Below are 72,089 nucleotides of genomic sequence, written 5' to 3' on the forward strand. Positions count from 1 at the left end.
ATTTTTGCCACAACAGTACTTTTTGAACCCATGGAACCATTGAAGGCTTGGCCCCGTAAGGCTGCCTGCAGCTTTAATTATATATGTTATTGTTGTCTTGTGGCTTTATTCTTGAAATAAACTCTGTTTCTGTAGTGATGACGAGTGTCAGGAGCAGGTAAATACACTTGCGTGATTGTCATGTGGACCGGCTCTCTCGGTTGCCTAGGTAACTTAATATCACTCCGCCGCTGCTGTAGACTATGCTGATAAATACAGGGAACAAAGTATAACTATTGCAATGCGATGAAAGGGTAGTTTGATTTCTAACATTATTCTCTCAACAGACATTTACATCGACAGTCTGGCGTTATAACTGATGTGCTTTTGGTGAACTGTGGAGTGGATAAAACTTTTTTAATGGTAGGCTAACCAATACCATTGACTCGCGCTAGCCTAGCACTGGCGAACTATGCAACTGGAAGGACTGGGTGAACATTTTCGAAAACTGACTCCACTAGTAAATAACACACAGGCTAACTTGTAAATGAGGCCCGATGTCCAAAAATCCGAAACCACCCCTTTAATGTATCAAATAATGATACTAAGTTTGATACTTGCATGTCTTGGCCATTTGAATAAAAGTGTCCTCTGTCCTGATGCGATTTGTTGAGGCTCCAGTTGATCTTTGCTGAAGATGTCTTGATGAGAGAGAACCAGTGCGAGTCAGAGGATCTTTGATAAATGGAAAGACAAGGCCGCAGCCTGGCACAAGCTTAGGGGTCCCTACAAGACTTCTAGCTCAGCATTAAATCCACATCAGAATTTCTCAGAGTCCGCAGGGTGATCTTGTGATCATTTGTGGCACATGATGTTTGAAAATGTCCCACATGACAAGCTGAATATGTAGAGGCGTTGTAGCCCTCCAAATAATTTTGCAGCTTCAGCAACAATTTAGTCTAGAGTGTGGCTAGTGCATGGCATTAATAATGCTGTTGCTGTTGATATCCAGTACTCTCAGCTGGACACTGCAATTCTTGCCGCTAATATTGCTCCATTATGTCGTATGCTTGTCCTCTGCATTTTGAGATGTCCAAACCCATGAGCACCTCTGTTTTAAGAGCACCTCTGTGAGTTCTGCAATCAAAGAGTAATGCACTGGTAGGAAACCGACAAAGTGTTCTTTTGTCTCTCAAACATTCATTTAGCCATTAATTGTTATAATCCAGTGAGATTTTAACAAAAATTTGTATGCACAAGGAGTCTGACAACAGCCGGTATTCACACAGAGATCTGATCTCACCATCATCGGAGTCTGTCAGTGATTACATGAAGAAACAGAAAAAAACTAGACAGACTAAATCTAAAAGAACTGTGGCACCATCTCCAAGGTACTTGTACAAAAATCTAACTGGATTATTACAATTAATGGCAAACAAGAATGTTTGGGAATGTAAACTGATATGGCCAGTCCTGTAAACAGATATCACCCTGTAGCCCAAGACTGGTTGCCCACTGAAGCTAAGCAGGGCTAGTCAGTACCTGGATGGGAGACCTGGGAAAAACAGGTTGCTGCTGGAAGAGGTGTTAGTGAGGTCAGCAGGGGGTGCTCACCCTGGGGTCTCTGTGGGTCCTAACTCCCCAGTATAGTGATGGGGAAACTATACTGTCAAAGAGCACCCTCCTTCGGATGAGACTTTAAACTGAGGTCCTGACTGTCTGTGGTCATTAAAAATCTCAGGATGTCCTTCGAAAAAGAGTAGGGGTGTAACTCCGGCATCCTGGCCAAATTTGTCTATTGGCCTCTGTCCATCATGGCCTCCTAATCATCCCCATATACTGATTGGCTTCATCACTGTCTCCTTTCCACCAGTAAGCTGGTGTGTGGTGGGCGTTCTGGTGCAATATGGCTGCCGTCACATCATCCAAGTTGTGCTGCACATTGGTGGTGGTTGAGGAGATTCCCCTCTCCATGTAAAACGCTTTGAGTACCCTGAAAAGCGCTATATAACAATATTATTTTATATATTTATATATATAAATATATTTATATATATAACAATATAAATATATTTATATATATAACAATATAAATATATTTTATATATAACAATATATAATATTATGTAACAAATTATTATTATTATTATTAAACTGATATTTCCTACGGACACACTACAGCAAAAGATAGAAAGTGGCTTAAAAACATTTTTTGGGGGTGAAAATACTAACGTGCCTAAGACTTTTGCACAGTACTGTATACACATAAATAATCATGTCATATACAGTTTATGACATCAAAAAAATTGAAATAAAAATGCGACAAATAATTGCATAATAATGTAGCCCTAATTTATGTAAATTAATAAAAAAATGTAAATTCATCCCATCCAGTTAACAGCTGCAGAATTGCCAAAAAAGTGATTACTGGTTCAGGATGACTTCTTAAAGCACCAACATATCCTAGAGAGTTCTTCAGAAATAAATAAAATAATCAAATAAATGTAAAATAATATAAAATGTGTTTTGTTGAAAGTTCTCATGTTTTCTTGGTTTATTGTTGAGCTGTCAAGTTGTCATATTTTGAAATAATCAGTTCCTGACTTATTCTTTATTTGTGTCTTTGAAGTCCTTGATGCAAATTTTTTTTGTATACAATTTGTCCCGTTTTTGTCTCCTTTATCTCTTTCAACAAAAGACGCACAAAGGGGATTCAGTGGATCCTGGAGACTCCCTGCACGAATGCTGTACTCTCACCTTCAGTCTCAGATCCTTGGATTTTTCAAGACTTTCATTGCTCCTTATTTTTAATAAACATTAAACTTCGCAGTTTTGGTCTTTGTGAAAAAGTGCAGATACACCCAATACACTTCAGTCATAAAACATGAATTATAGAACCATTTTAATAAAAAAAGGTTCTTTGCTCTCCAAGGGTTCTAAATAGAACCATTTTGTCGGTAAAGGGTTCTATTGGTCAAGTACGGAACCCCAGGGTGCTATATAGAACCCCGATGTGCCCTTTTTTTAAGAGTGTATGATTAGAGCACAATTTAGCTCAAAATCTTTAGTTCTATTTAGATCTCTCCTGCTCACCAGTTTATTAGACGTTTATAAATCCATTGTGCTAAATCAGTCCAAAAGTATATATATTTCATTGACAAATAAAGCTTCAAAAAAGTTTTAAAAAATATATATATATTTCCGAAACTGATGTATTTTTTTGAGTCATGAACAATGTATTTAAACAAGCTTCAGTTGTTAACATTTCTAAGTGTTTAAATTCACCTGAAATGGAAAGTGTACGAACCTACCCATACTTGAAATCAGCAGTTTTTACCAGTATTTGAGAGATCTACAAACCGTTTCACTCTGCCACAAGGACCATTTTAGGCTCCTCTGGAAGATGCATTATCATGTATTATATTCCTTGTCAATTCATAATAAGAGCCATGTTTGCAATTGTGCCACCCTGACAACTTGCTGGTCAAAAGTTTTTCAATTATCTCAACAGCTTTAAAGGGACTATGTGTAGTTGTCTAGGTATTTTATTGTCTAAAATCAATATTTTTATTCATAAATATGTCCTCAATGGTGTACAAATACCTCTGCTAATTAACTGACTTATCCTTGTAAACGAAGAATTTATTATCTTTACATACATGTGACAGGTAGGTCCACGGAGTCTTCCATGTCGCTCCGCCATTTTGAAAAACTATAATAGCGGAAAGGGTAAAAAAGTACTAGGCAAAAGCGTTTCCACAAAATGTTTTCGTTCAGAGCCAGCGTCACGTAACTACTCGGTTACTCACATAACCTCAGTTCCCTGAGTTAGGGAACGAGTATTGCGTAGCTATACGCAGTGGGGAAACTCCTTTTCCTCGATTTACTGAAGCCTTTATGTAAAGCGCATTTGCAGCTGCACAGCTAGAACATGAGCGTCTGGCTCGCTCATAGGCTGCGCTGCGGCAACTGCACATCCAATGGCGCGGGCGCCTCTGACATGCGACCAATGAGATCACTCTGCGTCATACACCTCAGAGCCCGCCAAGGGGGCGTGACCTCAGTCTATAATAGTCCCCGAATTCGCCATTATAGCAGGTTTAACGACTGAAGCGACAACTTGCCATGTTACTATAGTGCGGCTGGCTACGCAATACTCGTTCCCTAACTCAGGGAACTGAGGTTACGTGAGTAACCGAGTAGTTCCCTTTCGAACGGTCACTTCGTATTGCCTAGCTATACGCAGTGGGGACGCCATGCAAAACGCCGCACAACTGGCTGCAACTGCAACTCAGGCCCCTGAGCATACAGAACAAGCCATAACAGCATAATTATGTATAAATAGACCAGACACCGTCAGGTCTAAAATAGTACACATCAGTAAGAAATAACCCAACATACTACACCAATGAACCCAGACACTGTCGGGGTTATTAGTATATGAACATATAACCAGTCAAGTGGATTTATATATGAAATTATAACCGGCCAAAGCGGGTTTTATATATGTATCGGATTTAACCGGCAAAAGCGGGTTCTATATATGTCATATAACCGGCCAAAAGTGGGTTATATATATATGTTAATATAACCGGCAACAGCGGGTTTATGCATTAAATACAACCGGCCAGCAGCGGGTTTTATATAAATATGTGAATGTGATAGTGCACAGTAATATATGACAAGACCGGCCACCGACAGGTCTTAATCATACCGAAAGCACCTTCGCCTGCAGGGAAGGCACTTCCCTATAATAGAAACTCATAAATGTGGAAGGCGAGGACCAGCCGGCCGCATCACAAATATCACTAATGGGAATTCCAGATGACCAAGCCCATGACGAGGCCATACCTCTGGTCGTATGGGCCTTGATACTCATAGGGCAAACTTGACCCGCTGCGATATAAGCCATAGAAATAGCATCCACTATCCATCTAGACAGAAGTAGGGAGGGCTGTTATTGTCACCACCTGTGCTCTGTACAGTGTTGAGAGCACTTTAGGAACGTAACCATGTCTGGGCTTGAGGATGACTCTGGAGTCATCTGGACCCAACTCCAAACATGCAGGGCTCCCACTCGCTTGATAGATGCCAACGCCATAAGGAGAGCTGTCTTCACGAGAGGGTTTTTAGATAAACCGATTGGAGCGGTTCGAAAGGCGGACCTTTCAGCGCCCCCAGGACCGTGGAGAGGTCCCAAGGCGGCACAGACGGAGGTCTGGAGGGGTTCATTCTCCTCGCACCTTTCAGGAATCTTACGACCAGGTGTTTTCTTCCCAGTGACTGGCCATCCGTCAGAACATGATGTGCCGCTATGGCTGCCACATACACTTTGAGCGTGGACGGGGAGCAATCCGCGTCCAGCAGCTCCTGTAAGAATGAGCGAACCACAGATATCTCACATGACTCTGGGTCAGCCTGATTTTTCGAGCACCAGCTGGAAAAACCTGACCATTTTGAAGCATAAAGGCGCCGAGTCGACGGGGCCCTGGCTTCAGATATAGTGCTTAAAACCCTCTCAGGAAGGTCCTTGGGTAGGAAGGGGCCAAACATGGAGGGCCCATAAATTGGGTCTCGGATGCCACAATGTCCCGTTCGCCTGTGTGAGGAGGTCTTTCCTCAGTGGGACAGGCCATGGGGTTGAGTCCGATAACTGAACCAGTTCCGGGAACCACGGTCTGGTTTTCCAGAGAGGGGCCACCAGAAGGAATGGGCACCCGCTCTCTCTGACCCGTTTAATGACTTGTGGAATCATCGAGACGGGGGGGAAAGGCATAAAAGGGACGGTTTGGGCAGACATGGGCCAGCGCGTCTCTGTTGTTAGAGAAGAACAATTTGCAGTGGGTGTTGATTCTCGAGGCGAAAAGGTTGATTTCGGCCTCGCCAAACACCTTCTATATCAGACTGACCGTCTGTGGGTTCAAGGGACCACTCACCGAGGGAAGTGTTGCCCCGTGAAGCATATCCGCGCCCACATACTGGACGCCCGGGATATGAGCTGCTCTCAGAGAGCTCAGGTTGGTTTGTGCCCATATAAAGGAGGTCTCTTGCCATCGCATGCAGGTTCCCTGACCTGATGCCCCCCTGGCGATTCATGTAGGCCACCACTGACGTATTGTCTGTGTGGACTAAGACGTGGTGACCTCTGAGGTTCAACAGAAAGGCCTTCAGGGCCAACCCAACTGCTTTCATCTCCAGACAGTTGATATGTAAGCTCTGCTCCGTGCTCGACCAGAGGCCGGATGCAGGCTTGCCCTCGTGCAGCGCTCCCAAACCCAGGTTGGACGCATCTGTAAGAACCACTTTCCTCATGGAAATTGTTCCCATTGTCACCCCCTCGTGGTGCCAGTTCTGAGCCCGCCCGGGAATCAGGGTTCTTAAACAACCGTGATACACCATAACGCGCAAGCTGCCTGACTGCCATGCATGAGTTGGTACACGGCGTTTCAGCCAATGCTGCATTGGGGCGCATGCGCAGTAATCCCATGCGGAGTACTGGCGATGCTGCTGCCATGAGACAAAGCCGTTTCTGAAATTTCTTCAGTGCTCACGCAATCTGAAAGTGCCTGCAAGCGCTCGCACCGGAGCTCTGGTGTGAGTCGCGCTGTCATAGCCATCGAGTCTAAAACTGTGCCTAGAAGGTCACGCTCTGGCTGGGGGTTAGTTTGCTTTTTGAAACATTGATTGTGAAACCCAGGCATTTTAGATGGCCGAGAATCAAATCCCTGTGAGCTAATAGCTCGATTCTCGACTGTGCCAGCACCAGCCAGTCTTCGAGATAATTTAACGCGCGCACTCCCTGATGTCTCAGAGGAGAAAGCGCTGCATCCACACACTTCGTGAATGTACGGGGTGCCAACGATAGACCGAACGGCAGAACGGTGTATTGATAAGCCCAGCCCTCGAAGGCGAATCTCAAGAATGGCCTGTGACGAGGATTTATTTGAATGTGAAAGTAAGCATCTTTCAGATCCACTGTGACAAACCAATCCCCCGGGCGCACTTGCGCGAGGATATGTTTGATAGTTAACATTTTGGACGACCGTCTTTTTTTGGAATCAGAAAATAGCGGCTGTAAAAACCCATATTTTTTAGCGCGGGGGGGGGGGGAGGATGGACTAATTCTATCGCCCCTTTTGCTAAAAGATTCAGTAGACACTGAAGCACGTGACCTAGGTTGGTTCTCACCGAAGTCTCGAGAACCGCCTTCAAAATGTGAAATGAAGGTCCGCGAGCGAATTGGAGCGAGTAACCTCGCTTTATAGTGTTTATGACCCAACTCGACCCATCGGGGATAGCTTGCCAGGCTAGAACCCGTGTGGCTAGGGCTTGACAAACTGATTGGGGCTGGTCGCCTAACGTAGGGGGACCTGATACCCTTATATTGTGATTTGTATACACATTGAGTATTGGACTGACTGTACAAGCATTTGCGTGTGGGGAAGTCAGTGTTACAACAGGGGAGGGGCCGCCTAGTGAAGGGGGACCGTGAACCCATATATTGTGATTTGTGCACACATTGAATGTTGGACTGACTGCACAAGCATTTGCGTGTGGGGAAGTCAGTGTTACAACAGGGGAGGGGCCGCCTAGTGAAGGGGGACCGTCGACCCATATATTGTGATTTGTGCACACATTGAATGTTGGACTGACTGCACAAGCATTTGCGTCTGGTGAAGTCAGTGTTACAACAGGGGAGGGGTCGCCTAGTGAAGGGGGACCGTGAACCCATATATTGTGATTCGTGCACACATTGAGTATTGGACTGACTGTACAAGCATTTGCGTGTGGGGAAGTCAGTGTTACAACGGGGGAGGGGACGCCTGATGAAGGGGGACCGTGAACCCATGTGTTGTGCTTGTGAAACTGATAGCTAACATTTTGAACGGCCGTCTCATGAGAGCTTTGTTCAAATGTCTCAGATCTAGAGTGGGTCTGAGGCCGCCGTCATTTTTCGGAATTAGAAAATGGCGGCTGTAAAAAACGGTATGTTTTAGCACAGGGGGGACTAAGTCTATCGCCCATTTTGCTAATGAATTCTGTACATCGGTGCGAAGCATGTGACCCACGTTGCTTCTCACCGAAGTCTCGAGAACCGCCTCAAACTTTGGGGGTCTGCGAGCGAATTGAAGCGAGTAGCCTCGCTTTATAGTGTTTATAACCCAACTCGACACATCTGGGATAGCTTGCCAGGCTGTAACCCGTGTGGTTAGGGCTTCACACACTGATTGGGACGGGCCGCCTAACATAGGGGGACCTGATACCCTTATATGTTGATTTTTGCACACATTGAGTGTTGGACTGACTGTACAAGCATTTGCGTGTGGGGAAGTCAGTGTTACAACAGGGGAGGGGCCGCCTAGTGAAGGGGGACCGTGAACCCATATATTGTGATTTGTGCACACATTGAATGTTGTACTGACTGCACAAGCATTTGCGCGTGGGGAAGTCAGTGTTACAACAGGGGAGGGGCCGCCTAGTGAAGCGGGACCGTGAACCCATGTGTTGTGCTCATGTGCTTTATTTGGGTTGCCGTGAAAACGGCGTTTGTTGCAAAGACGCGCTCACTGCTGCGGGCTTGTTCACAATAATAAAATCCCCAGCCGCCTGAACTGAACAGGGGGCTGTGGGAAGTTTTGCTGGCTTCTTTGAGGGTGGTCCGGCAAGCGCGGGACACACGCCCTCTCTAGAGCTAGCCGAGTTCGCAGCACGGAGAAAGGCATGCACTTGCACATCCGCCGACAGAGAGTGCAATAGCCGCTACGCAATACGAAGTGACCGATCGAAAGGGAACTGAAAGGAGCAGAAACAGAGGAGCAGAGCAGTGAGAGGCGCTTGTCACTGCCCCGGCAAGTTTAAAATCATTTGAAAATGCGAGGCGCTGGAGAGCACAATTCGTTTGAATGCAAAATACAATTTCACCACTAGATGGGAGAAATTCCTACACAATGTCCCTTTAAAACTACTGATATTTATAACATTTGTTTATGGAAGGTTCAAAAGCTAAAATGATGCCATAGAATTTTGTTTTTATTTTTTTATTCTCAAGACACCATTGTAAATAGTTTCTTAGTCTGTTCATTTGTGCGGACAGTTGCACAACCTGACATTTCAGGGGTTTGAGAAAACATGTTATTTTCATAAAATAGGTTATTAAAAACATAAAATATCTATTTAAATGTACTAAAAATGATTTCAAACTAAATAGTTTTTATAGATTAAAGTGACGTATGTCATGAATTTATCAAATTATGTTAAAAGGAAATAATGCACTTGGACACTAGGAAATAATTTGTGTATAATCATGTTTTGTTTTAGAATTAAATATATTATGTGTTAGCAATAAGTGCATGGGGTGCATAAGCATTGTAAATGTTAAGATTAATGAAATTTCACTTAATTCAATTTTACTTGTTTGCAATGGATTTTTTTAGGACAATCACCTGTCACCACAAGGACATTGTGAAACCATAGTGAACATTACGTGATACCCTTAACTAGCATACAAGTTTAAGAACACAAAAATACTTAAAAACAACTGTAACCCGGTCTTAAACTGTTAACAAAGGCAGGCAACGCTGGTTGACCACACTAATCATTATTATAGAAAATGTATATACTTTAAAAACAACATTGCTGTAACTACTACATTCACATGTCAGTGTATTATATACACATTGTAAATCAATGCATTTATTGAGTACAAATTACCAAAAAAGTGGTTCTCAACTCCAGTCCTCGGGACCCACTGGTCTGCACATTTTTTATGTCTCCTTATACACCTGATTCAGATCACCAGCTCGTTAGGAAAGACTCCTTGATCTGAACTGAGTGTGTCAGATAAGAGAGACATACAAAATGTGCAGAATAGTGGGTCCCTAGGACTGGAGTTGAGAACCACTAACTCCATTGATCTGAATTGGCTCCGAAGCACTTCCTGGAACTATCTGAGGTCTATGCGAATCACGTGACGAACAAGTTTTTTGAACTTCCGCTATATCTTTATATGGCTCTACCCGTTTATAATTTTTATATAGATTATTTGTTACTTATGTGATATTTGTCTCAATTCTCTATCTATTGGCGAGGTATGTTTATTAATTCATTTTTTTAAATTCTTTATGAAAGCGTGAACTGTAACTAAATTATTTTTGTACTACAAGTTCAATTTCTTTTTCGGCAAATTGTAACAAATGTGATCTGTAATAAATAAATAAATAAAAAGCTAAAAAAACACACACACATATATATATATATATATATATATATATATATATATATATATATATATATATATATATATATGGCTCTACCCGCCCGGCCCAGAACCAATGAGGATTGAGTTAGGGAAAATGCCTTTTGCATGTTTTTTTCACAACACTACACATTATTTTTCTGTGATACTTTATTTGCATGTGTTCGTTTGTATTAAAATAACATGACTAATGCTTGGGCTCCAGTCCAAACCGATCAAAAGAACCCGCCCAATCTGGCAACACTGGAGTATCCGAAACGTCCTTCTTTAGCCAACCAACTAGAGACGACTTTGATTGATCATCGTGACTAGCGCTGAGAAAAGTAACAAAGGACCTACATGGCTAAGCTTCTGAAGCGAAGTCCACTCATTTTCCATCGCTTTTTGTTTAATGCTCCTTGATTCAAACTTTCATTATATTTCTTTGGAAGGTAACAAAACATATATTTTTTTAGCACTTTATTACTGGTACATTGTTGTACACACCATAGTAAAACCGAATTGTCGCATAAAAAATCCCTAGAAAATACGTTTAGAGGAGTTATCCAATCAAATATCTCCTTACGACGTCATCCGCGAATTGCCTCTCTCATTGGCCAAGGAGCTATTCAGCACTGTTTGAATTTGTACGTGTTAGAAGATTTCCAAACTACGATATTAAGTGCTGGTAAATATTATCTTCTTTTTTGTGTATTTTGATTGCCTGGACTTTGTTGAATTTGCCCAGAATAGAGAGAAAGTGTTATGTCGAGCAGTCGCCGTTCATTTATTAAATTTAATAGTTTGTAGTTTTGAAGTGTTGCATGTGAATTGAAGAATACTTTTTCTGAAGGTTAATGTGAGATTGGCACTTTACATTTACGTGTCGGTGATTTATGGAGACGCACTAATCTCATAGATTAAACAGTTGATGTGTGTTTAGAGAATACTATGATCTGCATCATTTGTCACGCTATCAACAGATGCATTTGTTGTGTTGCAGTCTAGCGCTGTTGATCTGATATTGTTGCCATGCGGCACGATAAATCGGTACACAAGCGAAAGCCATCGACCCCCAGACGCAGATCTCCCCCTGCACCACCGTTAACAGCTAGAACCCGCCGCACCAGCGGACCCTCCGGTGAGCTCTTATAGTATTGGCTTCCCTCTCTTATCAATGTGCAATGCACGCACAGTGGTTAAAGACAACATCAGCAGCAGTATTAATGCAACTGTTATATGTAGATCTCATGTTATTATTCATGTTTTATTCCAACAATGTAATAATTCAAGAGATTAGCAATTTTATAGTTAAGTTAAAATATAACTATTATAATATTCTTCAGTGGCAAGCAAATTTGGTCTCAAATGTCACTGGTGGGGTTAAACAAGTTAACCAAGGCCTGGTTTCACAGACAGAGCTTTTATTAATTGAGTTCAATTAGGACTTTTAAATGGCTTTGAAAAAAACATTACTGATGAGCATCTTGAGACAAAACAATGACAGTGACACATTTTAAGATATGTCAGTGCAAGATGCTTTCAATTACAGCTCAAACATGTATTTTAGTCTGGTACTTGATTTAAAGACACAATATGTAAGACTTTTGGATTAAAATACCCCCAAAATTATGTTTAAAAATACAATCTATAATATTCGACAGGCAATTTTCGGTCCATTTTATTTTGCATTACAAATTTGCTTCCACAAATTGAGTGGTTCAAATTCTACAGAAAATTGAACCTAGCACATCTGGGAACTGCAGGAGTAGCAGTAGATTGCTATCCATAATCTCCATCTGCTGTTAGTCGGTTTAACAGCAGTTAGTGCAAGCGGCTGTTGACGAAGACCAGAGCAACGGGTAGAGAGACGGTAATTATAATCAGTAAGTATATGCGATGATTGTCAGTGTATATATGTTAAAAAGACACAGAAGTTGTTTTTATGTTTAATTCAATGTCTTCACTGTTTCTTTTACCATGTGTAGGCAACATGTAAGCAGCTTTCTCTACTATGAACGAGATTGTTATTCATCCAATGCTGATGTACAGATCAAGCGTTAAATCTGAGGTAGTTGACATATTTCTCTCGGTTGTTTAGTTTCCTTAACTTTTATATCGTGGCTCTGTGCTGCAGTACTATTGTTTCCCTCATATGTCATACTTCAGGATTCCACTGCCGTCGGGACATTTTAAGCGCTTAACGTAGCTTAATGGACTAATACAGTTAAATAAAAGACCAAAACTCGCACCTTATTGGGAATGTGGGCTATAATATAGCCTACAAATACTGGCATAAAGGAATACTTCCCACTGGAAGTTCGTTAGAGACTGTCTCTTAAGTTACGTATGACATTGGCTGTCACTTTATGTTCGAAAATCGATTGCACAATCGATCGAAGCAACCAACACAAGTTTCGAAAACGAAAATACGGTATCTATTTTAACCAAATATGTATACTATTAATTTTAAATAAATTAAACAAATAAAAAAGATAGATGTAACAAAACTCACAAATAAGCAGAAAAAGAAAATAAAGAAAGTGCAGTAGGCATTTGCGAAAGTTAAAAAGAAAATTCCCACCAATTTTACACGCCTATAGTTTCAATCGGCTGCTGCTGGTGGTGTTTTGCCAACAGTGGCGATCAACCTGTGCGACATGAGAGACGAGTGATAACCCCTAATAACTTGAGGTGTTAGATATGAAAGCACTTTGGGTTTTTATTAAAAAAACCGAGGCCTGTTCTCAAGTCCATTTAAATGTTCATTTTTGAACAGTTGTCTATAATGTATTGAATCATTACGTACAATAATTTTGGAGATTTTTGAATAGCTTGCTCCTGCGGTTTCATTTTTAATTTTCTTGTTAAACCTTCATATTTTTATTTATAGTGTCAACAAAAGTTTATTAAACTGGTTGTAAGTGCCTGGTCCACTTTATCATGTCTAAGGCTAAAGGAAAACATGCAGAAAAAGATAAGGAGTGTTCTTCAACGGCTAGCATTTCCATGGCCGACATTAGCTCACTCCTGGACGAACAGAGAGGCCCTTTCGGCTGATTTTAAATCCTCATTCGAGTCTCTTGCATCTACACTGGACAGCATTCATTCCACCATTACTGATCACGGGCAACGCATTGATTCTCTGGAAGTTAACGCCACCTCAGTTGACCAACGACTTCAGCATCTGGAGGGCGCTTACTCCGCTTTGCAGAAAGACAATGAGGGTTGCAGCAGACGCCAAAACATTCGTATTATAGACTTTCCTGAATCGACCTAATGTTCTCGTCCATCCACGTTTTTTTCTCAACCTCTTGTGGATGATCTTGGCACGGATGCCCTCACTTCGCCCCCCTGAGATAGATCGTGCGCACCGGAGCCTCGTTCCTAAGCCGGCTCAGGGAGGAAGGCCGCGGCCTGTTATCTTGCATTTCCACCGATTCCAAGTTAAAAACGTGGTAATCCGTGAGGCTCAAAAAAGTGGGGTGTCCTGCTTTTTAAAGTAACACCAGGTACCTTTTGCTCTCGGGGTCCCCCTACAGTTGGGAAACAGTATTGTCTTCTACTACTGTCGTAAACTCTGTCATCGTGCATTTGTTGACAACCATGATAGCCCTGAACACTGAAGGAGGAGGTCACATGCAGGTGTTCTGCTTGCGTCGCGTGTGAAATGTCTTCATCCCAGGTACAGTGGCATGTATTTCAGCATGTCATATGAATATAATTTCATGGGTTTTATTTTTTTCTAACAACAAATGATCGCGATGATCACGTTTACAAGCCAGTGTCATTATAGTAGCCTAGTCTATTGGTTACCGTTTTACTGAATCTATATGATACTTCAATGCAATGTTTGAGTGGTAGATAATAACCATATATCGTCAATATTATAATATCAAGCTACCATAAATAAATTGCAAATTTTACAAATCGATTTGCATTATAGCTTGAGGCAAGACAAATAATCATTACCTGATTCATGAAGATAAACGGAGGATAAGATAGCTTCCGTAACATAGTCAGGCAGACAAAAAAACACCCCAGACTACGGGGTGTCATTGGTTGTTGCGTTAAATGTTACCCAGATACAATAGTGCTATTTTCTGATTGGCTAACAACACCAGACGAACAACACCAGAGTACACGCGCTTGAATTCATGCCTGTTCCACAGTGAGAGTGGCGCGGCCAGAGTTTTGGGCGCTGCGGCATATTAAATATATTACAAATAGTTTTTCAGCGTGAGAAATACAATGTGTGGAGGGAGAGCATGACAAAAGACCGAAATGAGTGACTGTCACGCTCAATGCGTGACACTTGACAGCCCTGCGAATCTAAGGAAGTGGGGTGGTGGTGGAAGTGACGTATATGCCGTAAAGCAGTGGAGTTTTGTAGTTCTCTTTGTTCGTCGGTTACTACCCGAAACCCGAAGTTTAAAAGTACGATTAAAAACGCTACAGACCCCGTCAGGCTATGGCAGACGTGTCATTCAACCTATTGTAAGTCAATGTACCATCACAAGAGACTGGGAAATATATTATGAAGGTTGAAAAGTTACCTAGTGTTACTTTAAAGGCCATACGATTAGTCCGTATTGAAGCAGCGCGTCGAGTACAGAGGTCCTATGGCCGAGCTATACAAGTGCGGATACAAGCTAGCGCTCCTTGCCAGACTGCGCATCACTCTACCCAACGGGGATAAAACATGGCTTCAGTCCGCTTCAGATAATTCGAATATTAAAAAAAATCAATACTATTCGAAAATTGCTTTATGTATATATATATATATATATATATATATATATTAGGGCTGTCAAATTATTAAAATTTTTAATCAAATTAATCAGAATTTTCAGTGGGTTAATCAGGATTAATCACTATTTGCAATTACACCTGAATCCTAACCATTTTTTTTCTGAAATGCATACCAAAAGATAAATAAAAAGACACAGATACATAATTTTCATATTATGTCTGTTTATTAACACAGCCAAATAATGGTGGTTAAATCAAGCTGAAACATACGTACGCACCATAATATTTGTCTTTGTAATGTCCCATCGCTTCTTCTTTGGCATTCCTCTTAACCAGGATGTACAATTTACAGCATTCAATTGAACAGAAAGCAATAAATGTAGTCAAATCATAACAGTGACCTACCATATTTTTGCACAATTTGAGTCATCTGTTGCGTTTTTATGTGAAAAAAAAAACATTTTCAATAAAACTTTTAAATCAAACCAAAGAACAATCTTTTACCTTTTCCTCCATTCTTTAATCCAGTTGCTCAAAAATCCAGTTCCTAACTACTATAACATGTTGCACTGAAACTGGTCTTTTTGTTTGAACATCACCTTTCAAATCTACTGAGCTTCATCATCTTTCAGCCAGTTGCTGAGGCAAACTAACTTGTTCACATTTTCTGAGAGTAAAGCTGATCTTTTCTTGTTCACAATGTGACCTGCAACTGAGAAAAGTCGTTCACAGGGAACAGTGGTTGCAGAAGTGGCTAGATATTTGTGAGCTAGTGAGGCCAGCTTCTCATGGGCGGTGGGAATGAGATGCCCACCACCTCAAGGGGCAGTCCTCCAATTTAATGGTGGGCTCTGCTCTGTACCTCTGTATGGCAGGTTGGACCTCTTCATCTTCTGATTCTGAATCTGAGCCCATTTGAAGAAGGCTGATTTGCTGCCTGGGTGGCCCATCATCATGTGTCTGTGAAGACTTTCTGGGTGATTCTTGTTGCAGCATCCGTTCAAGTGTGGTCCACACCGCTTCCCTGTCCGTCTTGGGACGGCATTTCAAGTCTTTGAAACGAGGATCCAAAACTGCAGCAATATGGAGCCATGCATTGTTTAGCTGTTCTTGACGGGATGCTAGGTCCTCCTTGAACTTGGTCTTGAATCTCACCACATATGCAGGGTCCTCATCACAGGCTTCCATCTTGAGACGCAAGTGGCAGAGAGAAGGTAGTACCACAGAACAGGAGACATAGGCCTCTCCACCCAGGAGCTCAGTTACATACCTATGCACACAAACACACACACATGCACACAGAAACAGTGTATTATTAGAACAGTGGTTATCAACAAATTATTATTATTATTATGATAATAATAATTATTATTATTATCATTATTATTATTTACATACATGTTATTGATATTTGACTTGTTTTAATTCATTCCAGAAAAAAATCAAAGCAACGTTATTTGATAAGTTACAGACTGATTTACCTGCATGGCTCTAGAAGTGTCTCCAGCCTCTGCAGTTTATCCCACTCTGCTGCGGTCGGCGAAACGAGTTTGTGATCCTGATTGTCCAGGGCTGCGATGACAGCCTCTTTATTTCTGCTCACGCGCTTTATCATTTCCAGCGTCGAATTCCAACGTGTTGGAACATCCTGGATCAATGGCTCTAGCTTCTTTCCCAGGCTGATTTGTTGTGCTTGAAGCTCCGCAGCATTTGCTGGGCTGTGCTTAAAATGACCGACAACTTTGCGAGCCTTGGCCAAAGCATTTACAAAGCCGCTGTCAGCAAGACTCACTGTGACGCTTCTCTGCACCATGTCAGCGACACAGTTCATGTGTTCATAGTGTAAGTCGAATTGCGGCAACCATGTTACGTGCACTGTCAATACCAATTGTTGTCGTCTTGCCCTCGTCTTGCCTTGCCCACTTACGTGCAACAGATAGGAACTGTTCTTTACAAGCCGCCGGAAAATGACGCTCCTCAGTTTTTGATATAGTCAGCGCAAAAGACTTCAGTTCCCACGTGTCACTGATGAAATGTGCAGTTACTCCGAGGTAATTGTCGTTACTCACTGATGTCCAATGGTCTCCTGTCAGGGCGATATGATTTACTTGAGCCAAGACCTCTTTCCTTTTTTCTTTTTCGTTTTGATAGAGCTTGTGGATTCTCGTCATAACTGTGGCTCTTGACGGTGGCCTATAGGATGAGTCTTGAGACGCCACTTGCAAAACATCAATGAAACCTGAGTCTTCTACAATGCTAACGGGTCTACAATCCTTTGCAATCCATTTTGCTATTTTGTTAGTCAAATTATCTGATGTTGATTTTGTTAATGGCCCGCGAAAATTCAGCGTGGTCTGGCGCGAAACACTTGCTGAACCTGACGGCCCTGCAAACGCATGTTTGGCGTTGACATGGTACCTCAAGCTTGAACAGCTCCGGTGAAATTGAAACTCCTTGTTACAAAACTCGCAAATAACCTTGTACTTGTTAACTGTACCATCATCTTTATTTTTATATTTGAATCCGTCAATAGGCCCACTTTGCTCGCCTTGCTCCATCTCGCCTCTAGCTCCCGTCCCAACCACTTTCCTGACCTGAATAATTTGTCGCACTGCGCATGCGCGAAATGTGTTAAAAAAATGGACGTAATTAACGTCGTTAACGGGCTATTTTTGACAGCCCTAATATATATATAATTTATTTATTTATTTATTTTATATCATATAGCCAATCTTGGCTTTCTCACCGCCTTGGCTTACACGCATGTGAAAATGAAATGCTTTTGTTTCGTCTGATGAACAATATAATTTTTGAATCGTAACACAATTGTGCACGTTATCCACGCTGTATCATCATAGCAATACTGTCAAAAATGGCGGAGATGGAAACGGAGATCACCACTCCTGACAATTTGAGAAGCGATGTGTGGAAGGTGTTTGGATTTCAAACCATAAATGGAAAAATTACAATCTGCAGAATATGCAAAATCCGAATGAAATATCACTCCTCAGCTAGCAACCTGAGGGCACACCTGACAGCGTTATACCCTGACAAGCCAGGCGATCTGTCCGAGGAACCACCGCTAAAACAGCCAATAATTACTTCTTTTCTGCCTCTCTCCTCATCACGGGGCTTACCAGCTGTCCGCGATAACAGACAAACTGACACGGTTTATCTGTAAAGATATGAGACCGATCAACATGACGCAGGGGTCTGGATTTAAAGATTTTATTCACAAGCTTGAGCCAGGGTACACGGTTCCTAGCCGCGCAAAAATGCTGTGCAGTTATTGATGCAGTCTCAGCACCCCTTGTTTTTTTTTATATAAAAAATGTCCATTAAAGTTGACAAATTAAACTCATTCATTTTGTTCCGCTGTTTTATTGTTAATAAGAAAGCAATCACCTAAATGTTTCTAAATGTTTATTGTAATGTTAGATGTCCCTCTAGTGGACACAACGTGTAACAACAACCACATGCTATAGTGGCCTAAAACTGTGTAAAGTCGTAAATATATAATAATAAATATTATTCGAATATTAAATAAAACAAGGAATGGAATTCGAATAGTATTATAGAGGAAGATTGACAGCCCTACTTCAGATGCTGTCAAATTCGACCAGGACTGAAACACGAACTCGTAAGCAAGCCAATTGACACTTTCTGATGTCACTATATTCAGGGGCGGATTAAGGTTGTCAGGGGCCCCTAGGCTGCTCTTTGTGTGAGTGCAGTGAGTGAGTTTTATGTTGCTAGGCAACCACCGAAACAGCTGTCCTGTCAGTCAAGTAAACATCAAATCAGCCTTTTAAATTTCGTGTAGTAGTCAGCACCCAAATATATTTTTAGGTCGCACCGATTATATTTCAGGAGCATATGCGACCAAAATGGCTTTGATTTCGAGCATTGATGTTAATTTCGAGCCCTGATGTTTCTTGTAATGTTAGCCATAGTTATTTATTTCTTGATTTTGGTGTCTGCGTTTTTTAAAGCCATCTCCCGCGGACCCAGTGACGTTTTTAAGCGCGAACCCGAATCGCCGTTGCTAGGAGGGCGCCAGCGCCTTTGCCTCTCAGCGCCTCTGCCTCTCAGCGCCTCTGCCTCGCAAGTGGATGATAGCCCTGAAGACGCCTAGCACCAGAATCGTCCCGCGAGCTGTTCGTTTAATAGTCGACTCGGAAGAAAGCGAACATTTTAACAAAAATAAAAAGCGAGGCGGAAGAAATTTTGCCATTGCGCACCACCACAATAAAATAAACAGAGGAAACACTGCATTGTGGAATAACTCCCCAAATTCCTTGAAATATTACCGATAACATGATGAGCTAGCTGCAGGCGTTTCATCTAGCTCCGTTCCGGCAGTCTGCGGTAGATCTTGTCTTCGACTGGATGAAGATTCAGCAGCTTTGAAATATGCAGTCAATTTAGGATTTTTTTTCAATATATCTTGGTCCCGTTGTTCTCTTAACTTTAGTAATTTACGTTTTTGTGCTCCACTTTCATGCTTTCTTTCAGCCATTCTGCCACTATGCCGTCCAGCAATAGTAGTGACGTAAATGAAAATGATTGACATGATTTGACCAGCAGCAGCTGATTGGATAACCAATTCACGTCCACGGAGAGCAATCGCGGAAATACGGAGCCCGGGAAGTCACCTGTGGGGGAAAAAAAAAACAATCCGTGGCGACGGTTTTGCAATCCGTTCGCTCAGTTTATAAACCGTACTTACGAATTCTCCAACTGTTCCCTCGGTTTCACAAATCGTGCCCACGGATTAATAAACCGTACCCACGAGTTTCTAATCCGCGGTCTCAGATTTGTAAACAGTGCCTTCAGTTTTTGAGATCTGTACCCACGAATTCATAAACCGTGCCCATGGTTTCACAATCCGTTCCCACGGGTTTGTAAAGTGTAGCCTACTCACGGATTTGTGGCCTCTCCCCCAGTCTGTGCCGGGTGATTCAACCTTAATTTTTTAAAATGGATAATTTCTTGAATTTTCCAAAAAACGACATATCTTTAAAGTAATTTTTTGGGAGAGGAAAAAGCTCAGTATAATAGAATAAGCAAAAAAATATGACTTCACATATAAAAAATAAATATAACAAACACATTTCCAAAACTGTAAAAGGTTAGGTTATATAAAAATAAAACATTCATAAATCATTTTATGATAAACATATTACTGTCTTCAGTGAACTCATTTATAGTTATAAACGCAAATAATAATAATGCTCATTATTATTATTACATGTAGGCTACATATTTAGAAGACGCTTTTATCCAAAAAAAAAAAAAAAAAGAACAAAGCAATTCGTCAAATGTCAGTCATACAGGTTAGACAAGAGAAATACAGTGCTAAGATTATCACAAATAAACACGATTTTGACGCATATCCAAGTGTTTGTGCGGAGTTTATTCCTTTTTCTTTTTTTAACCCGTAGGCTAATTGAAAAACGAAAAATGAACGGTTGTTGTATTTTTAAAACGCAAAGTTGAACACAAAAAATGTAATTTGAACTGTAGGCCACACACCAAATACAGCGCTAAAAAATAAAATAATAATAAATAAATACTGACGTATTTTCAGGTTTTTGTTTGACTTTTTGCCCCTTTAAACCTTTAAAATATTCATAAATTAATATTGAAAAAATGTTGATTTTACTGGTTTTCTAAGGCCAAATTAGAACCTGGAAATGATATTTTCTGCGCAGTGCTGATTCTGAATGAGAAGAGCCATATCTCTGGAACCATACAGAGAGCTTATAGGCTAATGATAATAAATGTGTCTGAAAAAATAACAATACATTTTAATTGTTTCTTTAAAAGTGTACATTTCAAGCTTTATATAGGCAGGCTATATTTTGTTTCAGTTCATTTATGAGATGCGCTCCAGTTCACAGAGATCATGAAAGCGCGCCTGATTGTTTTATTTTACAAAAGCACAACGTTTTCTTGTTATTGTGAATTTGGAAAAATAAAAGTAGTTGCGAATGATGTAATATTCTTTCCTGTATGACTAGAAATTATTATTTTAATTTTTTTGAGTATTTTAAGTTGTTTCCACTGTTGATAGGAAAATGCAAGTGTTTGCGCCCGCGCCTCCACACTCCGCACAAACTTGGATAGCTATGCGTCAAAATCTTGTGTTTATTTGTTATCATCTTAGCCCTTTATTATTATGGTATAACCTGTATTATGACTGAAATTTGAAGAATTGCGTTGTTCCTTTTTTGTATAAAAACGCCTTCTAAATATCTGGCCTAAATGTAATAATAATGATAATTATTATTATCATTTGCGTTTATAAATGAGTTCACTGAAGACAATCATTAAATAATGTATGAATGTTTCATTTTTATATAACATAACCTTGTGTTTGTTATATTTATTTTTTATATGTGAAGTCTTTTTTTGCTTATTCTATTATACTGAGCTTTTTCCTCTCCCAAAAAATTACTTTAAAGATACGTCGTTTTTTTTTAGAAAATTCAAGAAATTATCCATTTAAAAAAATTAAGTTTAAACATAATGAAAAGCATCCCTAAACAGGAGGCCTGGTTGAATCATCCAGCACAGACTGGGGGAGAGGCCACAAATCGCGAATACAGTTTACAAACCCGTGGGAACGGATTGTGAAAGCGTGGGCTCGGTTTATGAATTCGTGGGTACAGATTGCAAAAACTGAAGGCACGATTTACAAATCTTAGAGCACGGATTAGAAACTCGTGGGTACGGTTTATTAATCCGTGGGCACGATTTGTTAAACCGAGGGAACAGTTTGAGAATTTGTGAGTAGCCTACTGTTTATAAACTGAGCAAACGGATTGCAAAACCGTCGCCACGGATTGTTTTTTTCCCCCACAGGTGACTTCCCGGGAAAGGGAAGTCCCCGTACTGATAGGTTCGCGCTTAAGTAAAAAAAAAAAATGTCTGGCCAATCCGAGGCCCCCTGAACACGTGGGGCCCCTAGGCTGGAGCCTATGTAAGCCTGTGCATTAATCCGCGCCAGACTATATTGGAGTGTCTGCGGCCGGTGCTGCTATGGCGGTGCAGGCCTTTTTCCTGTCTTTCATCACAATCTTCGCCTTTTTACGGACGGTAAATGCATGTTACGGTATCCCCCTTTTTTTTAAAGTCTTGTATATTCCGATTTTTATAACATGCATCCTTGCACCATACACCTGCTATAAGGTGAATGCTGTTTTGTTATCTTTTCTGCTGACTATTATATGGGCCTCCCGGGTCTTATAAGTCCAAGCCTTGATTCTTTCAATGTGTTTTACTCGAGATGTTTGATAAGGTTTAACTTGTACTCTTTAGGTTCAATTGCACTTGTATGTAGGGGCAATGCGATTGCTATAGAGAAGTAGTAATACTCACTGATCGTTGTATCAGAGTTGCTGTTTTTGTTCTCTACGGCAACCGGGTTGGGGTTAGCAGTTTTTTTTGTGTGTGTGTTTGGTTTCTTGTGCTGTGTGTGGGTTTTTTTTCTTTTTTCTTTCTTTCCTTTTTTCAATTTGGTGTGCTACCTCTTTCTCCCTCTCTTGTGCTGCCGGGAATCTGTCATGGGTGCAGATTTGTTGGATTATATTACCTCTAACATATCCTTTCTATGTTAAATTATAACGCCAAGTTGGCATCTGGTGGCTTGAGGTTAACCAGCTGGAATGTGAAGGGGCTAAATTCACCTGTGAAATGCAATAAAGCATCACTTAAATACTTACATTTAAACACTAAAATTGCTTTTTTGCAGGAAACCCACCTTAAACCATCTGATCATCTTAAACTTCGTAGAGGATGGTTAGGCCAACTCTACTATTCTTCATTTTCATGTAAGGCCCATGGGACTGCAATCTTAGTGCATAAGTCAGTACCTTTGTCTGTCTTTAAAGTCATATCGGATGCCAATGGTCGCTTTATTATTGTTACAGGGCCAATTTTTGGCACTAGTCTGACGTTAGCTAATGTGTATGGCCCAAACTGGGATAATGAGGATTTCTATAAAAACATACTTTTTTTGAATTTCTTATATAGTGTCTAGTCACCTTATTCTCTGTGGTGACTTTAATTGCTGTCTTGATCCCTGACTCCATCGCTCATCCAATAAGCCCCCCTCTCCATCTAAATCATCTAAAGTTATTCAGCTGTTTATGGAGCAGTATGCAGTCCGGATGTATGGCGCTTCTACAATCCCAGTGATAAGCAGTTTTCTTTTTTCTCTCCCGTACATGGTACTTTTACTCGAATCAACCTCTTTCTCATTGACAACAAGCTGCTCTCTTCTGTTAACACTTCTACAATCCTATAGTTATTTCAGATCACACTACTATCATAGTGGATATCTCATTTCCTGGTGTGTCCTTTACGCCCATGTTTCTCAACCCTGCTCCTGAAGGATCCCCAACACTGCAAGTTTTCTTTGTCTCCCTAATCAAACACACCGGAGTCAACTCATCAGCTCATTATCACATGCGGATATATGTGATAATGAGCTGATGAGTTGAATAAGGTGTGTTTGATTAGGGAGACAAAGAAAACGTGCAGTGTTGGGGGTCCTTCACGAGCAGGGTTGAGAAACACTGCTTTACGCTATCCCCTTGGCCAGGGCTCCAGACTAACTTTTCCACTGGTTGCACTGGTGCTACCAACTTTCTCAGTTGGTCGCACCAGCATATGATTTGGTCGCACTTTTTTTTTTTGCTACATGCCATGGGATTAATCAATGCATGCTGATGAATAGTGGTCTTAATCTGCATAACCTAGTTTTGCACTGAAGTAAAAAGACTGACAGTGACACAAGACCTCATGTTAGCAAAATGTTTTAATCTTTTAACTATCAAATCAGAAAAACTCTCAAAAAAACTATTAAAAAACATGTAACACACATGTAACTTTTCATTTTATATGCCTCAATTCCTGTATTCCTAATTGGCAGAGGTGGGTAGAGTATCCAAAAACTGCACTCAAGTAAAAGTAAAAGTACTTATAGAAATATTTACTCAAAGTAAAATAATAATCTTAATAGTTACTTCAGTAATAAGTATCCAATGAAAAAACTACTCAAGTAGTTAGTTACTAGTTACTTCTGATCTTATAGGCCTAAATTAAAAATATCTAAATAATATCATGTCATATATATATATATATATATATATATATATATATATATATATATATATATATATGACATGATATTATTTAGATATTTTTAATTTAAATTACTATTTTTATCATAATTAGAAAGGCTATATCTTTGCAAAAAAAAAAAATTCTGCCATCTGTAGCCCGAAAACCATTGCCTGTCCTTTGGTTTGTATAATAGTAACTTATACAACTACATTTGTATTATTAGACAATGTCGAAATAAAGTCACTCTGCAGAGTTTTGCATTCAAAGGCATGTAAAGGGAACCATTGACACAGAAGAAACTCTTCACATGTGCTCGCGCTCTTGACCGCTACTGAACATCTGAACACAACCAACGATCAAATGCACATCAACGGATCTTCCTCTGTCTGTTCTCCAAAATGTAATCAAATGTATATTTCTGCAAGCATGTTTAAAACTTTTTAACTGTGCCTAAGACAGGCAAAGGCATTTTTCAAGTTGAGTTCGCACGTCACTGCGCAATACACACACACACTACCACGGGATGGCGGGTGTTCATTTCATAAACTGTGGACAATGGTAGCTTATTTAATATAGCCTATAAATTAATGTAGGCTATGTTTAAAAAAAACGGATAATGTCATATTTTGTAGTAGTGATATAGTGGCGTAATAATCTTTTTGGTTTTAAAATGTATTACCTTAATAAAATGAAATCGAATGTATCGTCCTGTGGAATCATTCATTCACAGACAGCATACGAAGATGTTCAACTAATAAAGATCTGTATCGCTGTCAAAAATATGATGCATTTGCAGATTTGCTATAACTAGACTGTAGGTTCACGGCCACTTCATCTAACGCTCTTGATGTCCTTAAATCTTCCTGTTACGACTCTGAGTCGAGTGTGAATTGAAAGCGCTTCAAGAGGATTCAGTGCATGCAGGAAACTGAACAGATAATTCAAACTGATTCGCGAACCGATTTAGACAGATCTGCCAACTTGTTTGATGAAGTCTTTGAACAGAATCGACTCAAAAGAGTAATTCATTTGTGAATTGAGCATCGCTCATGCCCATGAAAAGATACAGCGCATTTAACAATATGTATTGCATTAAAAAATAAAGTAAGGAGAGGAACGTTGCCCAGCGTAACAAAGTAAAAGTACAGTTTTTTTCATTAGAAATGTACTCGAGTTAAAGTAAAAGAACCCCCATTTTAAATCTACTCTTAAAAGTACAATTTCTCAACAAAAAAAATACTCGAGTAAATGTAACCATTTACCATCAGTGTGCAATGCGTGTGATGTGTACGTTCGTTAATAAATAAACTGCAAGTGTCTTGCGGAAGAACAATTTAGCCGGAGCTACTTCTCTCCATTAATGTCTGTGGCGAGTCACGCAGGCACTGGGCAACTCCGCAGCCGAGTCGACCCCGGGATAAAATAATCAGAATCCAAACACCTATTATAGGCGTACCGTAGTGATTTAGGATAAGTCAATAACACGGTTTGGAAATGGATTCATGATGTACTCGTTCATTTTGAACATAATTTACGGACTGCAGCAGCTGCTGATACAACGGCGTTCTGTTGCACATTAGTGAATTTAACTGAGTAGTGAGTACATGACCATGCACTCGCACAAATGCGACCACATCGAATTTTAACTCGCACATTCTCAAAAAATGGTCGCAGTCTGGAACCCTGCCCATCGCGCTTTAACTCGTTTCTACTTACTGACCCGGATTTCATAAAAACCATTGATAGTCGCGTTGATCTTTTCATTTCCAATAATGTTAGTTCAGACGTGTCAGGGTCAACAATTTGGGAGGCATGCAAAGCTTATTTACGTGGAGAGATGATTTCTTACTCTGCCTTTCGGAAAAAGTTCACTGTTGAAAGGAGTATCTCTATCTCTAGGGAATTGGCTGACCTGCAGTCCAGATGTGAAGACGCACCTGAACCTGAATGATCAAAGAATTGCTTACTAAAAAGTCTGAACATGATATTTTGGCCGCCGACGGGGCAATAGAAACATTAGTCCCTGTAAAGGCAATTCTAAAAAAAAATTCTAAACACATTATAAATGTTAGAAATGTATTGCTAAAACATATTACAAAGACTGTGTACTGTGAAGTACTGAATTAGACCGTTGAATAGTTTTTCACCATTGCTGTGTTCCGGGTTTTTTGGGAGGGGCTAAAACCGGGGCTCGATGATGCACTGGAGCCCCTGAGCCCCTGGACACGCCCCTACTTGATGACCACTGGAGCCACTGAGGCTTACTACAGCCTACAGTTTGCTAGCTAGCTATGCCTTCGTCATGGAAATGCATACTACCTGGATGCGATGACGACAAAACAGATCAGTGTCCTTATTTGAATTTACGAAAAATGATCACATCAAGAAGAGGTGGATTAATTTTGTGAAGAGCCACCTTGATGGAGAGCTGAGGATCACTGCCAAAACCCGCCTCTGTAGTGATCATTTTACATGGGATAGTTTATAAACTTTCTTTCAGAGACAGCTGGGATTCACTGATAATCCGCTGTAACTGGTGAATGGGGCCGAACCGACTATCTCCCGGCTCGGACTTCATCCTCCCTTCGCGCCGACAGCTGGTGCCATCATCAGCAGTGCGTGCCCACCGTGCGAGCATCCATTCCGGCTGTAGCAGTGACAGTTGAGTGTGGTGACGGCAGCTTTCCCGCGAGTGGGCGTCGTTTCAGCGTAGCCAGCGGACACGCCTCCAGTGTTTGAGAGCAGAGACTACTGCTCATTTTTTCAAGATTTTCAAGGCTAATAACACATTTTTCTGTGGTGTGACAAACGTCCTGGTTGCGTATGCAACCCACCGATCCCTGAAGGAGGGAACAGAGGACGTAGTCGACGGTCGACTGAATTGGGATCTCGCTAGAGAGCCTGTCTTCTTCGAGTACTATTGAACGAGCCAATGTAATTGGCGTGCGTGATTCGCATCACACACTCCGCCCCCGCGGCGCGGGTATAAATACGGAAGTGGATGCACGCACTAGTTGCTTTTCGCTGAGGAGCCGAGAGTAACCCGGGGTCAGCGGTGGTCCAGCGGTAGTGGCAAGGGGACTACGTCCTCCGTTCCCTCCTTCAGGGAACGGTGGGTTGCATACGCAACCAGGACGTTCCCTTTCAGTCGAGAACGTCAGACGTAGTCGACGGTCGACTGAATTGGGATCACCTTTGAACACGCCACTAACGCTGCCACCTTCCAGTGCCTAAACCAAAGCCTCCTGATGCCCCCGCAAAGTTCAGGCGGGGAAGGACAGAGCTTAGGCCAGGGAAGTCACTGCTGTTCCTACAGGACCACTGGGAAAGCGTTCCCCGTACATTGGAAGGAAGGGACCCTGCGGAAGCCACGTCCAACCCAAAGGGAGGTAACGTGGAAAATACACATATGAACTGGGCGGAAACCGCAGTCTAACATATGGAATGTCACTGGGGTAGCTCCAGCCTAAGACGGGGGGAGACACACCGGACACTGTACTGATACTCCACCCTTAGACGCAACACACAGGACGGCCTGCGGTGCGGGAGGTAGAGATCTGAAGCACATGTCTTTCAGGTCAAAGCTGCAGAACAATCTTGGGCCAAGATGGTCACGACTCACCCCCCAGTAGCACGAAGAACGAGTTTACAACTGGCCTTCGTACCGGCTGGAGTAGCGGCTATATCAAATCCTTCACCAGCAGGATAAGATAAGCACGCACAAGTCAGGAGCACTGCTCAACACTCGGTGTGATGAATATCACTGAATTTTCAGGAGCACTTCTGCTCAACACCTAACGTGATGACTCTCACTGACTTGAGTGGGGTAGCCGAGCCTGAGGTGGGGCAGCAAAGTAGAGAGAGTGGTGTAAGTGTGCTGTGCAACACTTACCTGTCTCCACAAGCGGCAGGGGACGCGTGAGAAGGCGGATGACCGGGTCCTCGAACGCACCAAGCTGCCTGCTGGCAACCAAGGGGGAGGTGAGGGGTGTAAGGCTATACAGGGTCACACCCGCCAGACTGGCCCTCTTGGGACCCAGGAACAGATGAAATTGCTCTCTCTTTGAAGTGTGGGTACCGCTTGCTCCGCTTTTTTTTTTTTTTTTTTTAGGGAGCCAGCAGCGGAACAGACACACACACAAACAAAGGCTCCACCCGGCCCTCACCCGGGGGGAGGGAGTGATCGTGCCACTCCAAGAGTATCTCCTCCATTCCTGGGCGGCCCGCTCCGGAATGCTTTCGCTGTCGCTTGCCACCTGGCTTGGCAGCGCCTGGAGCGGACTGGGTGTCTCTACTGCGGCCGGCTCCATGCTAAGGCCTGGGTCGAGGCTGCTGCGGAGGGCCAGCAGGAGCGGCGGCCGGGGAACGCCCACGGCGACGAGCAGGCGGAGGAGCTGCCACCGGCGGCGGGTGGAGGCAGCAGCTGGCCACAGGGGCAGGATGTGCCGGATGACCTCCGTCTGCGCTTGAGCAGCAGAGAACTGTTGGATGCAGTTCTCCACCGCGTCGCCGACCAGCCCAACCTGGGAAATTGGGGAGACCAGGAACCGAACCTTGTCCACATCCGCCATACCAACCAGGCTGAGTCAACGAAGGCGCTACTGGACCACGAAGGTGGACATCGCCAGACCGATCACGCACGCTACAACACCCGTACCCCGGAGGGTGAGGTCGGATGCAGTGCGGTGTTCACCTATGAGCGCACGGTCTGGATTACCCTCGTGCATGCCATGGGTGCCCTAGCCTGCAGCAACGCCATGGCATGCAAGAGGAAGCGGCTTGCCCACAGGCTTTGTAAGCTCTGCCCGTCGGAACGGACAAAACCTCACAGGCCTTAGGGGGGAGACGAGGATCCCCCCAAAAGGCAGCGGCTGCCGGACACAGGTGCACCTGTGTCGACAGACCGCTCCAATGGAGGGACACCTCGCAACCCTTCACCGTTCCTCCATCAAGGGTAATGAGGGGGAAAAGCTATTCAGGCAGTTTCTGGCAGAGAAAGATGCTGTTCACCACCTGATAAGCTCTCCATGCATTTCGGGAAAGAAAGGCACTGGGGCGGCGAGCTGAGAACCAGCGCGGCCCGCCCCAAGATACCAAACTCCAGACTCCAACCGAGACTGAACGGGACACGGTGGAGGTTCCACTCGAGCCAGGCAGCCTCGGCGGCCCGTTTCAGCATAGCTGATAATTCTGGATCCGGCTCGGGCAACATTGAACTCCCGGAGGGAGACAATGCAGCCGAGTCATCATCTCTAGAAGTCAGCTCACCCTCCGATGCTGCAATCGGCGTCCTGTCCTCCAGGGGAGCCCCGAGTGAAACCGCTGGCCCACCCATTACAGATGGACCAGCAGACAACACAGGAGGCTCCAGTGGTTGCAGTGGAAGGGAGGAGTGAGGAGCCCACAGGGAATGGTTACCAGGCGGGACATCCAACACTATCCTCCGGTCACCCATCCCACACAGCACCCGAGGGTGGGGCATGGTAATGGGGACTCGCTCTCCGCGAACGAAGGCGAGTCTCGCCCTCAACACTGCGACAGTCATGTTCCCACAGTGAAAACACGAGCTGTCCACAAAAGCTGTCTCAGCGTGCTGTAAGCCCAAACACGTGACACAACAGTTGTGACCATCAGAGAGAGACAGGGAACGACCGCACCCAGAAACGCACGGGCGGAATGACATCTTGAAAAAGACGCAAACGCACCCGTGTTGCTCTTTCAGAAAATAGGACCGTCACCAGTGCCGGAGCACACAGGGGAATGACCGCGGCAACACTGAACAGAGAACTGAAACAGTGAAGCACTCACTTTTCCGCCCTATAACCAGCCATCAACACACACAAACATTTAGAAATTTGTTGCTGTTAAAACAGCAGTTGAGAGCTCAAAGCTCGCGATCACCGATGCACTCGTGCTGTAGAACACCAGCACTGGGAGAGTCTTCCTGAAGAACACCGACACACTCGCTCGTTGTAGACAACAGCACTCTCAGAGACATCAAACGATCGGCTCCGAAGCGAAAGGCAACTAGTGCGTGCATCCACTTCCGTATTTATACCCGCGCCGCGGGGGCGGAGTGTGTGATGCGAATCACGCACGCCAATTACATTGGCTCGTTCAATAGTACTCGAAGAAGACAGGCTCTCTAGCGAGATCCCAATTCAGTCGTCCCGTCGTCTACGTCTGACGTTCTCGACTGAAAGGGAACTCAGAACACATACTTAATTTGGCTTTACAGGGATTTTAAGTCTCGTCATAGTTATTATGAGTCTGGAGTTAAGCCAGGCAAAATATTGGCTCACCAAATCTGACAATCTACATATCTAACAAATTAGTACTGTCAATGGCACAGCTATTGACCCTCAAACTATTAATGACCAATTCAGGAATTTTTATGCTTTGTTATACACTTCTGAGTGTTCGTCTGAAGAGGTTCAGTTGGACAGTTTCCTTAGGCCCCTAAACATTCCTTCCATTGACCCCGAGACATCTTCTAGGATGGATGAGCTTTTTACAGTAGATGAAATTAAAGATGCGTTACACTCAATGCAGAAAGGGAAATGTCCAGGCCCTGATGGTCTTTGTACTGAATTTTTTAAGGTGTTTGCAGATAAACTTTCACCACTACTGCTAAATATGTTTAACAAATTTTTGCAATGCGGCATACTCCTTCCTACTTTAAGACAGACCACCATTTCACTTTTATTGAAGAATGGCAAGGATCCCCTTTTCTGTAGTAACTATTACCCTATTTATTTATGTGCTGATGTTAGAATATTAGCTAAGATGCTGGCAAGGTGTCTAGAGGCTGTTTTGCCTTCAATAATTTCTAAAGACTAAACTGGGTTTGTCAAGGGTAGGCACTCTTTTCACAATGTCAGGTGTCTATTTGATATATTGTACTCTCCCTCAACATCTTCCTCCCCTGAGTTGGTTATTTTGATGGACGCAGAAGGCATTTGACTGTGTGGAGTGGCCTTATTTGTTCCTTACATTAAAGGGGTCATATAATGCCATTTTTGTACAAGTTAATATGAATCTTTAGGGTCTAAATGAAAACTTTGTGATATACTTTTATTAAAAATTCTCATTAGTATTGTAAGAAAACACTAATTTTACCTGGTCAAAAACAGCTCTGTTTTCAGCACGCCGTGTCAGTGCATATGCCTTTAAATAATGAATTTTGCTCACTCCGCCCCTCTGTTCTTTGGGTAATAATGAAAAACATCAATTATAGTATTAATAGTATTGAATCATATGCATTTGCAGAATGTAAACAGTATTTTGCTGGTATTGTTACCATTCCTTACATGCGCTTCATGAGGCACATACGCACATTTGCACACACATGCAAGGTCTCTCGCTCTCTCCCTCTCTGCCGTGCGCGCGCTACATGGTTTGGAGCTCGCGAGCTCTAGATTCCGGATGATTTAAAACAAATTTGCTTGCATCAGAAAGCAGCTATCAATATGCAGGAGACTCCCGGAACTTCTGGGAGACTTGGGATGTCTGGAATATTCCCTTCAAAAATAAAACTCAGCCACTGCGTCTTCAGCGGTTCGAATTTAGGAGCATTAAAATGACTGTTGTGTTCCTTATTACACCCAAGAATACCACAATCGCTTGGACGCCATTCTGCTCCAGTGTATCAACAATGGCGGACTACGATGACAGCTCGTTAAGGGTGGGTCTGTGTTGAAACGCTGCTGTCAATTATCAATCGTGGGAGGGGCGTCTGATCTAGTGACATCACAAGATCGAACGGCTCAATTTGAGGCAGGGCGAAACGCATAACAAAAACAATGGATGGACTTTTATCATTATTTGATGGTATATATGATATACAGGCACTGGAAACACATATTTCAGTACAATCAACTTGTAAAAGTGCATGTACCATTATATGACCCCTTTTAAAAAGGTTTGGATTTGGCTATAAATTTATCTTGTGGATTAAACTTCTTTATGCTTCTCTTTTGGCTCGTGTCCGCACCAACAATGATTATTCTGATTATTTTCCCCTTGGATTTGGTACTCGGCAGGGCTGTCCACTTTCCCCTTTATTGTTCGCCATCGCTATCGAACCATTGGTAGTGGCCCTTAGATCTAGTCAGATGATGGGCATTACTGCCTTTATACGCTGACGAGCTTTTACTTTTCGTCTCTGAGCCAGACAGATTTAGCTGGTTTAAAAAGTCGAGTGACTGAAGATCTTCATCGTTGGTCTCATTGCCTCTTTCTCTCGCGGGTAGGATAAATTGTATTATAATGAGTGAACTGCCTACATTTTTAGGCTATATCTTTTTCAATGAATACCAGTTTTTATTCCAAAGCATTTCTTTCACTCTTTAGATGGCTCTATTTCTCAATTTATTTGGAATGGAAAAACCCAGAGAATACGGAAAGGCATTTTACAAAAACTAAGGAGCTGGGGGGTTTAGCACTACCTAACTTGTTTTATTACTGGGCTGCAAATGTTCGTAACATGTTATTCTGGTACTGTTCCAGTGATCAGCCTCCACCCTGGTTGACGATTGAGGAGGTTGCATGTGGCAGCTCTTCGCTTATGTCTCTTTGTGTCTTCCTCTCTCGTTGACACCTTTAACCTTCTCCAGTAAAATAAGTGAAAAAAAAAACACCTCTTAATATGCCCAGTGCACTTTAACCAGTTCCATTAAGCATCTTTACAATGACGGAACATTCGCTTCTTTTGAACAATTGACTAAAGTTTTTAACTTACCACAGTTCCACTTTTTCAGATACTTGCAAGTCCGGGACTTTGTCCGTTAGCATTTTCCGGGATTCCCTTTGATCCCACCCTCCACCATTGTCGATACCATATCAAATATTAACCCTTACTGTGCGTTCACACCGCCGCCGGCGAGAGCGTCAAAGTGGCCGAAGTCATTCATTTTCAATGAGAGCCGGCGGTGAGCTCCGGCAAGGGTGGCACGGCGCGTCTTGGACGGTGAGAGCGGCGAGGAGAGTTGAAATCAGGTCAACATTTTTCATATCATGAAATTTTTGGTCATATCTTACTACCTACGAGTAAGAAAGTTTTCGGTTAATTAATGATAATTTAGTGTTTATGGGACGATCCGTTAATCCCACTGATCTGTATAATGTTCTCTATGTAGATCAGTGGTTAACCCCGCTTCACCTGTGAAAAGTGAACTGAATGTCAAAGCATCAGCTAAATACCTACTGTTTTGTTTTCGTTCTAGAAGCATCCCCACGGAAGAAACACAGATTTCGTCCTGGCACGCGAGCTCTCATGGAGATACGCAAATATCAGAAGTCTACTGATCTGTTGCTCCGCAAGGCTCCATTTTCGCGCCTGGTACTACTGGTTTTGTGCATCATTTAACATTCATTTCAGACCCCATGAATAGCCTTTGGCACCTAATTCTAAACATGAACAAGCTATTTTCTTAGATGTAACAGTGATGTAAAAGTTTATTTTATTTTTCCTGACAGGTGCGAGAGGTGTGTCAGACATTTAGTCGAGAACACATGATGTGGCAGGGATATGCTCTAATGGCTTTACAGGAGGTAGGTGACGATTAAAAAGTATTTATTTTGCATTTACATTGTATTATAAAATGTATAGTTCTTGGATGGGACCATTATTGGTCCATGGCAAAAGCTACTAATATATCTAAATCACTGCACAGTGATTACCATAGAGGCCAACTATGAACTTTTTTTAGTTTTTAAGGGAAAATTTGTGCCTATGTTGTAAGGTAAATGTGCAGGTCACAAATATCCCCAAAATAAAAAGAAAGAAAAATAAATGTTTTCATAAAAGCGAAGGTATAAAAAAAGTCACTATAATGTGTAATTAGATTCTTATTATGATACAGTAATGTTATAACAATTACTGTAATACTGTGTTCTTTTTTATTTAAATCACATGGCACTTCTAGTAAAGAAGAAGGGGTGTAACCAAGCCAAATTCCCTCCATTGGCCCTTACCGATCATGGCCTCCTAATAATCTCCATTGATTGAATTGGCTCTATCACTCTCTGTCCTCTCCACCTATAGCTATATAAATGCCTCATTCATTCATTAAATCTGGACAAATTATAGGCAGTACAAAAAGTATAATATATAAATTCTTCAGACAGTTTAAATGTTCTCAAAATTCTAAGCATGGTGGTGTCGCTAGGGTGGGACATATAGCTCTGTTGGGAATTTGCGTAATCCCAGATCAGTACCCCACTCCTGAAAAATAACTATCACAAATTTATAAGATTTAAAGTAGTTTTGAAAAGAGTTGTGATCAGTTATGCAATCATTGCATTTTCATGAGAAAATTTTGACAGGAAAAACTAGAAACATAAACAAAATCAAATGTAATAGTTCTGAACAGAAACGCTTATTTTAAATGGCCATTAACTGGTTAATAACGTTATTTTATCGGTCTGTTTAATATTTTCATTTGCCAGTTAAATAATCACGAATTCAAATAGTATGGACTATGCAAATCTGATGTTGATGCATCCAACGTAAGTGAAGTGCCCGCGATCCGCTGTCAAGTCATCATAGGTAGGCTTAGGTCGCAATGGCAATGTGCTGGCTTTAGTTTTTCTGAGGATATATGTCACCAACCGTCAAGCATTAGGCCTATATTTAAATTAAATTGAATAGCAGGTAATATGCAGCTTGTTGTGTCTTTTGAAACCAGCGAAAATTGCAGGATGGTGTACAACATGAATTCCCACAATGTCACATCACGCACTTAAAGCGCTTCTGTGAATGGAGAAAACAGAATAAAACTACATATAAAAAAAAGGGAATATTTAGGCCTAATGCCGTAATATATTTCAGTTCTGTTTGAATAAAGGAAAGCGATATCTTTATCATCGTATCCTTTTAATGGTTGAAGTTACCACAATCATTGCATCTGCTGCACTTTATTGGTACCATTTAGTTTTATTGGTTTATTTTTGTTTATCTATTTACTTTTTTTTACAATTTGAAAGATAATTTAGATATTATTTGATAAGTGAGATCTCTGATTGTAGTTCTTGAAAACCAAAAAAGTAGTGCTTAAAGTCCTTGAAAGTCCTGGAATTTGTTTTTACATTATCTGTACGAACCAGCATATTCTAGCATTGCTAATTTGACACCGCAGTCTGTTCATTATTAAAATAAAATAGTCAACCAAACGTATAGAAAGTTACACTGCTCAATTTAAATTGAGTCCACAGTTCAATCTGTGCCGTTCAGCATGGCCACCGCCTCACTGTGCTGTTTTTTCTTTTGTGAAAGATGTTTTACATCTGAATGCGAGCGTAAAGCCTAGTTTACATAATTAGTAAAAGTTTAGCATCCAAATATGTCGCAAATATGGTAGCATTTGGATTTGTGCTGAGTGAGAGAGGTAGGCTTAAGTTTCTCTTTAAATTAATTAGTTGCGGCTTGACGTTTATATAGCCTGAATACTGTTAACTTTAGATGATTTGTTTTGAAATGGAGGGAACTAAAATATCCTATAGTTTTATAGTGTTGATAATGTCTGTAAACATTTTTCTTTATTTAACGATATTACATTTTTTCTGAATTTAATAAAAAAAATACGACGTATATACACGCATATACACAATTTATCCTTTTTCCTCTCAAAAACCCAATTTCATACGAGTTGTGTGTTTTTTTTAATCATGCAGCAAGCATTTTGAAATATATTGAGAATAATTGTCTATGTAAAATTACGCTGTACTTATTATTATTATTATTAAAGTACAGGCAAAAAAAGTTATTAGCCGGTATTTTTTTTTAATTAATCCGGTTTCGGAACGGTAACTGTCACACGGCCGCCGACTTGAGCTTCCAAAGCTAACGGAAGTTTTCATTTTCAATGGAAGCTGGCTTCTCTCAGCTGCAAGGAGCGTCAAATCCATCGGCGTCGCGTTTTGGGCGTCTTGAGCGTCAATCAGAAAGTTGAAAGTAGCTTAACTTTAGGGTAATGAGCTATGACGCGGTTCAGCGGCAAGTAGCGGCAAAAGCCAGCAACCAATCAGAATATAGACGTTCTCCGCGCTGGCTGATTCCGGAGAAACACACGATGTAAACTTTCGTTCCTACCAAAACATTAGTTCAGATAAAATGGAGGAGAAGCCAATAATCGTGTTGCTGGGTTTCCTATCATTTATGATATGACGTTGTTTGCTTATAGGGACCAGTTACAAAAGAACGAGGCATGGGATAAAATAGCTGGGATAGTTTAGATTTTTGTTCTTAAAGTTGAACTTATTTTAACTTGAATGACGCGTTTTTTAAAACGCTGTGACATGCGCGTGGCGCGGCAAAAGACACAAAGCTCGAGCACACAGTCTAGCGTGTGTTTACATAGTTAAATAGAAAAGCAGTGAAGTGGAATGCAAAAACACCAATCCCATGTGACATTTAAGTTGTGACACTTCTCTTCTCCCTGCTACGTCAGAGCGACCAAAGCGTCAACAAGCTTCCCCGTACTTTTTGACAAGCGTCCTTGACAGGGCGTCCAGAGCTTCTTTGCCGGTCAAGTCAGCGGCGGTGTGAACGTACGGTAATAATACAGAAGGAACGCATGAACAGAAACGTTAAAATTCTTATTCTGCTCGGAGTAAACCAATTGTTAGTTTTTAAGCCCTGGTCACAGGTGTCCTGTGAGCCCCTGTTATGCTCAGGTTGAGTCTGGATAAGTACCCCCCTCGCTTAGAGGATCTTTATGTAGAGTACTCTGCTCCGTGTGGAATCACTTGCAAGTTCTCGAGTACCAGGCTTTTTTTTATAACCTCCTTGATAGTCTGGCTTCTTGAATAGCATAATTTAGAGGGTCGTTATGCTGAGTACTTTGTTCCTTGGGACTATGTACAGGAGTTTGGAGAAATCATTGTGAAATCAGCTTCCTTTATGGACCTTTGCTGCTAGTTTAGATTTGCTGTTGAGTTGTTGGCCCTCTTTGGGTCTTCTTGACAAGCGAACTACAGGTTGAGCTGGTTGAAGTATCAAAATAGCCCTAATAATTGGTCATGTATAAGCACTCGGCTCTCTAGAACTCGACAGACCAGTATCAAGTTGTAGGGCTCTTCAGGAGCCTCCTTGATAACCAGAGCTTGGTCAGTACTCCCCTCAGTCGAGAAGCCATGTCGGAGCTGCCCTTGTGGTCGAACCTGTTTAGTACTCCCCTCATTTGAGAGGGTATGCAGAGTACTTCGCTCCCCGGGGCGGGATAACGATACGCTTCCTGTGGCCTCTTTATAAGTGAGAAAGTGACAGTTTGAAGGATTCCTATGAGCCTCCTTGATAGACTTGCTATATTGTAGCTTGTTAGGTACACTATGCAGAGTACTCCGCTTCCCCAGAGCTGTCTTACGCTCCTGAGGTCCTGATTAGGTACACTATGCAGAGTACTCCGCTTCCCCAGAGCTATCTTACGCTCCTGAGGTCCTGGTATAGCAGTGTCGCTCCCCTCGCTTTGAGGATCGTTATGTTGAGTCATAACTCCCCAGGTCGCCCATCTCTAGTGTTGGGTCCAATTCCACCTTTGTTGAGTCCAAGTCCTTACCAATCAAGTCCGAGTTCAAGTCCGAGTCCAAAGGGGCCAAGTCGGACTTGAGTCCGAGTCCTTAACATCCAAGTCGAGTCTGGCCGAGTACACAAAGAATTCAATGTTTTTAAATTGACCTTTCACAAAGAAAGCTACGTCCGCCAAGCCATTCCACTCTCACTCCACACATCATGTTCTCACACAGTGAAAAATATATTGCGAAGCAAAGAGGACACTGACAGTGCGCCAAAAGACAAGACAGAGCAGGTTCCTTTTGGTATAAAATAGTCTCAGCTTTAACATTTTGTAATATTTATGAAATTCAAACAATAAATACCATTTTGTGGTGCTTTAATGTGTAGCGCCTTAGTTCAAGCAGCACGTGAACTGATCATCTATTTTAGTTATAGCACGAATTAAACATGAATGAACATTAGAACTGCAAAAAGATGCCAATACACACTATTTTTCAAGTTCAAATCCACTGACTGGTTTGGTTTGTTTGTCAGACAAAAATGGTCGATATCTGCATTATGATTGGTCACATCTTTCAGAATCTGCAAGGTAACACTCAAGAATGCAATACGATGCATTAAGAACAAAGGGTTAACTTTTGAGCAAAATGATGGTGATGTGTACATTTTCTTTTACATGTTAATATATATCTTATTTAGCCTCTGAAGGGAAAGTACTAAATTAATTGATGAATTTTTAAACAAAATAAGAACAATTTACACCAATTTACACCTGGCTCTTAATGGATGTTTCCTTCTTGAGCATCACTGAATGTTTGCAGGGTTTGTAATTGTTGTGTATGAGTCCCTCAGTTGTCACCAGTGTGAAAAGATGGATCTCAAAATCATACAATCACTGCTAGTAAGGAGTCAAATATGCTGAATATGCTGGAAAAGCAAAGAATGTGCAGGAGCTAGAGGATTTTTCTAAAGACCTTTGGGCAGTTTAACTGTTCAGGACAAACAAGGGACTCATGAACAGCCATTACCAAAAAACAGTTGTGGATCATTTAGGTAATGACACACAATATTAAAAATCAAGCTTATGGAAACTGTCTTGTATTTTGTCTTGTGGACTAGTTTATACTTTACTAGGCTAGTACTAAAATAAAAACGATTTATGATCCTTCTTATCAGAAAATAAATAAAAATAACATTTTTGGAGGTTCTGCAAGGTGTATGTAAACCTATGACTAAAGTGTAAATGTAACAAAAATCATAACATTATTAGACGCCGAAATGTTGCTATGGTTATGTTCTCATGTTGCTCTGGTTACTGTATCAAATCATCACAATTTCATGACTCACAGTATATCATTTTGCGGATTCACTCCCCCATTTAAATGCAGTTATCACTCCTTAAACTTTACTGTGTGAACGTAACCGCTTGTTCTCTAGAAGCATGAAAAACAAAACTATTGTTTATATTGTCAATAGCGCTCCATTTAAGCCATCACTTACCGCGTTCTACACTCTCACTAAAACTCTCGTCATAAACTGAAGTTGTCCTCACTGTACAGTGAATCTCTTATTTACATCATGTCTAGACTTTGTTGTTAATGGGGGGATTTGCGAAAGTATAAAGCTTGTGCTGATTCTGAAGACACATTTTGAGCGAATTCTCCGAATGGTTACTCTAAAACGCCTCTGATTGGCCACTCACTGTGTTCATGCGCTTAATATACATGTTTGTGATTGGCTACAATGCTCAACGCTGAAACAACACAATGTTAGTAGTTTAGGTTAGTTTTTGAATAATAAAATATAGTGGCCTCCAGTGCCTGGACTTGCCGTGTCAAGTCCGAGTACAAATTCACCTGAGTGTGTTACAAGTCCGAGTTCGTTCAAAATTGGATTTGAGTCCGAGTTCGAGTACCCCAACTCTACCTGTCTCTGGAATCCGATGTGTTGTGGCTATTGCCATTTTGCAATACATTCTCATTGAAGGCATCATAGAGATTCTGTTATTTATTATTATCTCAATAATATAATCAGACAGGTTGTATACTGACTGGGTTAAGATTGAACAAAGTCTGCCATCCTGGTGGTTCTAGGGGTCACATTTAGGTTTCCCTGAAGGTGAAAGCCCGGGCCCCTTATTTTATGTATTAGAGCAGGGTTTCTCAACCTTTTGCCTACTGCGACCCACTTTTTTTTTTTTTTGTATGCCAGCGATACGACCCACTAAGTCGGGAAATAAATCAATAGCATAACTGAAATGCCTCTTTAGACCTAGGCTACACCGTAGGCCTATTATAATACGCTTATAATTAATCTCACGAAAACACACAAATATTTTCAATAATTTGGCAGACTATGAGGCAAACTGATTTTTATACTCGCGTTAAAGTGACACTTGAGACTGCTGCTCTGAAATGATCATATCCAGACGGACAGTTGAAAAACAGCGTTAGACGGTTACGGCAATAATGATTCAATGTATGATATTCGAAAATACGATTTGTTGGAGGACCGACTACGTTTACATACACAACTTTTGTTTCAATTGGACTTAATTCATTCCCATTGATAAATCTGAATGTAGTGTTTACATGATGGCTAAACGTGATTTTGTGATATTTTTTATTTGTTTGACATGTGCACACTGCACAAATATACAGAGTTTCCACCCTGTTTGCGCATACTCTCATATGGCGCTTTTCCACTACACAGTACCAGCTGGACTCGCCTTTGTTTGGTTTTCCACCGTGTAAAAGTTGTACCTGTACCTAGGGTTGGGCGGTATTTCGGTAATATCGTATACCGCGGGGTCTTAAAATAGCAACGGTATCAGTTTCAATACCGTCATTACCGGCACTTTTATATAATATATAAATATAATTTATTCAATGCCTAAAAATGCTTATGTAGTTGTCATCAAGTGACAGTGCGGAGGAGAAAGAGAGAGAGAGAGAGAGAAGGGAGAGGCGGTAAATACTGACGAGGCAATTTGTAAATGTTGCAATAAAAAAGGTGACCGCGAGAGATGGAATCACCTCTAACCTAATGTCGCATCTCTGAAACAACCACCCACTCACTGCTGCGAGGATGCATTTTGCCCCGAGTTCATTAAATAAGCGCATTAGTTTATATTTGTTAAAATATTATAATGTTATTTTTTTTACGTTGATAATGAAAACTGAACAGCACGAGTAAGATGGGATGCATCAGGAGTCAGACATTGACCACTTAATTAAGTTTCATTTTGTAAAAGGCCTTTCTTTAAAGTGAATTTCGTTTTGTATAAATTATATCTTAATTTTAATAATTTTTTTATCAACCAATTGCCTGGATTTAATAAATAAGAATCAAATATGGCAGACAATATAATCATGACATGATCGTGCGCTGGCGCGCCGCGGTCGCTTGCATTGAAATCTCATCATAAATTAACCGAAACTCAGTGTATGTCTCACAGACATGACAGATAGGCCTATATCTAAATAAAGCTTGAAATTTCATTAAACGAAACAATTCAAAACGAAAAGAAATAGGCCACTCGCTGATTATTTAATCCATGATGTGCATTTCTCTCTATGCGCGTTCACACCGAAATGGCGATCATCAAATTAAACGAAACTATTCAAAACGAAAAGAAATAGGCTAGCCTACTCTCTGATGATGTGATCCATGATGTGCATTTCTCTCTATCGTTCACTATGGAGATGGCGATTCGTCAATTTCTTTAAACTAAACAATTCAAAAGGAAAAGAAATATAGGCAGCATACTCTCTGATTAATCCATGATGTGCATTTCTCTCTGTAGGCGCGTTCACTACGGAGATATCAATCGTCAATTTCTTTAAACGAAACAATTCAAAACGAAAAGAAAAAGGCTAGCCTATACCTTCTGATTATGTAATCCATGATTTGCATTTCTCTCTATATATGCGCGTTCACTAGGAGATGGCGATCGTCAACTTAATCTTTGCAGCACTGACAGAAAAGTTGTATTAATAAAAATCAATGGACACGCGTCATCGGATTTACAAATGCACTTCTTGCTTGTTAATTTAATTTAAATTAATTAATGAAATGAATACAATTGTCATAATTAAAAAAATTAAATATTATAAAGTGTCCCATTTTTGCTCATTTATAAATAGTATTTATATCTACCACCCCCTCAGCACCTGGGTTAAAAAATTATTTGGCGCAGCCATATTATAACGACCCACGAATTAAAAATAGTCGAGTCTAAATAGGGCTCCGGCTCATATTACTTAATGCTGTCAGCCGGGATCAGACACAACGTGCACGGGTTGGCCTTGATTTTTTTTTTTTTTTTTTTTTTGCCCGATCTGGTATTCAGTTTCTGAACGGTGTAGGCACAAGCCAACAGTTTGGTGACGCTGTCTGAGCCTTATGTCATAATTTTTAATTAGTCACGGTAATACCGTATACCCCGGTAAAATAGGGAGGAGGTTTGACGGTATCAAAATTTGGATACCGCCCAAGCCTACCTGTACCTGCTTTCGGGTACTTTTTTTCGTATCACCTCCGGCGAGGTTCTAAGCGGGCTGAGGCGATACTAAAATGTGAAGTGAAACAATGCAGACTGCTGATTGGTCATAGAGAATCGTCACTATTCAGCGCGTCATCATTGCACGCGCCACACGGAGCTATTTTTTTCAGCAGTTTTTCGTTTTGCTGCCCTCAGCCTATCCTGAAACAACGTTTGTCCTCTTGCTGTGAAAAATAGCCATATCCCGACTCCCGAGGATCAAAAACAGCATACACTCGATTTCCTCCATTTTCCTGTGTGTGTGGGTAGCGTGTGTTTGTGGCGTAGCCCCTGAGGCGTCAGTATGACGACCAGGTACTATTAGGGAGGTACTATCTGTAATGGAAAACGGAGCGAAAAGTGAGCCGAGCCAAGTCTAGGCGAGTCAAGTTGAGCTGATACTGGTAATGGAAAAGCGCCAATATTCTCTTACATTGGTTCTTTATTTGTTTTATACAGCAGACTTAATATTTATCCATTTCTGGTCATAATTTGGAGACAATGAGCATATGAACCGTTGTGCCGCTGCTTATATTTATTACGCAGTACAAATGCCTGTGGATGAGAGTCTGAAACAAGGACTGGTGGGATGTTGTCCTGCTCCACTTCACTGATGCAGAGTGAGTGAAAGGAAAATTATAGAATGACAGGACACTCATTTAGACGACACTTTATTCAACAGGAAGAACAGCTCGTTCAGCACGTCATACATTGCTCTGTGCAGTCCTTTCAGTTTCGCTTTTCAATCCGATCAAGTGTTTACATGTCCTCTCGTTTGGATTAGAAAAGGAATAAACCGCCCCTTTCAATCCGATCAAAATTTCATTCACATCGAGCTCATTAGGATCAATTAAGGTGTTTACATGAAGACTTTTCAGTCCAATTGAGCCGTCAATGTGTTAAATTACTTGGTTGCATATAAAAGTAGCCTGTTGCAATGAGGCTTTTGTGAAGCCTTGTGGTACGCCATACTGAACTTTTGATTGATAAAACATCTCTTCATTTACTGCTACAAGCTGATAATGGTCAGATAAGTATGATTTAAACCATGCTAATGCAATTCCACTAATGCCAACATAATTTTCAAGGTTATTTAAAAGAATATTGTGGTCAATGGTATCAAATGCAGCACTAAGATCGAGTAACACTAATAGAGAGATAAAGACACGATCGGATGATAAGAGCAAATCACGTGTGACTGATGAGATCTGTCTCAGTACTATGGTATGGTCTAAATCCTGACTGAAAGTCTTCGCAGATACCATTTCTTTCTAACATACATGTTGTTGATTTAGATTATTTAACAAGTTTAGAAAATTCACCCTCTCCTATAGCAATGAATGAATCAAATTTTTCCTCAGGGAGACTACAATGCACTGCCTGATGCAATACTGTAGTAAACGGTTGCATAGTTATAATTTTCTCCCTGATATTATCAATCTTATAAATGAAGGTCATAAAGTCATTACTGCTGTGCTACTTGGAAACATCTGGGGTTGAAGCATATATTTTTTTGTTAATTTAGCCACTGTTTCAAATAAATACCTAGGGTTTTGTTTAATTTCTTCTAATAGGGTTGAAAAATAAGCAGATCTAGCAGCTTTTAAGGCCTCTCTGTACGCAATCGTGCTCTCTATCCATGAAAGGCGAAAAAAACTCTTGTTATCTTGCAGTTGCACTGCATTTCCTGGCTGCTCTCTTAAGTGTGCTCGTTGTACCATTGCAACGATCTTAGGGCCCTTTCACACCTACCTTGTTTGGTCCGGACTTTCGGACTTTTCAGTTTGGTCGGAATCAAAATTACAGGTGTGAAACCGAAACGAGGTAGTGTAAAAACGAAAAGAGGTAGTCTCGGTCCGGATCAAACTGAACAAAGGTTTGGTTCGTTTCTAGTGTGAAAGCATTTCTGTATGGTTCGGACTTTCAGACCTTTTACAGGGAGTTCCGATGGTTCCCGCATAGCCGAAAAAAACAGAAGGTGGCAGGAAAAATTAGCCGTGGTAGCACATGGGGGGAGGAGGAGACAAGGTTTTTAATGGTGCCAGAGCTCGCATGATTGCTTGCAGTTTTCTCCTCCTTTCCTGCCGGCGACGATAAAATGTTCGCATGACGAGGACGTTCATTTGGCGAATTTGAACTAGCCTTGTGTATAGTTGGTGCTGCAGGTAATTACAGGTAGACGACAGGATGCAAGTATGTCATGTTAAGTTCTTTAGTGCGCTCGCATAATTGCAGTGTGAAACCAAACCAAAACTTTCTGAAAGTATAAAATGTATCAAAACGTGAACTTTGGTTCGGACCTTGGTGCGGACTTTCAGGTGCGAAAACGCCCTAAATCCTCTTTAAGCACAAAGGAGCAACTGCAAATGACATACTAACCAAAATAGCCGATTTCTTGTTTGGCTGACGTAAAAATTAAGACTACGGAAATTGTTCGGCCGATGAGATCTATATGTGTACCGAGTTTCATATTTTTACTTGCAAGTGTGTTTGATTTATGGACCAAGTGTTGGTAGAGCCCCCATGCTACGCCCGGGTAACAGCTTCAGCCTGGCCCTGATGGCTGCGGGTTCTGAGCTGTGTGCAAAGTTTCAAGAGTTTTCGAGCACGTTAAGTGCCCGAAAGGTTGACCGAAAAATAATAATAATTAATCCTTAGGAAAACAATAGGGCCTTCGCCCTTTCAGGGCTTGGGCCCTAATAAATACGAAACATAAAATGCTCTGGAATGAAGAGAAAAGATGCAAACCTGACATTAGAAAATACATGATGCTGACTGTCTTGAGCACACTCAGCATCACAGGCTGATTTAGCTACAAATCAAAGTAAAAGCCTCTTGAGACATTGCTTTATATACTCAGACCGAAGCAGAAACTTCCTTCACATGGAAACATTTGCTAACAATGGGAATTTGCATTCAGAGTTTACACATTTTGAGAGCCAGGATGCCATTTGCCTTGAAGACACCCTCCTCTGTAAGCAAGATATTTCTAAACTCCTTATTACCTTTTGGTTTACTTTTGTGGGGATGAGACCTTTGTACCAGTCGCACTGAGACATTTCAAATGATGCCAAACATGTATAATACTGTATGATCATTTTTCATATTGAACCATATAGATTTTTGGGTGAATTCAGATCATCTCAAGACAATTCACCTTTATTAATATAGCACTTTTTACAATGCAGTTTGTTTCAAAGATGCTTTACAGAGATAACAGGAAAATAATGTCGTAATAATATTGTTAAATATAAAATTAAATGTCCCCAACTCAGCAAGCCAATGGTGATAAATGCAAAAAAGGCGACAGTGGCAAGAAACCAAAACTCCATCAGGTGACAGAATGGAGAAAAAAAACCTTGAAAGAAACCAGGTTCAGTCAGGGGGGCAGTTCTGCTCTGGCCAACGAATTAAGAGTATGATTATGATTCAGGCAGTATTACAGGTCAGAAGTCAGATTGGATCGGAACATTATATTATGCAGTTCATCTGGTTGAAGATCGGAGTCATCACGCGTATGGGGAAGAGTTTGTTGTGGATCATTGCCGATGGCTGTCGTGTTGATGAGGCCTTCACAGGGGAGAATCTAGTTGACACAATCTCTGCTGACACTTCAGGGATGCGTTGTGGTCATGTCTAGGCGCAGGTCCACCATCTGATCTGGATACGGCCCGGATACGGCTGATTAAAGTAAACCTCGGAATAAACAGAAAGACTAAAATTAGCGTAGATGCCATTCTTTTTATGATGTAGCGACTACATCAGGTGTTAAAGGAAGTGTTCCTGGTTCCAGCTGATCTAATTTATGCAGCCTAATAATCATTTAACTGATTTGTAAAATAGGAATGTATAGTGTTCTATGTGTATGACAGGTTGAAGAGATGTGTTTTTAATCTAGATTTAAACTGACAGAGTGTCTGCTTCCAGGACAATATTAGGAAGACAGTTCCAGAGTTTTGGTGCTAAATAGGAAAATGATCTACCGCCAGGAGTCGATTTTGACATTCTAGGTATTATTAACTGACCGGGATTTTGAGATCGCAATAGACTTGAAAGACTTTAATGAATCAGAAAGCACAGAGAATGCAAATGCATTAAGAGCTCGCTCAGGTACTGGGGAGCTAAACCATTTGGTGCTTTGTATGTAATTAGCTTTTTTTTTTTTATTTATACGATGTTTAATAGGGAGCCAATGCAGTGTTGACAGAACCGGGCTAATAGTTCCATACTTCCTGGTTTTAGTAAGAACTCAAACTACAGCTGGTCCAAAACGCAGCAGCTAATTTATTAAGCGTGCAGGGCAACCACCCATAAGAGCATTTCAATAATCTAGCCTTGATGTCATGAACTCATTAACAAATTGTTCCGCATTTGTCATTGAGAGCATATGACTTCATTTGGATGTATATTTAAGATGGAAGAATGCGGTTTTACTGATAAAAGAAATGTGACTTTCAAATAAAAGATTGGTATCAAATGGCGCTTTTCCACTTCATGGTACGGCACGCTTTGGCGCTTTTGCACTGCATGGTACGGTACGGCTCGGCTCGGTACGGCTCACTTGTGGCGTTTTTCCACGGTATGGTACGGCTCGCTTCGGCTCGCTTTAAATGGTACCACCTCTGTTGAGGTTCCAAGCGTACCGTACCGATACTAAAATGTGACGTGAAAACACTGCAGATCACTGATTGGTCAGACAGACAGAATCGTCACTACCAGCGTCATTGTATTTGCGAGACATCAAACCCCCTAGATTTAAATAGCCAGTAACAGCCACCGCTGTAGCACCTGTTTTAAAACTACTTGCTTGAAGAAAAAAAACTTCCAAAAAAGAAATGGCTGAATCGTGGTCAGTGGACAAGAAGTGCAGACGTTCCTCTCGTTGGTTGACGAGGAGCAGATAAACTATAACGATCAGTCATAATCCCACCCCCTTTGAAACGTTACTAACTGCAGTGGAAAAGCGAAGCGAGCCAAACCCTGCCGAGCCGAACCGCACTGAGCCGCACCGAGCCGTACCATGCAGTGGAAGAGCGCCAAAAGAGCACACCCAGGTTCCTAATTGACGACGAAGACTTGACAGAGCAAATCAAGTGCTAGACAGTATTTTAGGTTATTACGTGAGGAAGTTTTTTGTCCAATAATTAGAATCTCTGTTTTTTCAGAGTTAAGTAGTAGGAAATTACTAGTCATCCAGTTTTTTTATATCAGCTCTGCATTCCGTTAATTTTGTAGATTGGTAAGTTTCGTCAGGGCGTGAAGAAATATAGAGCTGAGTATCATCAGCATAACAGTGAAAACTAATGCCATGCTTCCTAATGATATCTCTTAAGGGTAGCATGTACAGAGTGAAACAACAATATTAATATGATTCATTATGATGATAATATGATTACATTTTATACATTTATCCATATTTTCAACTGGATAGTGTCATATTTGACTTGTTTATTGGGGTACAATTTCTCAAACATCAAACATGATTTTGCACCATGTGTATGTTTGCTTAATTGAGGAACTGATAAATGCTGGCCGGAATCCTGGAACATTGAAAAGACTGTTCACTTACCTAATTCTGTTAGTGCACTTCAAGACTTGCTAACAGCAAAGTATTTAAATGTTGAGCAGCAAGCTCATTGGCTGCAGATGCAACAGAGACCAATCATTCACCACGCAGTGAATGATGTGATAGCTAGCAGATTCCACTAAGGACCTATCAGCCTGTGCTATCGTGAGATTCATTACAGAACTTGATACATTTTCAATGCTTCCATTTGTGTTTTTTTAGTTTTGAGGAACATTATTCTAAAGTATGGAAAATGCTCTTTATAATTAATGAGTAGGTCAATAACGCAACACATTTTGACATCCTGATATAACATCTGTCGCATCAGTCATTAAGACATAGAAATTGCACTATCAATTTCTGTGATTATTTTATTTCATTCCAATAAAATATATCCAAGTATAACAAAATATTAAATGTATAATCATTAATCCCAAGTAATAAAATACAGTTATTCCCAATAATAATAATAATTTGTTACATTTATATAGAAGGGGGGAATCACCACGCACCATCTTACTGGTGGAGAGGAGACCGAGTGATGAAGCCAATCATTGTATATGGTGGGCTATTATGGTCAGGGGTCAATGGGCAAATTTGGCCAGGATGCCTAGGTTAAACTCTACTTTATTTGTTATCTTAATATTTGACTTAAATTTATTTTGTTTTGTTTACCTTAATTGGAATCGAAACTGAGAATCGCTTAGAATCTATAAACGATAAGCAAAATAAGAATTGCTGAAAAGCGTGCAGGAACAGAAGACTCATTTGAAACGCATGTAAATACCAACTGGAATTGTAATTAACTATATCGTGGCTAATGTCACACATTTGTTATCATGGCAGTTGCTTTAGTCATTGCCTTTAATGTTTTTTTGACTACACATTTCACACTAGGAGTTAGATTTTTTTTTTCTTTAATTATAATCATCTAAATGATGTTATAGTTGTTAAATTGTTACTCTTCCATGTGTTTTCAGGCTGCAGAAGCATTCTTGGTCCGTCTGTTTTCTGATGCCAACCTCTGTGCTATTCATGCCAAGAGAGTGACATTGTTTCCACGTGACATACAGCTCGCCCGGCGAATCAGAGGTGTTGAACATATGTAAAGTTCGCTGTATTCTCTTTTTTGGGGGGGGGGGGGGGGGGGGGATTTGACCAATTTTCTTCCAGACGTGGAAATGTTATGGACACTTGATATATTTCCTGGCATGTAATCTTTTATTTCAGACCTCAAATCAGTTGTTAAAACAGTTGCATATATGCAACCATAGAAACCAAATGTTTGTATGAAATGGAATTGTATTGGTGACAAAGGAACTAATTTTAAACATTTCTTTAGAATTGTAATATAAACATTTTATTCTGTGTTATAAAGTTACAAAGATTGTGTTCTTTTACTGAGGATGTTTGTTGTTAATAAATAGTTGTTTTGTAGTATTGCTGATTATACAAATATTTGTGTTGGCAGCTGTTTTGGGCAGTCCATACCAGAAAAAATTATATTCTTTACGTTTTTGACCATGGGTGGCTAACTGCATGCTAAATTGTTGCATAAAAGCATTCATGGATAAAAGGTTGGAAACCACTGGCTTAAGAGTATCACACCTCACTTTGGATGTCCATTTTTCTTTATTGTTGTTGTGGATTTTTCGGTACGCGTACCTACCCGAAGTGATAAAATAAAATAAAATTCTGCATCAAAATTTATAGACAAGACAAGTAGTTTGTTTAGGCATGGTTTGTAAGGAATTACAAACCTGCGCACATATATTCAAACGTACATCACTATAGAAACAATTCTTAATGCGCATATAAACGCCATCAGCGTCTAGTATCCCAGATTCGCGTTTAAGGTCTGTTTAGAGAGAACGGTGTCGTCTTAGCGGCCCTTAAAGGGTCATGAAACCCTAAACCAAATTTTCTGAGATTTTAACAGAGGTATGCGTGTTGAACACCATTGAAGACAATGTTAGCATCTGTTAGTTTTAACAGTAGGGTGAAAATTGTTACATTTTAGTTTTTCCCCGCTATTTTCGTCTTCCGGGTTTAAAATCTTCATCGCAGGCTGTGACGTGGCAGAGCACAGTGTAGTTCGTTGATGACTCATCGGTCTCATAATTATTAATGAGACACTGTCTCTTAATTATTCATGACACCATGTGGATCTTTCCACAGACATGTCAAACTGTGATATCGCGTAGTAAAGGAGAGAGACAATCATGGGACGCAAAATTTTCGTGGTGCAAAAGTCAAAGTGGGTTGAATATATTTCCCCGCGATGCTGCCAGGGCTAGACTCTGGCTCCGGGCGGTTGGTTGGCCATCAACCATGGACACTTCTAATATGTGTGCCGCAAACATTTTACCCGAGAGAGCTTCGAGAACTGGAGAATGGTGGACTTTGGCCTTGTCGATGACCAATGCAAGTTACGTCTTGCGAGTAATGCTGTACCAAGTCCTGAGGACTTTTCTATCCCTTCAGAGGTAGGCTATGTGCGTGTCTAAAATGTAACCCTGGTCATTTTACTTGCCTTTTGTTAAATAAGCGGTCGTTATGAACATTTTAGATATTTCGATAATATATCAATTGTATGCTTAATGCGGGAGACTTGTTAACGTGTAGTGTTGACGTGGGGGTGACACCGTGAGGTGCCTGTGTGTGTGTGTACGTGCTTGCGTGCAGGCAGGCGAGCCTGCGAAATGATTCGGGGTCAGAGAGAGAAGCGGTAGGATGTGTTTTTGGACGAACGACTGAAAACTCTGAAATTATTGTTCATTATTGATCGTACATTGTACAGAGGTCAAAATTTTTGTTCAAATACGATAATTATCGTACATCTGGCAACACTGCTGGCTGATGACAGTTCCCACTCTCCCCTGCCGTGCCACACCCACTCCCTCCCTTCTTCTCACAGCCATCCACGCCCATTTAAGTTGCATTTTTCAAAAAGATTGTGAGCTAGACTTGAGCTGAAAGAGGGGGGTTTCATGACCCTTTAATTTAATAACAAATTATCATTTAGACGGAAGTGAATCAATCAAAACTAACTTTAGCTGGAAAAAACATTATACAAGAACCACTATAAAACCAAACTCTGTTACCTTAAATTATGTTTATCTCTGTAAAGCTGCTTTGAAACAATCTCCATTGTTAAAAGCGCTTTATAAATGAGGATGACTTGATTTAAGGGAAGACGATTGAAATTGAAGGGCAAGAGATCCTGAATGGAGTTAGAAGGTGGTCATCCCTGAGCTACGAAAGGGACAATCTGCAGTTCTTTCTTAATTTCAGCAAGCACGTCCCTAAAACGGAAAGCCATAAAAAAGTGTGAGCCGCTAACAGTATACCACTGCTCACATATTTCTAACTTCGTTTTACCCCTAAAGGTGGTGACACACTTAACGCCTGTAAGGCTTAATGTGCTGAGTCAGAGACAGTTGCATTCAGTCAGTGTTTAGAAACTGCTCCAGTCGTTGGAAACAGTCTGTAAGTGTGTTCATTTCAGTCTTAGAATGTTCTAGTCTTTAAGTGTTCCTTTACAAAGTGACATTGCCAACTACTGCCCTGGCATGCGTAATTCAGCATGTGAAAAACGCAAAGGAAATACTTTACTGTTTTTAGTACATCGTTGACGTGTAAATGTACCTCAAGTGTGCACTGAAAAAAATGATTCTGACCCCTTGTAAATGTTAAATGTTTTTATCTGGTTAATTTTACTGATTTTAATGTGTTATTTAATCCTACTTATTTTTATTAGTAATTTTCAAATTCACTGCCCTTGTTTAAAACAAGTTAATTTTATTCAATTAAAAGTAATTAGAAAAAAATATGTTTAAAATTGTGGCAACAGATTACAGGCAATATTATTAATTAAATTTAACACATTAGAATTGAGTAATAATTAATCAAAATAAATCCTTAAAAGTTAACCATTTTCAAATGAGTAAACTGAGAGAGACTGATTGGTCGTCTGAGTAAAATGAGCCCGCCCCCTTGACACTGTGATCCAGCGCTATGTTCAATACAAAATCCCTTTGCATTTTAAACAAAAATAACAGACAGACGTCAAAGAAGTAATAAGTCTTTATTTTTATTGCCAACATTGAAGATACCTGATGTTAACAAGCAGAATCACTGAAGGAGAAAACCGTAATTTGGTGTCACCATTATGGAGATTAGTGTTTGTTTTAGTTGGGCTCTGGACCCTTAACTCTTTAACTTTAGAATTTTGATTGACTGCTGTGCCCGACTGAGTCATAACAGTTAGATGAACAAATAGATAAAATAAGCTAATGGTGTTGTTATTTAACAATCATTATTTCACAATCATTTGACCTCAATCACTGAATTTTGTTTGAACTGCAGCATGCTTTATAATTGTCACCATTGTTAAACGTCATAGGCTGATTCTTGAAAAAATTGAGTAAATTCAACTCATAATAATTTAGCTAAACATATGAATATAATTAATTTGAAATTACTTATATTTTGTAAATTGGTTGTACTTATATATTCTATAAGTACATTCAACTTAAAAAATATATCTGGATTTAGATAATTTTATTTCGTGCAACCCCTTGACATAATAAAATTAAGTAAAGTCAACATAACATTTTTTTTCAGTGTGTCAGATAAGAGAGACATTCAAAATGTGCAGAATGGTGGGTCTCCAGGACTGAAAACCACTTTCATATATGAATATGAGTCCAACATTGCACATGAGTGAATGGGTTAATGTCTTGTGAAAGAATTTAAAGCTGCAGTCTGTAGTTTTTCCTCTTTGTCGCCATCTCTGTTCGAAATCTGCAATTGCAGTTATTCGCGGAATTATCAACTTTATGTGAGTTGTGCCACGGCACAGCGCGGATGAATCCAATGTTTTGAGGAGAATGTGTGGCTGTCTGTCACCGCGCTGGTGTGGATACTGTCATTCAGAATCACAGATTATTCTTTTTGGAAGTATGACCAACTTAATAATTTTCACTGGAAAATGTCATCTGAACAAGTAAGTAACATCCACTTTTGTTCTGGTTCTGACCAACTAAGGGGAAAAAAGCTTTGCAGTAAATCACGCTGATTAAATCTAACAATTTGAGAACAAAGTATAATTTGCACGGTTTTACCTGATATGATAAGCGATTGTTAATGTTCAACATCAGCATTTTATGACTACATTCAATGCCCTTCCGATATTTATCCTTGTTTTCGCATGGGTCCAGTAGCAGTCTCTATTTTTCTGTAGCCACTCCGAAGTCTTTTGCATTTTACATCGGGTGAACCTCCAGTTGTCACTGGTGATTGTCGTTTCAACCTTTCTGGATCCGCTATCAAATTGATAAGTTTAATTATATCAAGTGCTTAGAAAAGGCTAAAAAAATCTCCACCTCCAACATCCTCACACGCAATATAGCCTACTAGCAGAGACACCTCCTGTATGTGTACAGATGTGACGTAATGACGCAAAGACATTACGGATAATTTTTAACCCAAAAAAGGTACAAACTGCAGCTTTAATGAGGGATGATGCACATAACTAATATAATGCATAATACCACCTTGATTCCTTTTCGACGACATTCTAAATTCCTTGTGCTTGTTACACACAAATAAAGCCAAATTGGCTTGTTTCAATTAATATCCTTGTATACAACAGGCAAAGTATTAATCACAAATAACCCCCCACCCCCCATCACATACGTATCTTCACATTAAGCACCTGCAGCGCTTCTGTGAACAGAGAAAAAAAGAATAAAATTAACTACATAAAAAGAATAAAATAAATATGGCTACCCAAAATATTTTTTACCTAAATAACAGATTAACAAAAGAAAGAAAAACTGCAAAGAAAGTAGCTTCGCTCGTTTTTTGATAGTTATGTCCTTGGAGGTTTATAGTGTTTTTGGGGTTTTTGTGTTTTTCCCGTGAACTGGTAGCAATCAGTCACGTGAATAGTATCTGTAAAACCGCATTTTTCCATCTAAAAAATATATCTAAATTACGTCATATGCTCTCAATGAAAAATGCAGAACAATTGGTTTATGCTTTCATGACATCAAGGCTAGATTATTGTAATGCTCTTATGGGTGGTTGCCCTGCACGCTTAATAAACAAATTACAGCTGGTCCAAAACGCAGCAGCTAGAGTTCTTACCAGAACCAGGAAGTATGACCATATTAGCCCGGTTCTGTCAACACTGCATTGGCTCCCTATTAAACATTGTATAAATTTTTAAATATTGCTGATTACTTACAAAGCACTAAATGGTTTAGCTCCCCAGTACTTGAGCGAGCTCTTAAAGGGGCACTTGGCAACTCTAGCTATTTCGTCGCTGATTTTCACTTTTGTAGTCGCACTTTTTTCAACGAGCTCCCCCTACAGCTGTGAGGCGTATATTTCACAACAATGTCGTAAAAAAACTCACTTGCAGCACCCTCCTCCCCCTTTCTACCGCTGCTCATGTGCATTTGTTATTATCGGAGCCGGACAAATTTATTATGTGGAGCTATGTCTACTGAGGTGGGTAATACATCATACACATTGAGGGCGGCGTGTGTGTTTATGTCGAATTGCCGTAAAGCAGTTTGTGTTTCTCGCACGTTCTCGCTTCTCACAAGACTTCCTATATCTAACTTACCGGGACGTTAGTCCCCAAGTTGCAAGGTTGGTTTTCCGCCTAGGAACACTGGGGGGAGTGGGGAAAGTCACCATTCTCACCAAAACAGGTTATTAAACCATCCAAATGATTTCTAAACATTTGGATTTATTAGGTTGAAATACTTGCCGAATGCCATTTTAACGCATTATAGTCCTCCACGTCTATTGCGATCTCAAAATTCTGGCCAGTTGGTAATACCTAGAATATCTAAATCGACTGCTGGCGGTAGATCCTTTTCCTATTTAGCACCAAAACTTTGGAACAATCTTCCTAACATTGTCCGGGAAGCAGACACAGTCTGTCAGTTCAAATCTAGCCTAAAAACACATCTCTTTGGCTTAGCATACACATAACACATTATAGACTTCTATAATTCAATGTTAGGCTGCAAAGTTTAGATCAGCCGGAACCGGGAACACTTCCCATAAATCCTGATGAACTCTGTACATCATAAGAAGGATGGCGTCTACGCTAATATTTGTCTCTCTGTTTATCCCGAGGTTTACCACAGTCCGCCGGATCCAGGCCGTATCTAGATCTGATGAAGGACCTGCGCCTGGACACAATGCAGTCCTGAAGTGTCAACTAGTCTCTCCCTTGTGAAGGCCTCCTTCCCTTTACCTCTGTACTGATAAAACTTTGTCAGGATAATTCCGATTCACGTGGCTACGCGGAAACGATAAAAAAATTCTCAGAGCCACCAGGCACTGTTTTATGCAAATGAGCATCCGGATCGCATTAAAGAATTTTCTGTTAGAACGGTGTCGTGTTAGCGGCCCCTAAGGTAATAACTAATGATCGTTGCGACGGAAGTGAATCAATCAAAACTACCTTTAGCTGGACAATAACTTTATTCTAGAGCTGCTGTAAAGCCAAAACAATCTCTTTTACTTTAATTTCCTATTTTCACTGTAAAGCTGCTTTGAAACAGTCCATATTGTTAAAAGCACTATATAAATTAAGGTGACTTGACTTGACTTGTAAATGTTTTGTTTTATTTACCGGTATTTAAAAAAGTCTACATATAAATTCATGTAATTGTTTGCATGAGGTAATTGCATGAGATTAAAGGGTGATTTTTGAGGAAGATCAATTTCTCTTTCATGACATTACTTCCTATTCTTGGCCGGGTTTCGTTTCTCCATGTCGTAAATCCTATAGGGGAAGGCTTCTAAACAGTGGATATTTAGGGCTTCAAATTTAATAGAGTTGAGAAGCAACGCTGGAGTGCTGACGGCGACGAGCTTCACTCTTTTCCCTGAACCAGAATTGTGATCTTTTAGTGAATTTTCTCTGGTGTAAACATGTACAACTGAAGGCAGTCTTTTTTCTCTCAACTTTGTGAATGAGTTGCGTAACCGATAGCTGTGAGAGAGCGTGTTATTTTCTAATGTTATTATTTAGTTTTCTCCACTTAATTTGTTTAAATATTTTGTTTTGAATTCAGAAGCCGTAGGGAGAGGGTGCCATTTTCTTTGAACTTTAATTTTACTTCTGTTTAGATGCGAGAGTGAGGTAAGACTTTGTTTTCTTTTGTAGGCTATAGGCTGCAGGTTATTTAATGCTACTATTGTGAGTTAGAAAGTTGTTTATGTTGGTCTGGCCCTCTCCTGAAGATTCTCTTCCCTTTTTTTCCTTTTTGTTAGCTTTGAATTATCAGATAAATTAAGAGTTATTTGCTTAATTTTGTTTTTGTTGCTTTTCTGGATCAGGGCATTGAAGTGACCATCAGTGTTTTTTCAGTGATTTATTATTTCTTATAATTTACGATAATTGTTACATCCTTTCTTACCCCTATACAAACAGGGAGGCTTGTAACACTACAATACAATACTTGCCTACAATACTTAACTCTGCAAAATCACGTTGTAAGTACATTTGCAGCGCCATGGAACTTGCATGTCATTGATATATAACAACCACATCGCTTTAATTTAGGCTACTTGCTTTTCATTTATTAAAAATTGTCATATGTAATATATCTCTGTTAATCTTGCTATAAAAAAAAACATTATTACTTTGCATTGACCGACCTGACAAGTTAGCAAAGGTATGGGAGAAGCCCCTGAGTAATGAGTTCTGGACTCTAAAATAATTGATTTCCATTACACATAAGCCGAGTACAAATCAGCAACTAAGACGCAGATTTACAGTAACCTATGCTTCTCCATCCATTTACGCTTCTTTCCATATGGTGATGTGACTCTCCTTCTGTCTGGTGTTAATGGCTGCAGTGTATTTGGCGCGTCAGCACACAACGGCTGCAACCACAGTGCGGTCTCCCCATGGGATCAGCATGACAACCGTCTGGATCAAGTGGGCACTTCCATCCTCAGTGTTTCGCCGACTAGCTCACGACACCCCAAGAGTCCCAGAGTCACCCCTCTCCGTCCCCCGCTCAACTCAGCCCAGCTTTCTAACCTTTATTTCCCTCCTGCTGCTGAGGTTGCTCCTTGCTCGTAGTTCACATGTAACCTAGCCACAATCACTCACAATCTCACCGCAACCTGACCATACGCGCCAACCCGTTTGACTAAGGCTGTCGAGCCCCACTGCCGTCATTAAAGCGGGTTCAGTGGCAACGGTTCTGTATGGCATACTACCTACCGCAAAACACAATATCTGTCCAAACACCAATCCTCATTCACGCAAAATACACAGGAACGTAATAACTGTAATAACTATGCAAACTATACAAACAAACCAACAGACTTGAAGAATTCTTCGAAACCGTAGCGTTGCGGCCTGTACACAGCCAGCCAGAATCTTTCCGTCTCAACCACAGCCAGTTGCTCTCTGCTGAAAACTGAAATGACACTGTGAATCTCTTATTTACATCACGTTTTCATTGTTAGTAATTATGAAAGCATTCGCAAGAGTGCAGAAATCGAGTTGCAATGAGGGAGAACAGTACATTCATGCACTCAATAGACATGTCTGTCATTGGCTACAATGCTCATCGCTGCAACTTTTCATGCAACGGAAGTAGATCTAAATATAATCAATTTACTTTCTCTCTCTCGTCTTGTGTGCTGTGTGTGTGTGTTTAGTGTGGGCGTGGTCACTGATCACTTCTGATCAGCAGCGCCAGCTGGCTTCACTTTGTATGTGGCTTTATATGTTCAGTAACTGGTGTCTCATGTTGTCAGATCATTGTTCGTCTCCGGTGTGTTCCTGTTCCTCGTGTCATCGCTGAGTTGATTACCTGTTCGTCGTGCTGTCGTCCCCGGTTGGATTGTGTATCGTTACGTGTCTTTGGATTGCCTTCACGGGACTTCACGCTGTCACGGATACTCACCACGGGATCACCGAGCACCTTCACAGAGGATTATCACCAGCACTAGCACCACCTGCTCACCTGGGTCCCTGCGCCACTGTTCCATCTGTGTTGTGCCGTCTCGACCCCAGTGTGTCTTATCTGACCTGTCTGCTGTCTTTATCCTAAATAAACCGTTATTTGCACTTGCATCCTGTGTTGTTCTGAGATGTCACAGAATGATCTGACCTCAACGGATGCAGCAAGCGCATCAGGCTGGGACAACTTCGCCGTTAACAGTATCGCAAGGATGGACCAACAAGAGGAAGGCCTCACGAACATGGGTCGAGCGGTTCAAGCACTTGTGGCGCAGGTGTCCGAGCTCACCCAACAACTACAACTTCTCAGAGCTCCCACTGCGCCGCCCACACCGCCTGTTCAACCCACACCTCCAGAAGGATGGAATCTTCGTGACCCACGCTTACCCACACCTGAGGGATATGCAGGTGAGCCTGAGTACTGCAGAGCATTTTTAACCAGATGCTCTATGCACTTTTCGTTACAGCCACAGACGTTCGCCCAGGAACAATCTTAGGTGGCATTTTTACTAACCTTATTGTCTGGAAAGGCTGCACTTTGGGGAACGGCGGTGTGGGAAACCAAGATCCATGCTGCGCCTCGTTCCTGGCACTCTCGGAGGAAATGAAGAGAGCCTGCGATCGGGCTGTGGCGGGTAGGGAGGCGGCCAGACTACTCGCAGATCTTCGCCAGGGAGACCGCTCTGTGTCGGAATATTCCATCCAATTCCGCACCCTGGCCGCAGAGTGCCAATGGAACGAGGAGGCGCAGTGGGACCGTTTCCTGCATGGGCTGGCTGACCGTGTCCAGGATGAGAATTACATGTTTGACTTACCCGCAAGACTTAACGGACTCATTGAGTTGGCTCTTCGGGTCGATGCTCGGCTGAGCAGCGGGAGTCGGGCCGTCCATAATCGTCATTTCTTCAGCACGGAGAGGGCACGCACCGTCAGCGAGGACACGGTCAGCCCCGTCACCGATCACGAGCCCATGCAGGTGGGCAGAGCTCGGCTTTCCCGGGAGGAGAGAGAAAGGCGGAGATCCCAAAGACTTTTATACTGTGGAAAACTGGGGCACTTCATCAATTCATGCCCGGTAAAAGAGCAAGCCCGATAGTAACAGTGAGGCTACTATCGGGTGGGATCTCCGCCGAGAAGACCTCATCATCTACTCTCCTTCCGGTAAGGCTCAGGTGGGCAACTCACTTTCACGACACCAAGGCTTTACTGGACTCTGGGGCAGAAGGTAATTCTCTGGACATTAGACTCGCTAAGCAACTTCTTATCCCCTTTTCTCCCCTCAATCACAAGATCTCCGTCAACGCCCTCAATGGTCAAGAACTTCCTAACATTTCTCACGTTTCTGAACCCATCACACTCACTACATGTGGCAACCACACAGAAACTATAAAAAAATTTCTCATGGATTCACCCATTGCACCAGTAGTACTTGGACATCCCTGGCTTACACTGCACAACCCTAGAATTAATTGGGGTCAGAATTCTGTGTCTGCGTGGAGTAATAAGTGTCATGAGTCTTGTCTCGTATCTGCGTGTTCGTCTGTACCTGTTTCTGTGTTCCAGGAGGAGGAAGTGAATTTGTCTAATGTGCCCAAGGAGTACCAGGATCTGAGAGAAGTGTTCAGTAAGTCTTCTGCTGCTTCTCTACCTCTGCATCGTCCTTACGACTGTGCCATAGACTTAGTGCCAGGTGAGTCTCCGCCTAAAGGCAAGTTATATTCACTTTCGATACCAGAGAGGGAGGCTATGGAGAAATATATTTCTGATTCTCTAGCATCCAAGTTCATTCGCCCTTCCTCATGTCCAGCGGGGGCGGGGTTCTTTTTTGTGGGGAAGAAGGATGGATCTTTGCGACCTTGTATTGATTACCGGGGGTTGAACAACATCACGGTAAAGAACACTTACCCTTTGCCGTTGATGTCTTCAGCCTTCGAGAGGTTGCAGGGAGCATCCATCTTCACAAAAAAGCGGTCTTCCAGGCACTCGTCAATGACGTGCTGAGAGATATGGTTGACCAGTTCATATATGTTTACCTGGATGACATATTGATTTTTTTCATCTTCTCTCCAGGAGCATGTTCAGCATGTCAGACAAGTGCTTCGGAGGTTGCTAGAGAATGGGCTTTTTGTCAAGGCGGAGAAATGCGTTTTTCATGCACAGTCGGTTCCTTTCTTAGGTCACATCGTCTCGTCTGAGGGAATGCGTATGGATCCTGACAAGGTTAAGGCTACGATAGATTGGCCAAGTCCAGATTCCCGTAAGGCCCTACTGAGGTTTCTGGGGTTTGCCAATTTTTATCGGCGTTTTATTCGCAACTACAGCCAACTAGCCGCGCCTCTGACTGCCTTGACCTCCCCCAGAACGACGTTCAGGTGGTCCGATGCAGCCGTGGCTGTATTCGTTAAACTCAAGAGCCGCTTCGTTTCAGCTCCCATTCTTGTCGCCCCTGATCCATCACGTCAGTTCGTGGTGGAGGCTGACGCGTCAGAGGTGGGGGTAGGAGCAGTTCTTTCCCAGCGCTCTCCCTCAGACGACAAGATGCATCCTTGCGCGTTTTTATCCCATCGTTTATCTCCTGCTGAACGCAATTATGACATAGGTAACAGAGAGTTGTTGGCAGTCAAGTTAGCACTGGAGGAATGGCATCACTGGTTAGAAGGGTCAGGGGTACCTTTTATTGTTTGGACTGATCACAAGAATCTAGAATACGTTAGAACTGCTAAAAGACTCAACTCTAGGCAGGCTCGCTGGGCACTGTTTTTCGGACGTTTTGACTTTTCTCTCTCGTACCGCCCGGGTTCCAAAAACATCAAACCTGACTCATTATCTCGTATTTTTGATCAGACCGAACGCCCGTCTACTCCCGAGCGTATTTTACCAGAGACTATAGTTGTCTCCGCTCTCAGGTGGGAGATCGAATCGAGGGTCATGTCGGCCTTAGAAGGGGTAACGCCTCCGCCCGAGTGCCCGCCGAACCGTTTATTCGTGCCAGAGGGGATTCGGTCCGAAGTTATTCAGTGTGGACATTCTTCCAGCATAGCGTGTCATCCAGGAGTTAACCGCACCAGTTTTTTGGTAAGACAACGATTCTGGTGGCCCATGATGGCTCGTGACATCCGCAATTTTGTATTGGCTTGCTCGGTTTGCACCACTGGTAAGACCTCCAATCGACCCCCAGATGGGTTACTCCAACCGTTGTCAGTCCCTTCGAGACCCTGGTCCCACATCGCTCTTGATTTTGTTACCGCCCTTGTTACCGGATTTCAATACCTGGTGGACTGGGAAGGTTACGGTCCGGAGGAGAGAAGTTGGGTACCTGCTAGAGACATCCTGGATCACTCTCTGATCGAGGATTACAATCGACAGGTAAGGCGTCCCTAGGGGAGGGGGTACTGTCACGTTTGATCAATTTACTTTCTCTCTCTCGTCTTGTGTGCTGTGTGTGTATGTGTGTGTTTAGTGTGGGCGTGGTCACTGATCACTTCTGATCAGCAGCGCCAGCTGGCTTCCCTTTGTATGTGGCTTTATATGTTCAGTAACTGGTGTCTCATGTTGTCAGATCATTGTTCGTCTCCGGTGTGTTCCTGTTCCTCGGTTCATCGCTGAGTGGATTACCTGTTCGTCGTGCTGTCGTCCCCGGTTGGATTGTGTATCGTTACGTGTCTTTGGATTGCCTTCACGGGACTTCACGCTGTCACGGATACTCACCACGGGATCACCGAGCACCTTCACAGAGGATTATCACCAGCACTAGCACCACCTGCTCACCTGGGTCCCTGCGCCACTGTTCCATCTGTGTTGTGCCGTCTTGACCCCAGTGTGTCTTATCTGACCTGGCTGCTGTCTTTATCCTAAATAAAGCGTTATTTGCACTTGCATCCTGTGTCGTTCTGAGATGTCACAATAAGGGTTTTTACAGTCAAAGACCCAGAACCAGATATCATGAATGAAGGCCCTGAGTTAGAATTATAATAAATTGAAGAAAAGATAGTTTGCAGTTTTCATCAGCAGAAGTCAGCTTCAAGACACACACAGGAGTTTGTGTTCCAGGTCACAGATTTGGGTTGCTGGGCGCCAGCATGTCCAGAACAACAACTCAGTCAATCTCCAATAATGCCAGTGGTTCCTTAACCTGTAACCAAGAAGACTAACACACACACCGACACACAGCTTTTCCAAGGTGGAGGATTCCTTTCCAAGTATTTGGCCAGGCTCTAACTATAAACAGGAGAGTCCTCGCAAAACATCAAGATAATGCGTTCTTTCTCTCAAGGAGAGCTAGACTTTAGTTTAACTAGGAAGTATGGCTTTAACGACGAAATGGCTCCTTAAACTATTGGCTTCAATGACCCCTATATGTTTTAACACTTTGAAGACCTTTCTCAAACACAAAACAAATCCATATTTCATTTCTGAAAGTAGGGCTAAATAAGCAAGCACTTTATCAAATACAAACATTAAAACCTACATGAAAAGAACATTTCAGTAATCACACTGGTAACTTCTATAACAAAGTAAAATCTCCAGAGAAGTCATTCAACTCATTTGATATTAAGAAGGAAAAATATTGGTTAATACCTTGATTATAATCATATCATTAATCACACATATTGAAGCAGCAGTGGATTCCAATCCACCCCCTTCACTATATAATAAAGACTTTCCATTATTAGTTGATTTTGACGGTTGTAATAGTAAAAACGTAGCAAAATGTTTCGAGAAAGTTCCAAATTTCAACATTTCACCTCAATTTATATAGCGCTTTTAAAGGGATAGTTCACCCAAAAATGAAAATTCTGTCAGTAATTACTCACCCTCATGTTGTTCCAACCCCGTAAGACCTTCGTTCATCTTCGGAACACGAATTAAGATATTTTTGATTAAATCTGAGAGCTGGATCACTCCTCCATAGGCTTCTAAGGAATTTAAACTTGTTCCCCGAATAGTTATTAATGACACTGTTAAAATAGTCCAAGTGACTACAGTGGCTCAATCTTATGTTCATCAAATGACGAGAATACTTTCTGTGTGCAAAAACAAACAAAAATAACTACTTTATTTCAACTATTCATTTCCTTCTCTGTGGGCCTCGAGTCAGTTCACTAGTATATTAGTGTAGTGCTTCTCTCTTGTACAATACACGCATCACCCACATGACCAGCATCGGCCAATACTGATCATATGTGTGATGTAGCACTACGCTATCACACTACGTTAACTGACACATACATATTACTTGTTTAGTCTATAGATATGCGCATTTGAATATGTATGTGCGCAGGTGTGTAGGGATAAACAGAGAGACTAATATTAGTATTACACATCCTGTAATATTATTTCATATGCACAGTTGAAGTCTCACAGCAGACGCCCCTTCCAACACAGCGTTCAAATCAGAGGGCTAAAGTCAGGGTAGAAAATGGACTTATACTTCTAAATTATGACAATTTTGTGCACCTTATGAAACTTAAGATAAATATAATTTTAGAAAATGCAGTTCATGACCCCTTTAAAAGATTACAAGTATCAGCTGTATGCAAAGTGACCCACCATCCCATTCGAGAATAAATTGTAAAACTGTAAACATTTTCAATGGTCAAAAATCAAATATTGAGATCCCAGTATCTCTAGTTAAATCATATAGGGTCTTCAAAATGAAGATACCAAAAGAAAAGTTTCTTAAGAAACTAAGGGCCCTTTCACACCTACCTTGTTTGGTCCGGACTTTCGGACTTTTCAGTTTGGTCCGAATCAAAATTACAGGTGTGAAACCTCCCCCGGACCACGGTCCGGACCAAACAGATGAAATTTGGTCCGACGAAAAGAGGTAGTCTCGGTCCGGATCAAACTGAACAAAGGTTTGGTTCGTTTCTAGTGTGAAAGCATTTCTGTATGGTTCGGATTTTCAGACCTTTTACAGGAAGTTCCGGTGGTTCCCGCATAGCCGAAAAAACAGAAGGTGGCAGGAAAAATGAGCCGTATCTAAAAATGACCATACTTCATTTAAAAACCTCGTCTCCTCCTCTCCCCATGTGCGTACATGGGGAGAGGAGGAGACGAGGTTTTTAAATGAAGTATGGTCTGATGACATAATTAGAAGTCAACTGGAAAACATGCACAAAAAAAAGAGCTAGCATGATTGCTTGCAGTCTTCTCCTCCTTTCCTGCCGGCGACGATAAAATGTTCAAACGACGAGGACGTTCATTTGGCGAATTTGAACTAGCCTTGTGTTGGTGCTGCAGGTAATTGTGCCGTAAAAATAACAATACAGTTGCAACGATATGCATCTGTTCATTCATTTTTTTTTTTTTTTTTAAGAAATTTTTTCATTGAATATTTATACATTACAGCAAATAGAAAGAAAATATAATGTTATTTAAAAATAATAATACAAATAATAAAAAAAAGACAGGTATGAGATCATGAAATAAATAACATAAAAGCTTCACATAAAGACCTAGTACGTATAGCTTTACTGTTTTTTAACCCAATTAGTAACTCAAAATAACTTTTCATTTCTATCTGAAATAAAATAAAAATGGGTTTTCCTTTAGCCCATTTTTGTTTGTGTATATGATATTTCCCCATAATCAAACAGAGATTAACAACAAAGGCCACATTTGGTGGTAAACTTTGTCTATTAAAATAAAAAAAGACATCTTTTTCAGAAAATAAAACTTTCATTCCTAACCATTTACAAAGAAAACATTCCATATCCACCCAAAACATTTTGCTATAAATGCAATTAAAAAATAAGTGGACAACATTTTCTTTCTCCGTCCCACAGAAATCACATATAACATCTACATCAGTACGAAATCTTAGAAAAAGAGTTTTTACTGGGTACACCAGATGAAGTATTTTAAAATGTACTTCTCTCACCTTATTTGTTATGCAATATTTTTTTGGCAGAAACCATGCATATTTCCAGTCAATGCAATCAACTTTGGAATACCAGTATGTTTCAGAAGATATTGGGCTGTATTCAGTAAGTAACTTCCTAATAAAGTAATTATTCCATTTTCTATCAGTAATAGTAACTCCATTAATTACAACATCAGGTCTAAGACTCACAGTCTCCTTATTCACATTTCCTTTAAACAGACACTTTAAACCTGATGGTATAGCATCGAACACTATACAATAATCTTTTGGGGTTACTGGAATATTATACCTTTGAAGAAATTCTACATAAGTATACAGGTGCCCATTTTCATTAAATAACTCTTTGACAAAAATAATGCCTGTTATCAACCCATTTTTGAAAAAACAAAGTTTTATGCTTAAACTTTATATACCTGTTATTCCAAATTATACATTTGTTTGGAGAAAAATTGTGTTTATAGATAAGCATCCATGAGAGAAGCACCTGCCTGTGAAAGTTACTTAATTTAATGGGAATCTTACTGATTTCAAAGTCGCATTGCAACAGAAAAGCTAACCCACCCATCTTTTCAAAAATTAGATTAGGAATTAAATACCAAATTTTATTTTTGTATTGAAAGTAATGCTTGATCCATCTATTTTTTAAAATTGAATTTGAGGTGCTGAAGTCAAGCACATTTAGACCTCCATCACCAAACGAATTAGTTAAGGTATCTTTTTTTATGTGATGAGATCTATTTCTCCAAATGAAATTGAAAAGGTTTTTATCAACTTCTTTAATGATGTTATTTGGGACTTCTAGTGAAATAGCAGGATAGAGTAGACGAGATAAACATTCAGTTTTGGATAAAAGAATTCCACCATTTAATGACAAATCTCTCATTAACCATAAATTAAATCTATTTTTAACTCTTTTAACAACAGATTGAAAATTAAGCTGACCCCTTTCCTTCTCGTCTTTACATATTTTGATTCCTAAATAAGTAATAACCTATTTTACAGGGATGCCATTAATATCAAGAAATTCACTATTTTTCAGGGGGAACAACTCGCATTTGTTTAAATTTAATTTTAGCCCTGAGACCAATGAAAAGCTATTCAAACAATCAATCACTCTATAATCATATAATTTCTAATGAATCTCGAATAAATATAGTTGTATCATCTGCTAATTGGCAGCACTTTATTTCTCTTTCTAAAATCCTGATGCCGTAAAAGTTATAGTTTTTAATGTAAAGGGTCAATGTCTGAGTTACAAGTAAAAACAAAAAAGGTGATATTGGGCATCCCTGCCTTATGCCTCTTTCTAAAAGAAATCTGGGGGTAGTGCCATTAGCAAGTTTCACTGAGCTATTACACCCATTATATAAAGTAGAAATGGCCCTTTTAAAAAAGTTACCAAAGCCAAAAAAAATCTAAAGTCTCAAACATAGAATTGTGGTTGACGGTGTCAAATGCTTTATAGAAATCTACAAAAAATATAAAACTTTCATTCTCAATATACTCATTATAATCAATTAGATCTAGGACCAAACAAATATTATTACATATATGTCTGCCCTTCATGAATCCTGTTTGGCAATCATCTATAATTTGTTCTAAGCATTTTTTTAATCTTTCTGCAAAAATAATAGCAAACTTCTTAACATCATTACACTGTAAAAAGTAATACCTAGATCTAACTTATAAAAAGTGAGGCAAGTGGCTGCATTGGATGTTTTATGTTGATTCAACTTGCAGCCTTTTTTAAGTATATTGAACACTTTAACATTACTTTATACAAACGCAACAAAATCAAGTTGAGTTAACTAATAGTACTAGTATTATTGTATCGTCTGAGTGGACGCTGGCGCGTTTTGCAGCCAAGTATCTGCTCTCCGATAACTATTTTAGCTATTTTAAGCTATTTTAACGTTCTTACGGATTACTGGGCCGTGTATTTACATTCTAGTGAGAGCCAAAGCCTTCGCCTTGACTTGGAACGTTTTGGTGTCTGAGTGTGGTAAACTAACCTCATTCTCCACCTCATTCTCCACTTGTCTTCTCGACTCCACGCGGCTGCTGCTGCTGGCTAGCTGCCTGCTGCCGTTCATAATGTGGGCTTGCAAGTTCTACATGTGGTTTATCCTCCTCTGGACTGTCCTTTCAATTTTACATCGTCCTGGGGCTGGTCTGACACAGTATACAGCGGCTGATCTCCTCCTGCTCCGCGGGCTTCTGTCTGTGCCTACCCCGCCAGTTCTACAGCTACATCCAGAGCTTGCGCTCCTTCCCCGCCGGAGATACATCCATCGCGGATCTCGCCGGAATTTCCACCTCGACGACTCCACTCCAATAACATCATTCTGGTCCATTTCTCGCCGTCCACGCCTATGCTCATGTCGGGCCGCTGATTCCGGATCGCATGCTAACCTGGTTAGGGCAGCAAGCTCCGCCCCTGGCTACAATAACTCTACTGTCAACTTTGGTCTCCTGAATGTTCGCTCTCTCACTAACAAGGGTCAGCTTATCCAGGATCTCCTCGTTGACCGTAAGATGGACTTCCTCTGTCTCACGGAGACCTGGCAACAACCTAGTGACTTCTCCCAGCTCAACGCCTCCACTCCATCTGGGTTTGTTTACCACTCTCTTCCTCGTGGCTCTGGCCACGGGGGAGGTCTCGCGCTGCTCTATCGCGAGAAGTGGAAGATGTTGCCAGTTGCCACTCCGGTTTTCTGTACTATGGAATGCTCTGTATTTAAATTGCCTGGTCCAACTCCCACAGTTATTGCCACAGTCTACCGTCCCCCCAAACCACACAGCGACTTTTTAAACGAATTTTCCATTCTACTCACCCACCTCTCTACTCTTTCTCCTAATGTCATTCTCCTTGGTGATTTTAATATTCATATGGACAATATAAACCTCCCACTCACCAGAGACTTTTCCTCCTGCCTTGACAGTTTTGGATTCTATCAGTATGTTGATTTTCCCACCCACATAAAAGGTCATTCACTTGATTTGATTTGCTGTTCTGGCTTAATCCCCTTCAACTGCTCTGCTGATGATGTTCACATTTCTGATCATTTTCTTTTGTCATTCAATATCTCCCTGTCTCTCGCTGTAAACAAGCCTGTCCGCCAGATTTCCTTTCGTAATATTAACAACATAAATACAGACATCCTATCGTCCTACATTGACAATTTACCTTTCCCTGACCTTTCTTCTCCGGATCACCTTGTCGCCCATTATAACTCTGGACTTTGCAATATTCTCAACTCCCTTGCCCCTCTCAAAACTCGATCTGTGTCTTTTTCACGTTCTGCCCCATGGTTCTCACCAGAGCTTCGCCTCATGAAAGCCAAAGGTCGCCAGCTCGAACGCCTCCATAAAAAAACTAATCTTTCCATTCGTAAAGAAATGCACAAAACTCATCTTCTTCACTACTCAAACTCAATAGCCGTAACTAAGTCAAACTACTACTCTGATCTCATCTGCTCTAACGAAGGAAACTCCAGGTCTCTCTTCTCAATAATGCATAAAATTTTTAACCCCCCTGATTCCCTACCCTCTCACATGTATTCAAGTGAGACTTGTAATTCATTACTTATCTTCTTTAATAAGAAAATCGACTCTATTCACCAGCAATTACATCCGACCCCCTTGCCTCCCCCTTTGCCCCTCCCCAATAGTCAGTCTTTTTGCTGCTTTCTACTGCCCTCCTCCTCCGAAATCTCTGATCTCATCCGTAAATCAAAGTCTTCAACCTGTTCTCTTGACCCCCTCCCCACAGCTCTGGTCAAAACCTGCCTCACTTCCCTCCTCCCTTTCATAACTTCCATTATTCATTCTTCTCTTTCCTCTGGTAATGTTCCCTCACCTTTCAAAACTGCATCTGTTTCCCCGATTCTAAAAAAACCTGGCTTAGATCCCACTAACTATAAAAATCTTCGTCCCATCTCAAATCTTCCCTTTATCTCTAAAATACTTGAAAAAATAGTGTCTGCTCAACTCCACGCCTTTCTTACCCTCAACAGTCTTTATGAACCTTTCCAGTCTGGTTTTCGCCCCTCCCATAGTACTGAAACTGCCCTAATAAAAATCACCAATGATTTACTCATTGCAGCTGATTCTGGACTCATCACTATCCTCATCCTCCTTGATCTTAATGCGGCCTTTGATACCATTTCTCACTCCATTCTTCTGAATAGACTATCCTCTCTTGGCATCTCACACACCCCTCTTGATTGGTTCCGCTCATATCTCTCTGACCGCACTCAGTTTATTCAACTCAAATCTTTCACATCCCACCCTTCCCCAGTCACTACTGGTGTCCCTCAAGGTTCAGTTCTTGGCCCCCTCCTCTTCATCACCTACCTACTGCCCCTTGGCAATATTTTCCGCAAATTCAATATTCATTTTCATTGTTACGCTGATGACACCCAGCTCTATTTATCTAGCAAACCCATTCCTCGCTCCCCCCTCTGTCTCTTACCAACTGCTTATTTGAAATTAAAGACTGGTTCACCTCAAACTTCCTTAAACTTAACAGTGATAAAAGCTGAGCTGCTCCTCGTAGCCACCAAATCCACCCTTTCCAAAATCAATAGTTTCACACTACCCATTGATAATTCCTTGGTCTCCCCCTCCCCTCAGGTCAAGAGTCTGGGTGTAATCCTCGATTCCTCCCTATCCTTTCAGTCACACATAAATAATGTTACCCGGTCTACATACTTCCACCTACGCAACATTAACCGCCTCCGACCCTCCCTTACCACTCACACTACCTCCATCCTTATTAACAGCCTCATCACCTCCCGCCTTGATTATTGCAACTCGCTTCTTTTTGGCCTCCCACAGAAATCTCTCCATAAACTCCAACTTCTTCAGAATTCAGCAGCTCGTGTCATTACCAGAACCCCTTCTTTTGATCACATAACCCCTGTCCTTCAGCAGCTCCATTGGCTCCCGGTTCAATTCAGAATACAATTTAAAATCCTTCTGTATACTTTCAAAGCTATCCACAACCTTGCTCCTCTATATCTATCTGCCCTCCTTCACATCCCCACCTCCTCCCGTTTCCTTAGATCCTCCTCCTCTATTCACCTCACTGTACCCCCTGCTCGACTTGTCACTATGGGGAGCAGAGCCTTTAGCCGCTCTGCTCCCCGGCTCTGGAACTCACTTCCACCTGACCTCCGCAGTATCGATTCTCTCCCTCTGTTCAAAACCAGACTCAAAACCCACCTGTTCCAGCTTGCTTATTTGTAAATGCACTGTTCTTGTCCTTTTTCATAATTGTTTGTTTATACTTTGCTGTTCCCTGTACCTGTTTTTATTATTTGTAAAGCGACCTTGAGTGCTTAGAAAGGCGCTGTTAAATAAAATGTATTATTATTATTATTATTACTCAGTTAGATAAACCTACTTTTCTTGGTACAGGTAACTTATTTATGGGTTGCTACAAGTAACCTGTACTCATTTTAATTAGGTTTTATGAACTTTATTTTCTTAGTAAAATTAACTTAATCATATGTGAATAAACATTTAAATATATTTTTTTATTGTCAATAACAATTACAAATTCAATTGAAGAAGAAAAAGATGAGAAGATAGATTGAAGACAATATTCAATTTATTCAATGTCAACCAGTGTCACTTTTAACAGTGACTACAAAACAGCAAATAAATGTGCCCGCACATGTACACTCTAATATAAAACAAACACTGTAGAAGTGTATTTTCAACCTGTTCTGAACAGTACATTGAAATATCCAAACTGCCCAATCTGAAATGTTTGGATCAAGGTAAATGTGAGCCATAACATCACATTGCATCACACTGGAATTGCAATGTCAAAAATGACATGATGATGGTTTAGGACGCACAGGGTCCAATCCTACAAAAAACCTCTGATATATCTCAAGTATACACCAGTTTTGAGGGATACTTGATGTCGAGAGCATGGGTAAGTTCAAACAGGAGGCAGCATGCTTTCGACAGGTTTGGCACACCTCTGACCACGGGCTGTCCTTATATGATAATCCCAATCGTGTCGGGGTGATGGCACATGTACATTTTCAGTGGGCAACTGCCAAGCTCAGCGTGCACCTCTGTTTCAGCCTTTTTTGGTGGAGACAAAAAAGAAACAAGAGTTTGGTCAGACAAATAGGAAATGAGATGAATATAGCAGACAGGTAGAAGACATAAGACACAAAGTCCAAATTGTACTTTTGTTGCTAAAGGTGGTGGATACAAGACGGATACTGTGACTAGAACATGTGACCAGAGTGAAGTCTACCATGACAATGCCACAGAGTGTGGGTACTAAAATATCATGATCTACTCTAGCATGAGTGTTGTATTTCTGGTTCAAAGGATGCATTACAATAAAACAAATGCAATTGTCCTTGCCTGTACCTGATTGGTCATCACATTACTGTTAATTAAGCTACAGAGTTTAAATATCTTTCAAGAGCAAACGTAATCACCCCATATCATCACAATATTAATAAACCCACTAAGCAAAATTATGTCCAAAAGACATCTTTTCAACGTCTTTGTCACAAAGACGTACATTGAAAAGACGTCCACTGAGGAGCCAGAATGAAAGTTTTTACGTCTTTTTTTGAGGTGTTCTGTAATGAACGTTCACGGAAGCTCCATTCAAGGTTGAAAACTAGTTCAGATGTGGACAATGTGGACAATTTTCAACATCATTTAAGGTCTCATTTGGACAATTTATACTTATTCCAGACCAAATAAACACTCTCAGGATATATTGAATTAAAACTCACATTTATTTCAATGTATTTTCCATGTGTAATTGCAAAGCAATTCACAGACAGTGAAGTTTCTTTTCATGATTTTTGGACAAACATGCACTGACACCTTTAGACAGCTTAGCATCTGTAATTTTTTACATATTTGGATCGTGAGAGAAATCAGATTCGAACCAGGGACCTTAAGCTGCCTGCCCTAAGTAGACAGTAATGATTTCATGATTTTTGGACAAACACACACTGTCTGTGAGTTACTTTGCAATTAGAAATTACGTTGAAATAAACATGAATTTTAATTTAATGCATCCTGAAAGTGTTTATTTGGTCCAGAAACAGTTTAAATTGTCTAAATGAGACATTAAATTACATAAAATATGTCCACATCTGAACTAGTTTTTAACCTTGTATGGAGGTTCCCTGAACGTCTATTGGACTTACAGAACACGTAAAAGACGTCATAAAATTCACTCTGGCTCCTCAGTGGACGTCTCTTCAACATACAACTTTTTTTTGACAAAGATGTTGAAAAGACGTCTTTTGGACATAACTGTGCTCAATGGGACAGACATAAAAAATAGACAAGTAGCTTTAAGCCCAATACATACGTGATGGACACTGATGAGGTCTTCCTGTATCTTCCCCATGTACTCAATCAGGCATCTCAGGACCACTTCTCTCCTTTTCTCCACAGAGGCAGATGAATCCTGTCAA

General features: G+C 41.0%; 1 protein-coding gene across 2 annotated transcripts; it reads left to right on the plus strand.

Annotated features, from left to right (window-relative positions):
- Positions 1-10,818: 10,818 nt before the first annotated feature.
- Positions 10,819-49,159, plus strand: LOC143737954 (histone H3-like centromeric protein A). Of its 2 annotated transcripts, none has more exons than XM_077229760.1 (5): positions 10,819-10,901; positions 11,217-11,354; positions 33,322-33,437; positions 33,575-33,649; positions 48,700-49,159. In XM_077229760.1, the coding sequence occupies exons 2-5, from the start codon at positions 11,246-11,248 to the stop codon at positions 48,826-48,828; spliced, it is 429 nt and encodes a 142-aa protein (XP_077085875.1). In that variant the 5' UTR covers positions 10,819-10,901; positions 11,217-11,245; the 3' UTR covers positions 48,829-49,159. The 2 variants fall into 2 exon arrangements, with proteins under 2 accessions (XP_077085875.1, XP_077085876.1); XM_077229761.1 differs by having other exon boundaries at positions 33,325-33,437.
- The last annotated feature ends 22,930 nt before the right edge of the window (positions 49,160-72,089 follow it).

The sequence above is a fragment of the Siphateles boraxobius genome, unplaced genomic scaffold (genome assembly GCF_051911475.1).
Source record: "Siphateles boraxobius isolate OS27281-9 unplaced genomic scaffold, OSU_SipBor_1 133, whole genome shotgun sequence".
Classification (NCBI taxonomy): Eukaryota; Metazoa; Chordata; class Actinopteri; order Cypriniformes; family Leuciscidae; genus Siphateles; species Siphateles boraxobius.

Excerpts from the sequence above, each read along its gene's own strand:
- LOC143737954 (XM_077229760.1), top strand. The coding sequence starts at position 11,246 with ATGCGGCACGATAAATCGGTACACAAGCGAAAGCCATCGACCCCCAGA. Across the intron at positions 11,355-33,321 it reads CCGCACCAGCGGACCCTCCG|AAGCATCCCCACGGAAGAAA; the intron begins GTGAGCTCTTAT and ends TTTTCGTTCTAG. Across the intron at positions 33,650-48,699 it reads CTCTAATGGCTTTACAGGAG|GCTGCAGAAGCATTCTTGGT; the intron begins GTAGGTGACGAT and ends ATGTGTTTTCAG.